Source organism: Schistocerca cancellata, chromosome 4 (assembly GCF_023864275.1).
Source record: "Schistocerca cancellata isolate TAMUIC-IGC-003103 chromosome 4, iqSchCanc2.1, whole genome shotgun sequence".
Lineage (NCBI taxonomy): Eukaryota > Metazoa > Arthropoda > Insecta > Orthoptera > Acrididae > Schistocerca > Schistocerca cancellata.
In genome coordinates, this window is record NC_064629.1 from 279,093,790 (window position 1) to 279,165,878 (window position 72,089).

Consider the following 72,089-nt stretch of genomic DNA (forward strand, 5'->3'; position numbering starts at 1 on the left):
ATCATCTAACACAGCCACACATCGATCAAGACGCATCCATTACATGGCTAAGAAAAGGCAATACATACAGTGAGATGGAAGGATTCATGATTGCAATACAGGATCAAACAATAAACACCAGATATTACAGCAAGCATATTATTAAAGATCCCAATACCACAACAGATAAATGCAGACTTTGCAAACAACAAATAGAAACAGTAGATCACATCACCAGCGGATGTACAATACTAGCAAATACAGAATACCCCAGAAGACATGACAATGTAGCAAAAATAATACATCAACAACTTGCCATAAAACATAAACTAATAAAACAACACGTTCCCACATACAAGTATCCACCACAAAATGTTCTGGAGAATGATGAATACAAATTACACTGGAACAGAACCATTATAACAGATAAAACAACACCACATAACAAAACCTGACATCATACTCACCAATAAAAAGAAGAAATTAACACAACTAATCAAAATATCCATACCCAATACAACAAATATACAGAAGAAAACAGGAGAAAAAATTGAAAAATACATCCAACTGGCTGAGGAAGTCAAGGATATGTGGCATCAGGATAAAGTTGACATTATACCGATTATACTATCAACTACAGGAGTCATAGCGCGCAATATCCACCAGTACATCAACGCAATACAGCTACTTCCAAACATCTATATACAACTACAGAAATCCGTAATTATTGATACATGTTCAATAACCCGAAAGTTCCTAAATGCAATGTAACATATACCGTACAGTTAAAAGGAAGTCACGCTTGATCAAGGTCCGTGTCACTTTTATTTTTGACCAGAGATAACGTCTGAGAAAAGAAAGAATAATAATAATAATAGTAATGACTATGTATATGAAAGTAAACATATTTTTCTTTTATGAATGTCAGTCCTATTGCTAGTTGGGAATTTTCTTGTTATATTCTTGCAGCTTGTGAGTTATTCTCATCAAGCAGAGACATAAGACGATAGAATGGGGTGAAAGAAGAGGTAGATAGGTTAGAGGAAGAGAAATAGAATGGTAAAATTTGAAGCTATGATGGAGAGGAGAAAGAAAAAGATGAGAGGGGCACAACAATGGTGGCTATACCGTCCCTAATATGTAAGTCTTGAGTTCCCTCTTGAATGTTGAGTGGTTCTGGATAAGACGCAGATCACAGGGGAGCGCGTTCCATAGTCGTATGGCTGAGATGGAGAATGACACGGAGAAAGATTTTGTGTTATGTAAAGGTACAGCCAAGATGCTAGATGTATCCGATCTGGTATTGCCGTTGTGAAATGATGATAGGTGTTTAATGTGAGAAGATAAGTATTGGGGGCACCAGTGGCTAAGAAATCGATGAGGTAAGCACATCGTGTGGAGATCGCGTGCCTTATGTGGGTGTATCCAACCTAGCTGGGAGTATGAAGGACTGATATGATCATACAACCGTGTATTGCATACGTATCTAACGCAAGCATTCGTCACTAGCTCGAGGCATCTCGAATTTTCACTATTTGTGCTGTGTTGAACTACATCGCAGTAGTAAAGATTAGGCAAGACTAAAATTAGCAGGCATGACAACACTATGCACTACAGTGTTATAAAACATTTTGGAAGCACTGATGTCTGTAAAGGACCATATTTATGCATCCCCTGTTTGCATCACAACAGAAGTAGAGTAGAAAATATGCAATGAAAAATGTGAACAGTGGCTGATACTTCACCAGAAGATATAAGAAGCAAACACAAGCACAGACCATGTGTCTGTTCAGAAGAAAACAGGTAGTTAGTTAAGAAACATAAGAAGGTATTCCACAATACAAAACTCATTGCAATAGAGAAGACAGTGGTGATAAATTATATGTATCAGTAAGATACTCCATGCAAAATTTGTATATCCACTATAAAGATGAATACTATCCTGACATTAAATAAGAGCCTATATCTTTTGATAATTTACACTGCATTTTTACTGAAGGTTTCAATATAATTGCCTAAAGTATGACTCAAATGAAGTTGAACTAATTGCAGTGAAAACTGATCTGGAAAAAATAAGAGAAATAAATATATGGAAGGAACTACATCTCACAAAAGCCCAGGCATTGCAAAATAATATAAAATTGCTAACAGAGCAGGCAGTTTTTGATAATGATTTCCATGTAATAACTTTTAATCTACAATAGGCATCACTCACACCTTAACTCTCTACAGGGCCATTGTTGCTGACATTGTTGTGGACATATATCTTCAGCATTCATCCTTGTAACTCATCACAAGGTCATTTTTTTGTTTGGGATGATACAGTATTGTCAAGGGGGTCAGAGGAAACAAGAAATAAGTAGTTTCTGAAGTATTTTAAAGATTACAATATATGAGGGAGTAAGTTGATCATAGTTACAGACACCTGCTCTGGGCAAAACAAAAACTGGAACATTGTGTATGTTTAGATGCTGCTTCTTGGAAAAAGAAGGTTTTATACTGTTGAGCACTATTTCCCACTTTCTGGACAGTCCATGATGCCAAGTGATAAGTGCTGTGGAGAAGTACCGTCTGTGCAAACTACTGACACTTATCGCACTAACTAATGGGACTGATTGTAAATGGGAAATGCCTTTACACCCACTCCCATTAGCCATCACACTGTGTGTCAACTTAGGCTGCACCTACATTGCATCTGGATGTTGTCCAAAATGGACCTGTCCAGTGGAGGGTGATAAACGTGCCCCAGCATCATCTGACATGAATGCCTACACTGGGTCTGAGCCAATCCAGCAATGTCGCACAGCTGACACACATACGATGCTGGATGCCAGCCACCCTCACATAAACAATGGAAAAAATTACACTGAACATCAACCCAGTGTACTGTCATCATTCATGATTTTCCACACTGGACTCAATTACACACTATAGGTCAGCAGTTTCAGTTGTTGAGAAGCTATTATGAGTGATTCGGATAATGATTTTATTGTGTTGGCTGCTGCTAGACAAAAACGTTCACCTTAAAAGATGTAGGAAAAGGAGTGGGTGCATCATTTTAATGAAGACTGATTTGCAGGGGTATTTTTTTACAACCTGCCAGTCACTGTGAAATTTTCCAGACACGTTCAAAGACTACTACTGCATGTGTATAGAAAAGTTTGACTTTATACTTGAAGGCATAAGAGATGACATAACGGTCATTCCAACTTCAGGGAATGCATCACTCCAGAAGAAAAATTTAATATCACAATCAGGTAAGTCAATGTTAAAAACAGCTGGTAGCCGTTTTGTTATTGTGAGTGGCATAACTGGTCTAATAATATTAGAATATTATAAACAAATTCTGGCATCAGTTACAATAAAATATATTTATTAACATAGACATATATTTGTTAACATTCCTTCACAGTAATATTAGGCACTATTAGCAAATAAGCAACTGTTAACAAGTATCTATGTATGATCTGAAAATCACAATGAAACATTTGTTTGGTTCAAGACTGACAAATGTCAGCATTGAATGTGATGAGGATAACTGTGGAAAATAAACATCTACTTTATACATAAATACACATTAACAGTACATTAGGGACAGCCCATTAATATGAGTTGCCATCAAGTTGTTCAGCAGGACGACACATTTGAACCATGCTCACAAAGGAAGACAAATCATTGGCATAATTAGATGTACCTGGTGATGGGTAAGGTGACCGTTGTAATGCTGGTAAAGGACATCCAGGTGTGTCTGGATAAAACTTGATGATCTATCATCATTTTTTAAGTTGTGAACAAAATTAGTAGTAATTTGTAGTAACAAGTAGTGATTTAAAAGCAAACATTAAAACTATTAAAACATAATTTCAATATTTACCTTTGACTGATAGTTGCTCCCCAATAAATTCCCACAGTTCTTACTTAATATCCTGGTTATGGTAGCCTTTAATCCACTGGTCCCACAAGCAAGGCTCATTCCTCACGAGATGAATTAGAAATTCCTTGTCTATCATCCCACTCTTGGTGTACTGCCAGACTGCACTGCCGAGCTGGAAACAAACATGTTTGGTTGGCCAATCCAGCTGGACAAAGTCATACTGTGCTTCTCCCTCAAATGAAGGCACATGCATTAGCCCCCTGGTGTTTGTTTGTTACTCCAGCATTAGTTGGTGCTGGACCAGATCAAAACGTACGACTTCGTGATGCAATGTAGGTGCATCCTTAGTCTGTGCAGACAGTTTTTTGTATGCTTGCTGACATGTGCAGTTATTATACACTGCCCAAGAATAGGCGGATATCTTGAAGAAGTGAGGCCAAAAGACCCTATTTTTTGTCAGTGCCATGTCATCAGAAGATTTTGTATGCTCCAATGATGAGTTATGTGTCTAGTCAGAAGAATGTAAGCTTCAGCCCAGTGAAAAATATATATAGGACATGAGATCTACTTAGTGTTTATTTTAGCTGGCATTAATTAGAGGCTCCACCAATAATGTAGATTCCTTAATCCACAACTCCTGTGCATATAGTTAGTTTGTAGTCATTTATTGTGTAGGTGGCATGTCAGTGGCATCATATCTATTTCTGAGATTATCTTTTAGATTTATAAATAATAATAAACACCTTGAGTATTCTTGGTTTATAAATGTTCTGTTCATAAATGCCATGACATAGATGAACTGAAGTATATTGCTACTCCTGTAAGTCAGCATTGCCACCTTCACCATAGGCTACAACAGTAGTATGCATATCAGTCGTCTACCAAGACTCACCACAATAACCCATGCAACTGCTACTGCCAAATAGACCCACCTTCAGCTGAGGCTGCTGCTTTTATTATAATGGCCAATGATGTCATTCCCATGGAGTCAAACAAGCACTATGTCAGAATTACATTGTGTCTGATGACTGAAATTAAGTATTATGTAACCTTATCTCATGTTGATGGCTAATAATGCAGATAGTTTAGCGTATCCAAAAACAATGAGAATCTCTCATAAAGTCCCAGTTCAGTTTGTGTGCAAATTTGAGTTGTATAATGTTTTGACCAAACTGTGTTGAAAGGGGTGGAATGGGCTAGAATCATAGATAACAAAAATCACTACAGAAACGTCAAAATGAAATATGATAGAATGTTATCATGATATACATCAAATGATTCTATTTGATCAGAACATTACAACACTACTGTATTTCATCTAGGCAGAGTATTATGACAGTTGTTTGCATTTTCATCTAAGTTTTAATTAATTAAAATTAATTTTAAGTGAAAGTGGTTGTCAGAATAATGTTTTTGAATATTTCTCAGGATTCTGAACTTTGGTCACTTCTTTTTGTAATACATTTTAATAAGCTACCACTACAGTGCCAGAAAGCTTGAATACTGTTTTATTTGCCAAATAAATCAATTTGATAGCACAGACTCAGGGTAGGAAATGAATCATGAAACAAATAATGTCTTATAGAGAAGCAGCTTCTGGTCCATAGGTAACAAATTGCAGAGGGGGCGAAGAGGATTGGTGCCTGTGGAGAGAGCCTCCTATCTGAGTAAGGCAGAACATTCACAATGAAATGCCTCAAAGTCACATATACTGATGGCTGTGCCAACATGGCTCTCTCAGCACATAGGAAGCAAAGCTTTAACCCAGAGGCTCACAACCCCTTGGTTTTTTCCATCTTTGGTCAAGCTATGGATTGAAAATCATGTATGGATAAATGAAGGTGAGCAGTTTGTGCAGTTCTTGGTACTCTCCAGACTGACAATCTTTTGCTACAATGAAGTCACATTTTTCCTATAAAAAGACTGAGGACAGATTTGGAGATGTTGTTGTAATAGAGAAAATGAGAAATGGATTGCTGTTGATCAAAGCTTTGAGTGTTAACCAATCACAGGCGCTTCAGGTCTGTTACAAGCTCAGGAATATACCAGTTAACATGTCTCCTTACACCACATTCAACAGGAACCAAGGTGTCATCTTTGACTGGGATCTAATGATACAAAGAGATGAAGAACGGCAGCATGGACTCCATTTTATTGGTTGCATTCAGAGAGGGCCTAAGGATAATAGGATGGACTCTGGAGCTTTCATCCTAGTCTTCAATGGAAATGTTTTATCTGAGAAACTTATGTCCACAGTTTATAAGTGTGACATCAAGCCCTATTTCACTCCTCCTATGAGGTGTTTTAGGTGCCATAGGTTTTGACACTCATCCTCCCACTGTAGGAATGAGACTACTTGTTTAGTATGTGGAAAGACAACCCATAAGGGCAGCCCTTGCAAACAGCTCCCTACATGTGTCAACTGTCCACTCCCCTCATTCGCCAACACGTTCACTTTTCAAGTGGGATAAAAATTTGCAGGAATATGAAATGCTTGATTGACTGTCTAACTGAGATATTAAGAAAAAGTATGAATGACTCCACCCAATTAATATGATGTCAAACTCTACAGAGATTGTAGGCATAACACGACACTGTAGCAAACTACACTCCTGGAAATGGAAAAAAGAACACATTGACACCGGTGTGTCAGACCCACCATACTTGCTCCGGACACTGCGAGAGAGTTGTACAAGCAATGATCACACGCACGGCACAGCGGACACACCAGGACCCGCGGTGTTGGCCGTCGAATGGCGCTAGCTGCACAGCATTTGTGCACCGCCGCCGTCAGTGTCAGCCAGTTTGCCGTGGCATACGGAGCTCCATCGCAGTCTTTAACACTGGTAGCATGCCGCGACAGCGTGGACATGAACCGTATGTGCAGTTGACGGACTTTGAGCGAGGGCGTATAGTGGGCATGCGGGAGGCCGGGTGGACGTACCACCAAATTGCTCAACACGTGGGGCGTGAGGTCTCCACAGTACATCGATGTTGTCACCAGTGGTCGGCGGAAGGTGCACGTGCCCGTCGACCTGGGACCAGACCGCAGCGACGCACGGATGCACGCCAAGACCGTAGGATGCTACGCAGTGTCGTAGGGGACCGCACCGCCACTTCCCAGCAAATTAGGGACACTGTTGCTCCTGGGGTATCAGCGAGGACCATTCGCAACCGTCTCCATGAAGCTGGGCTACGGTCCCGCACACCGTTAGGCCGTCTTCCGCTCACGCCCCAACATCGTGCAGCCCGCCTCCAGTGGTGTCGCGACAGGCACGAATGGAGGGACGAATGGAGACGTGTCGTCTTCAGCGATGAGAGTCGCTTCTGCCTTGGTGCCAATGATGGTCGTATGCGTGTTTGGCGCCGTGCAGGTGAGCGCCACAATCAGGACTGCATACGACCGAGGCACACAGGGCCAACACCCGGCATCATGGTGTGGGGAGCGATCTCCTACACTGGCCGTACACCACTGGTGATCGTCGAGGGGACACTGAATAGTGCACGGTACATCCAAACCGTCATCGAACCCATCGTTCTACCATTCCTAGACCGGCAATGGAACTTGCTGTTCCAACAGGACAATGCACGTCCGCATGTATCCCGTGCCACCCAACGTGCTCTAGAAGGTGTAAGTCAACTACCCTGGCCAGCAAGATCTCCGGATCTGTCCCCCATTGAGCATGTTTGGGACTGGATGAAGCGTCGTCTCACGCGGTCTGCACGTCCAGCACGAACGCTGGTCCAACTGAGGCGCCAGGTGGAAATGGCATGGCAAGCCGTTCCTCAGGACTACATCCAGCATCTCTACAATCATCTCCATGGGAGAATAGCAGCCTGCTTTGCTGCGAAAGGTGGATATACACTGTACTAGTGCCAACATTGTGCATGCTCTGTTGCCTGTGTCTATGTGCCTTTGGTTCTGTCAGTGTGATCATGTGATGTATCTGGCCCCAGGAATGTGTCAATAAAGTTTCCCCTTCCTGGGACAATGAATTCACGGTGTTCTTATTTCAATTTCCAGGAGTGTAATTCATGATCCCATTTCCCCTCCACTTCCCCAGATCCCAATCTGACATTCATTCAATGGCCAAACTCCGTCAGTTAATTCATAATTACTCTGTAATTACTGTAGTACTTCAGGAGACAAGTTTCTCAGAAACCTAACTCCCTACAATTAAAAACTACAGATCATACCGTAAAAATTGTGTTAATGTCGAGAGGACATCTGGAAGATTCTGCACACTCATATGCTCTGTCCTTTAGTGAGCGGGTGCTACAAACCCCTGTATTATACGTTTTGGCTGTTTGTGTCAACCTGTCAGTTAGGATGACAGTATATAACATCTGTCTATCCCAAATACCCCAAATAGATCAATACAACACTGAGTTGGTGGAAATAGTAGCTAGTCGAACAGCTGCTTCCACCCCTCCCCCTCCTACTATAAGACTTCAGTGCCCACAATTCTCTGTGGGGCAATGAAACCACATCTAGCACATGGGCCATGTAATGGGTCAATTAATTTCAAAACTGAAAGTCTGCCTCCTTAACACTGGAGCTGCAACTTATCAGTATGATTCATGGAACATACTCAATCACAGGTGATACAGTTTGCACCACAAGCATTTCATCCTTGCACCATTCATGTCGACCTCTGTAACAATAACCACTTTCTTATTACTCTCTCTTTCTGAAACAATCGACCAATGGAACATGTACCATGAATGTGACTTTAATAACCCAACTGGCAAGCTTTCACCTTCAAAGAAACTTCTGAAACCAGTAAAGAGAATGATATCAAAGCAGTAGTACAAGATACTATTCATCATATTCTCAAGGCTATTCCCACTGGAAACCTGTGCCATAGTTGTCTGAAGAAAAAGTCACAGCTGTTAAAAGAAAGTCAAAATGCACTCTAAAAGCACAAATGCTATCCTTCTGTGGAACATTTAATAGCATTCAAGGGACTTTGAGTGAAGTCATGGTTTTTAATGCCGAAAAGAAAGCAAGAGTGTTGGGAAAATTGCATCTCATCTATGAGAGCCTATGCCTCCTAGTCTTAAATACTTTCATCTACATACAAACATACTCCTTCAATCACCAAAAGGTGTATGGTAGAGGGTATCATGTACCTCTAACAGTCAGAATGTGTTGCGAAATGTGTGCCTTCAAGGCAGCTAAGTTTCCAATCGGAACACTGAACACAACATCTTTCAGATAGTCCCACAGCCAGAAGCCACACGGATTAAGATCAGGTGATTGCAATAGCCTGCCTATAGGGAAATGGCGGCTGATAACTGCTATTAGCCTAGTTTTCTCTCCCCTTTCCTGTTGAGGTGGAGGCTATGTCTAGTATAGTCACACCTGCTGACAGAGTCAAAAGGAATCACACTGATATGAGACCCCATACCCGATTCAAGCAGCTGTTCCACCTCTAAATTAACTCTCCTAACAGAAGAGTTTAAATGAGGCTGGTCTTGGCACCTCAGAATTGATACAAGCCCAACACCTGTATGTCTTGTTGCTTGACTGTGTCAAGCGACACACCATTAATACTGTATTTGAACATTACAGGATTATTTTTCCTACTCCTCTATACTAACTTACATTTTTTTTACATTTAAAGCAAGCTAAAATTCATCATACCAAACAGAAGTTCTGCTTAAGTCATCCTGTGTTGTTCTACAGTCAGTCAATGATGACACTTTCCACTATACTACAGCTTCATCAGCAAACAGTCACAGATTGCTGTTCACCCGTCAGACCATGTATGTATTCAGAGAACAAAATTGGTCCTATCGCACTTCCCTAGCACACTCCACATGATGAATGTTCATACTGGGTTCAATTACTTAAGAAGTCTTCATGTCACTAACATATCTAGGAACCTATTTCGTATGGTCGGACTTTTATGAACAGTATGCAGTGCAGCACTATGTCAAATACTTTCTGGAAATAGAGGAATATGGAATGTGCCTGTTCCCCTTATGTGTGGTTCACAGGATACAGTGCAAGAAAAGGGTGAGCTGAGTTTCACATGAGTGATGCCCTCTAAATCCATGGTGATTTGTGCACAGAGCTTTTCTGTCACAAGGAAACTTATTGTATTCATACTTACAATATGTTCAAGAATTCTAAATCATATCGATGTTAAGGATATGACTCTATAATAATGTGGGTTCATTCTTATACCCTTCTTACATACAGAACTAACCTCCCTCTCATTTCTAGTCATCCACGGTTCACAAAGGCTACTTGCACATCTCCCTCAATGGCAACATGTGCATTGATCCCACAGTCATTGCTGAATGTTTGAAGTACACTTGACCAAAGAATCCACATGCAGTACCTACCATCATTAATTTCCTGACCTGAAAATGCCTGGTGGAGTGAAACTACTTATCCTTCGATGCACAAGACCTTGAGTCATACAATGTTCCCCTTTCGTGCATGGGAGTTCCGCAGTGTCGCAACACAGCACCTGACCCATATAAAACTGATAATCAAATGCTCAAAAACCTTGGCAACAACATCATAAAACAAATCTTTGGGTTTTTCAACCACATTTGGTGGGAAGGGGAGTCTTCCCCCCCCCCACCCCCATACCTCCTCAAGGAGGGAGGGTATAATTATTTCTATGGTGAAACCAGGAAAAGACCCCCAAATTATGATTAATTACTGACCGATTTCTCTAACAAATAGACTGTGTGAATTATTCAAAAGAATGATAAACTGACAACTGTCTTTATGTCTGGATGCCCGAATGCCAGAGAAGATTTACCACAAATTTCAAAGTGGCTTTTGGGCATTCTGGTCCACAACAGACCAACTAATTCATCTGGAGTCTGCAATACGTATTGCTTTTGTGCATTGTCAACACCTCACCACTATGTACTTTTACCTGCAGAAGGTGTACGATACCACCTGGTGAGATCACATCCTGTCTGCTCTGCATGAATGAGGCTTCCAAGACTGCTTATCCATTTTTATTCAGTATTTTCTATTCCACTGACAGTTCCAGTCCTCTGCAACCATTACGTATAGGAAACTGCAGTCCCTCTGGGATCGGTTCTGAGAGTAATCCTCTTCACCATCTCAATAAATGGTATTGTGAATGCAGTGGGACTCACGGTATCAATGACAGTGTTTGTGGAAAATGTTTCTCAGTGTTACAGCTCTACATTATAGTGCACCACAGAAAGCCAACTTCAGGGGGGTATAAGGGCAGTACATAACAAGGCTCTGAATAATGGATATCAGTTGTCTCCCATGAAAACATGCGTCATGCAGTTTTGCACACTCATGATTGTGCATCTCCACTCAGAACAAGATCTTGGTAACCATTTACTTGAAGTCATTGAACCTTTCTAATTTTTAGCTCTTTTATTTGACAAGTTAACATAGTTACAATATGTATGGCAGGTCAAGGCAAACTTCACGAGGAATGGAATATCCTTACATTTCTCAGTAGCAACTCCTGGGGTGCAGACCACAAGGTTCATCTGCGATTCTACAAAGCTTTGATTTTATCTTGCTTGGACTATGGATGTGTTGCTTACGGGTAGGCAGCACCATCAGTACGGAGCTTGTTAGACACTGTCCAGGAAAGTAGTGTGTGGATGGCAACTGGACCTTTCCATATGAGCTCTGTATACAGCCTCATGGTTGAATCTGTCATCCTACCTTTACGGGTCAGATGCTACCAACTCTTAGCAAACTGTGCAGTCACTAGCTGTAAGATGTTTGTCTATACATGCCTCTCAATTCTGTTTCCCAACCCACAGTTTATACTGTTTACGAATAACCCAAAAATTGGTATATCAGCTGGGATACAACTGGAAGCTTTCTGCAGAGACCTCCAACTGCCCCCTATTGTCATGTATACAGTACTCCCTCTCATCACCCCCTATCGTGTGTACCCTGTCCCATGACTAAGATTGGCATTTGTGGACCTAAGGAAAATACTGATACCCCCCAATCTCAGATGCCTATTCCATTCGGTTCTCTGCAACAACCCAAATTTGACAAACATCTACATGAATGGATCAAAAGTCAATCACAGTGTAGGTTATGTTTTTACAATCACAAAGTGGCACAACGGCATGCACTATATCATGGGCCCTGCTGCACATATAACTCACACCACAAAGGACCTTTGGTTAATAGTGACTCCATGAGCTACTTACAAGTCATATCTGGGACCAATGACCACATAGGTTGGTCCCTTTACAAATCAAACCAAACCAAACCAAACCAAACCAAAAAAACCAAGGCATATCTCAGTGTTACTCCAGAAACCTTTTGGGCAATATCAACCAAGACCTATTAGTTGACCTCCACAGCTACGCAATGACAGTAATATTGACATGGACACCAAGCCACATTGGTATTCTAGAAAATGAACTCACTGACAAATTAGGTAAAGAAGCAACCACAAGAGACAAACTTGAACTTGGAGTACCAGGTACAAACCTACGATGGCAAATGCAACATCGGATTGTGAAAACCTGGGTTGCAGAATCGCAAGCTACTATGCCCTAAGCAAGATGAAACCAATTAAGGGGACCACCAAGGGATGGAGTACTTCTCTCCAAGGCTCTTTGAAAGATGTCATCGTACTGTGGCAACTATGTATTGACTGCTCCAGGCTTATCTACGAGTTAGGCAACTGTTATTCTATGGGTGAAATTGAAGTGTGGAATTACTTCTGATACTAGCCCAGCTGCAAAAATTTTCCATGATCAGAGATCATCACATGGGGTTATCTGTGCTTCAAAATGATGTCTTCTACAAGAAACTTTGCAATTTCCAGAGCCTCGTCAGCTGGCACAGCCTTAGTGACAACACAGTTGGTGAGGTAGTCAGTTGAAACCATTATCCATCATTCCCATTAGTTGCCTTGGGGAACCTCCCCAAAAGATTGATTCCAGTTCAGTGGAATGACACTGCTTCAAGCAAGATTGGTACCAGATACCCTGGTGATAACTGTGGCACATGCTTCCATCATTGCCACTCCTTACAGTCACTCATACAGTGTCTTTAGTGTCTAACAGATCAGCAGAGACCTGACTAGTGATACCTGTACTGTGTCTGCTTAGTGTCTTTAGGAATCCCAGGTGACCAGATGTTGGAGCATCATGCAAATACTTGGACATAGAATAGCTGGGATAATAAGCAACTATTTCCATCCCATTGGCTCACAGCTCGTCTTATACAATGCTCTATTTCACAACTGAAATTCTTCTTTCATTGGTTCCTCCTTCTTCAATGGTTCTCCAATTTTTGTTAGTACTAGATCTTCCCCATGTTCAGTGGCAATGTCATTTACTGCAATGATCACACAGATATCATTCACCCTGCTGCATTCTGACAAAGGATTCCTTGAAAGGCAGTTGGCATCCTTGTGTTTGCATCCACTTTTGTATAGCACTGTTATGTTGTACTTCAGAATCCTAAGTGCCCATCCAGCTAGTCCTGGTGGATCCTTCAGGCTCTTCAGCCAGCAGAGAGAATGATGGTTCATCACAAAATGAATTGTTCACCAAATAAATACAGCCAAGACTTGTTTTAAACAGCTGCAAGGCACTCAATCTCAGTTTCAGAGTAGTTCATCATGGACTTGGAGAGTACTGAGGAAGAATAAGTTATCACCTTTTCTATACCTTCCTGAATTTTCAGTAGAACTGCCACCTATGCCATAACCGCTAGTCTTTGTGTGAAGTTTGGTCTCATCATACAATGATATGATTGGAGAAGATGTTAGTGTCTCCTTGAGGGTGAGGAAAGATCTTACTTCTACCTCTTTCATTCGAGGGTGAGGACTCGTGGCAAGCGGATGCTGTGCTGCTGGCTGCTGTTCTTCGGGCACACTACACTTGCTGTAGTGGAGCAAAATTTGTCATGTCCACTGTGTATACACAGTGCAGCAGAACTGCTGTGTGCAGAAGCGCATGATTTGCGTGTGCACAGCAAATATATTGTGGTGGTACCTAGGTGTGGTCCCTTTGTGGCGCAGCTCTTACCGGTCTCCTGGCAGCATGGGGGCTGCGGGGGCTGTGCTGCTCTTGTTTTGAGTTGTCTGTCTGCCACCAACGTGTCCCAGTCAGAAACTGCCACAGGGCATCCTTCCCGCTCCTCCAAGAGTAGGGAAATTCCTTCACCAGTGCTCATGGTACTATCGAGAAACCAGCGTGTAGTTTATGCTAGGGCTGGCGATGTTCAGGGAGACCTAACGGTGCACACAAATGTACATCCAGCGTCCCTTGGCAGTGTCAGTCTGACTCCAGAAACCGATACTGACACAGTGGGTAAACGAAAAGTCCCAGTCTGCTCTGGTGTCCAGTCTCTAGGCTCCTGCAGACATTCCTCCACAAACATTACAAAGGCAAATACTCGAAAACAGACAGACGTGGATGTAATGCCAGTGACGAAGCATCCGGCCCCCAGCCGGCTTGCTTCAGAGTGTACCACCACCGAAGATGACATGGAGCTGGGTGAGAAGACTGTAGTCACCAACACCCCCACATCCAATAACTTTGCCCTAATTGCATCCCCAGAAGTGGATGAAATTGTGGTGAAGAAGAACCAACCCTCCACATCAGGGACCAACCCTAAACAGAAGAGGGCAAGATCCCTCCCATCATAGCTACCATCCAAAATGACACTACGAAAGTAATCAAGGAGATTGCACCAATGTTAAAACATGACCTCAACACCTCATGCAGGGGGTCATCAATAAAGTTTCGGGAGTCCACACATCCAGACTACAGAACACTAAAAGATTACTTTCAGGGACATAACATCTGCCATCACACATATCTGATGTCAGAATTTGAGACATTCAAGGCAGTGATAAAAGGTCTCCCCCTGTGACACAGACATAGCAGAAATCAAGGCAGAACTCATCTTCTGCAATTTCAAGGTCATAGAGGTCAAACAAGAAACGCGTGCCTCTGACCCTGCAAGACCAGGAGAAGGTCGCAAGAAGCGTATGTATTTCAAGGTCATTCTCCACCCTGACTAGGAAAACTGCAAACTATTCATGATAAAGCTCGTGCTGCATTGCGGAGTTACAACTGAAAAATATCAGCAGCCTGAAGGTCCTGTACAGTGCCACCAATTGCAGCAGCTCTTTCAGTGCCAAAAACTGTAACCTCAGACCGAAGTGCATAAAATGTGCAGACCCCAATATCAGTAAAACATGTACCAAGAAATGGGATATGCCAGCAAGATGCGCTCTCTGCAGCGACAGCCATCCGGCAAACTACAGCTGCTGCCCTACAAGACTGAAGGTGATGGTGAGCTGTCCCACATGGTCGTCCCCATGAACTGCTACAGCAGCTGCAGCAATGACTGTGACCTCTGCTCCTGCTGCCACAGCCACAGGCATGAGCTTGTCTTCTGTCAAAAGCTGCAAACCAAATGTGCCAGCACCATAACCCTACACATCACATCACCCACCGCATGCCCTAATGGCTGCTGCCGCCTAGCCACAACTTGCCCCACCACCACAGCCCTCCCCACCCCAGGGCACAGAGGCTGCTACGAGACAGCCACTGTCTTCTCTCAGCCCTCAACCAGCCATGTTCCTTGATGAACTGAGAGAGCTGCAGTAACTGTTTTCGGGATTCAGCATTGTGACCCTCTTTAACACCTTTAAGGACACTGCAATGGTATTTTTTGCATTCTAGTCAATACGGTACCCAGTTCTACCACTGTAAAGATGGAAGATCCACGATTCGGAATGTCAGAACTGTGTAGTAAGTAGCGGCAGGAACACCACCACAAAATTACACAGCACTAACACTCCAAACCATCGACTCTCAGAGAGAGATTTTAACCGTGTTCAACCTAATGGTAAAGTATCAAATTATTTTTCTCTGAATCATACAGTTTGTGGGAAAAGTAGTGAGAATAATTACTTTTTGAAACCTTTAGTCATACAAAGCCTGTTATAACAATAAACTGTTTCGCTTAATAAAACGGCCGTCAGCTCAAATCGGGCACAGTGTCTACACAAAAAGATGAAGTCAATTTTCGACACTGAATAAATAACTACTTTCACTTACTATGTAATTTAAACACAACCACTTAATTTCCATTTACTACAGTCACTTGGCAGTAAGTACTATTAATTCCACTTTCTGTTACTTATGGAATTTATCACTATACTTCAGTAATTAATTAAAGAAGACACACATATGTTTCAACAAAGATACAAAAAATATTAAACTTATAGCTACCATTCATATGGCCAAAACTATTATTTAACACGACTAAATTTCATTTCTTTACAACTGTTATTTGTTAATGTTTTACTAACACCAATATTTGTCTGCCTTTCTTTGACATGGAGAAGCAACATGAACAATTACTGTTAAGATTGTTGCAGTTAAGCAATTGTGTTACTTTACTTTCAGAAATGCTATTGAAAACTTTTCCTCATGGTCACACAAAGCGGTGGCCCTTAAACTGATATGTGCAAACTTTAGTATTTAATAATGATTTACAGAATTTACTACCAAAACAGTACTATTTCCAGTAATTTACTATTATTCAAGCTTCAATAAGCATCAGGATACTAAGAATAAATTCATTTAAGTAAGGACCCTACTGAGGTAAATGAAATAGGAAAATTATGGTTAAACACAATGGTACATTTAACACTTATAATCCACTGATTGAAGATGGATGGTTCATACACTTCTAAATAAAGTACTTTGCCTGTTACTGATGTCATAGGTGGCGTGAGGCGGTGCTGCGTAGTAACATTGTGCAGGTACGGCTCTTGATGTAAATATCTCTGTCTTCCTCTAGGTGGCGATGATAAAACTGCAAATTTCTGAGCTAGTAATTTATTGCCATACTGCACCAATCATGTAGAACACGTCCGAGGCCAAAATCCAGTCATGCAGGTAAATTTGGGGCCTCTAGTGCTTGACCAACATTGTGTGTGTTACCACTTGCATGGCAGCTACTGACTGACTGAGCCCCTTGCGCACCAATTCTCACTCACACGCCCCACCACCTTTTCCATTCCACCACAGAACGGAGTTCCGTTCTACCTATGATCTCTACAACCTTTCAATTTACACTTCTGCTTACAAAAACCCTAAGTATGAACCATCTACAATTGCATGACAGCATATACATACAAAATTGACATAATTAATTACAGTTGTACTTGACATATTACATAATTATTTACAAAATATGTTTTAATACATTTATTCCACATACATCAAAGAGGTTATTTTAAACAGATAAACTACACTTAAGCAAATACTAAAATGAGAGAAAGCTTTTGTTAAGTATTCAAAATTATTACAGAACAAAAAAATTTTAATATATACTGATTAATGGCAGTATTATATTTACAATAGCATTACAAGACTTTGGCAAAGCTTTGAGCTGCACCTGATGCCCTGACAAAATTCATGATTATTGCTGAAGGAGCAATAGCATTAATGACATGCTTTGATGAATCTCCCTAGGTACACAAGAATAAAAATCACAACATGGAACACCTGTTGGTGTAAAACCAGCAAAATCCTTTTGTGAGACCGTCTGGACTGGCATGCCATCGATATTATGAGTGTGACGGAAATGCATCTGAAGCCTGACGACCGATTCGCTGTCAGAAACTACGCCATCCACCAGTTTGACTGTGTGGACTGCCCAGGCAGTGGGACAGCGGTATTTGCTAAGGGTAGAAGGTGCTTCCAATCCTTAGAACTTCCACAGACTCAGAGTATCGTGGCTGCTGGTGTAGAAATCAAAATTGGCCAAAACCTTTGGCAAGTTATTTTGGCCTACCATCCCCCCACTTCATGTATCACTGCACAAGACCTTCAGGCACTGCTTAGGGTTGGCAGTCATGTACTGGTTGGAGGGGACCTAAATTTGAAGCATAGGGCCTGGCGCTGTCATGCTGAGAACACAAATGGCAGGACTCTGCGAGGGTTCACCGAGGGGCATGCCACACTGAGTGTCATCGCCCCAGATGAGCCCACGCATATTCCTGGCAACATGAACAGAAATTCTGACATATTAAACATTTTTGTCACAAAAAACTTGGATCTTGATGTGGCAGCCACAGTGCACAACCAGCTGGACTCCGACCGCAATCCTGTCGAGCTGAATCTCACCAGTGTCGACCACAATGTCAGGAGGATGGCAAACACACAAGTAATCACAAAACGGGCAGATATACCTACCTGGTGGGAGATCACATGGTGGAAAATCCCCCACTCTGGACAGTAGGGGGGACAGATGAAGCCATTGAGAAATTTACTGGCATCCTCCACGCCTGTGCTCGAGCAACTAGCATCAGGATAACTACTCATCCTGTCGCCAGGGACCTGCCCCCTGCCAGCTGGGACCTCATAGTCACCATACGCATGAGGCATAGGCTGTGACAATGCTACTGTGACCCAGCTGATTGCTACCTGCTCCAGAGTCTACAGACCCAGGTGAGACAACGACTACAAGAGCACAGAAGCTGCTGCTGGAGGCAAAACTAAGATCCACCAAAACAGACATATCCAGACACAAAATCGAGAAAATAACTCAGCAGTGGAAAGATCCCACCAGAGAAAACAAACCACTCGACAGCGAGAATTGTCTTGCATACAACAAACAAGAAAAGGCATAATAATGGCGAAATCACTGGAGTCACAATTCCGGACTCACGTCATCCATGATGAGGTGAGCGATAGGCAGGAGAGAATAGTTATTAGACGAGTGACTCAGATAAGAAATACATGCCCAATAACAGAATTTGAACCCATTAACAAGCCGACAATAAGTGCAATCAGGCGGCAGGGTAATCCTAAAACTCCGGGTCCTGACCGCGTCTGTACCACACTCCAAAAACACCTTCCCCCTCCCGCATTATCCTACTCAGCAAGCATTTATAATGCCTGCTTGAAACTCACATACTTCCCCTCAGCATAGAAAACTGCAAAGGTCATCTCTTGGAATTATAATTCTTTCACCCCTCCATCAGTTCCTGATTGAAAACATCCTTACGCCCGAACATTTTGGTTTCCACACTGAACACTCCACTATCCAACACTCCCTTTGCTTGGTAGAACACATTTGTTAAAAATGGTTCAAATGGCTCTGAGCACTATGGGACTTAACTTCTGAGGTCATCAGTCCCCTAAAAATTATAACTACTTAAACCTAACTAACCTAAGGACATCACACACATCCATGCCCGAGGCAGGATTCGAACCTGTGACCGTAGCGATCGCGCGGTTCCAGACTGTAGCTTCTAGAACCGCTTGGCCACACCGGTCGGCCATCACATTTGTCTCCCCAGGGCAAGGAGAGAAGCAACAGGAGCAGTAGACATAGAAAAAGCATTAGACTTTGTCTGGCCTGATGGCCTAATCTACAAACTTGACCAGATAGGGTGCCCAGATAATATAACATGGATCACTGACTCCTTCCTTACAGGATGTCAGTTCTTCATAAGGAATGGAGACAAGTCCAGCCAGACAGACAGATTGTGGCAGGAGTCCTCCAAGGCTCCATTTTAGGTCCTGTAGTCTACTCCATATGTACAAATGACATCCCTAGGCAGAGCGGCAGTGAGGTTGCTCTCTATGCAGATGACACCACCACATACAGAAGCAGTTGCAGGCTCCTCCTCATACACTGCCATCTCCAGCAGCATCTCGACAAAATAACCCAGTGGTGCAACCGCTGAAAATTAAGATCAACCCTACAAAGTGCCAAGCAATCTATTTCACCCCTAAAATTGAACGCCCACATCATCAACTCACAACTGACAGCCGAGAGCTAACTTGGAGAAATTAAATCATCTACCTGGAACAGGCACCTCACTACGGCTGCAAACAAGGGCTGCGCCCTTTTTCGTAGGCAGTAGCCACTCCTGAAAGGCGATAGTATAACCAACCTGTGCAAACTCCATCTCTGGCGCCAGCTCATACTTCCAGTCATCCTGTATGGTTTGGTGGTGTGGTGTATAGCGTTAGACAGCACTCTCCTGACTGCAACATCTCCAGAACAAAGTTTTCTGTGTCATCTGTGGTGCTGGCAGACAAGTCCCCAACACACACACATAAGAGACTTTATAGGCCAACCCACCATTTACACACTTATTCAATAAAAATTCACAAAATTTTACGAAATAACACAAACTTTGCCCCACTTTCTCGTACAAAATTTAGGAAACAAACCACCAGAAGCTTCTCACAAACGCATAAAATTAACCTTTAGACACCTCTTTAGACACCAATAACACATACATAAAACACCAAACATGAGCTTACACACAGAAAACATGCACACAAACCCAATCCCTCAGTTTCACGAAAACCTCTAGTGCATTCAAAAGTAAGATGGGCACAGCGCAATGGTACTTTACGTACAACCAGAACACCCATAGCCTCATTGTCCACCTCTTTCCATGAAAATCTGGCATCTCTCTACAACAGTTTGTGGAAGGGACATCCCTTGGTATAGAAGTTCTTTATGAATTACTGCTAGTACGAGCACATTCCAAAAAACTTCTCACTTCACAGATAGATCAGGTGCACCAAAATCTTATTTCCTTGGGTGGTGAAGAGGTACTTTTCTGGCATCAGGTATAGGCCTGCAGTCTAAATGTGTTTCAAAACAGTTCTCAAGCAGCATATATATTCTTCAGATGTCTTAAAAAACGAGTATGTCATCCACATAGGAAAGAAATGTCACCCATTTAAGGGGTTAAAGCAGGTTTTCACTCATTTGTCCAAAGGTTGCTGCAAAATAACACAGTCCAAATGGCATAACATTGAACTCTTAAACAATACGTAACCAGTATATTGAAACTTCGTGGCAGATTAAAACTGTGTGCCCGACCGAGACTCAAACTCGGGACCTTTGCCTTTCGCGGGCAAGTGCTCTACCACTTGCCCGCGAAAGGCAAAGGTCCCGAGTTCGAGTCTCGGTCGGGCACACAGTTTTAATCTGCCAGGAAGTTTCATATCAGCGCACACTCCGCTGCAGAGTGAAAATCTCATGCTGGAAGCAGTATATTTCCTTTGAGCCCCATCAGCCTTGATTCTCCAGTTGCCTGTCTAAATGTCTACAGCTGAGAAATTCTTTGGTCCTTTCAAGCAGTCTAGGGTGTCATCAGTACAGGGAAGTCTTCTTTTTCTGAATTTGTTCAGTCATCAGTAGTCCACACAAAATCATGCACCAACTGTTTTTTCACAAGGACCACAGGAGAGGACAAAGTACTCTCTGAAGGTTCAATAATGTCAACTTGCAGTATCTTCTTTGTCCGCTATCTGATTGTCCGTCATTCAGGCAGTGGCACCCTATACAAGAGATGGCTAATTGTTGCATGATCCTCAGTGTTGATACCATGTTTTACCATGGGTCACTTAGTCTGTCTTTCCTCCACCCAGGATCTGAAAGCATCCAAAAACTGGTGCATTGCAGCTAACACTCCCAGATGTTCTTCCTCACTTGGCTTCCTCTTCTATGTTGTCCTGTAGTGGTAGCAGAGAATGATTTTTCATTGATGGCACTAAGCTGCCCTCCGTGGACTACTTCAGCTATCCCTATATGTATACCTTTGGGGATGAGTAGTGGATGCTCATGACAATAAGTGATCCATGGTTGCCATAAAAGAGGTATCTCTTCTCTCACTGTCCAGCGTATGAGACACACAACTACTGTAGAGACCACATTCAGGAGTTGGTCCTATTTCTTTCTTCTGATTCTTTTCTGCTGCATTTCCTCCATGTGCTGGCATCATTTGATGAGTTCCTTGATTATTGTGACATCCTTTATCAGAAGAGTTTGTGCATTTCTTGGGCAAACCCTTTCATCATGTGTGAGATTTTGTAGGCTTCTGTCTGTGTAGAACTTTGTTGTTTCCCTATGACGTTGGACCATGTTCCTCAATTGCTCTTCTGCTACGAGAACTAGCTGCTGCTTGTCACCAAATGCTTTTTTCAGTTCAGTCTGGAATTTGTCACAGCTATTGTAATGGGACGCGAAATTAAAGCGTCACCCATCCACAATGATCATCTCAGTCTGCAGGTAAATATAAGTTTAATTCAGTGTTTTGTTTATGTATTTATAATATTTTGTTGTTTGTAAAATATTTAAAGTTTTGTATTTTTGTTTTGTATGTTTCATGTTTGGAGAGAGCAGCGTAACTTTTGGAAACAGCATCTTCACTGCCGGAACCAGAAAGAAAATTGCTGGCCACTAGACGTCGCGGGTCAATGGCCAAAGAGCTGCAGAAGATCCTGTGACCGGGTTGTTGTGTTGAACCTCCAACATTCAATTAAAAAAAAATTTGTAATTAACATCACAGAATATTTAGTTCATGTTGTATAATGTTCAGTTCTGTTTTGTCGAGTCTGATGTTCACATCTGGATGTAGCACATACGAAGACAATAAAACAGTGTATGTTCTAAACCTTAAATATGTGTTTGAGAATTATTTATGAAGAGTTATACTGAGGGAGAATTATTACTGAATTTTTTCAAGATATTAATTTTCAGAAGAGTTTGATTTCGATTTTTGAATCTTAAAGGTTGTACAGTCTGATTTTAATATGGGAAAAATAAGATAACTTGCAATAATATAGTTTCCAAGAAGAAAAAATTGACACCTAAATTTCAAAAGTTTGCGCAAACCAGTTGGGCTGAGTGATGTAATTTTGCACAAACGGCTCAACTGAAGGTGTTTTAATTGCAGTTTCATTCAAGAATCTTTTGTAGAGAACTTTAAAAGAACTTAAATAATTTTTTTTAAGTGTTTTGTAAACGACGTAGGTGACTAAGTCTGCACATGGTCATATTTCAAACAAAAATCATTGAGTCATTACACCACACTATCAAGTTTCTCTTTGTTGTTCTGAAACCGTTGCTGTTCAAGTAAAGGTACACATTTTCCAGATGCATCATATCACTCAACCTATTGCATTTGGCGACTTTATCAAATCCCTTGAGTTACTGTGTCAGACTTTGATCAGCGTGTCTAGAAAACACTGATGGGTGCTGACGTGTAGTTGACTTGCTGCTGTTATGAAATCCATTGCTATTGTGAGTAGTTACGCACACTTTGGGAATGATGTACTCCCTCTATTCCAATTCCATTCCATTTTGCTGATGGCTTTTATGTTGCCTGATTGGAGCCACATAGATGTGAATGTTTTAAAATACCTGGCACCTACATGAAACAATCGTTGAGTTGTGACATCACCGAACTGCTGACTAAGATTGTGGAGTCATGCCTGCACGTTATGTGGCTTGTACTGCAGAAGTGTTGTCACTGTTTGGTTTATTTAGCATTGAGGCCAGCAGCTTCTTTAATTTCAGTCTTATTCCCTTTCTGTTAAAGTTGTTTTTGAATTTCTGTGACTTATCTGTCCGTCCTAACACAATAATGATCAGACCATGATTAAACTTAAATATTAAAAGCATCATTTAAAATTTAAATTGAAATGTCATAACAATGCTTTTCATGATACTCTCATGGAACGAAAAAACTAGATACCCCTGTAGCCACCTGAGCACATACTGCTCAACCCCAGTGACATTATCAAGTGTTTCCACCATAATTCCTTTCTGAATGGACTAAATATGTGGTACAAAAATGGGGACAATTCTGCAGTGTAAGGGAGTGTTCAAGAGCTTCCTATGTAGCTTTGTGAGTTTTTCAAGAGTTAGAGCTGCTGTACACGCCATGTGTTGTCATGCAGGAGGAGGACATTGAGAATTGGCTGCTGGCATCATTTGTTGTGATAGGTAGCCTTAGCATCAACAAGTAGCTTGCAATATTAGTCCGCATTCACTTTCCTTCGACCATGCAGGTAATCAAACATACATACACCTTTTGAGTCCCAAAACAAAACTACCAAAACTTGCCTAGCAGAAATCAATTCTTGACATTGATCAATACATGTCTCCAAGTTTTTTTTTCCACTCCATACTCATCCCCTTGTTATCTGAGGTATAGCAGTTACCCATATCTAATTGCAAGTCATGATACAGCCCAGAAAAGCTTCTCTTTCTTCTTCTTCATAGTGATTAAGAAGTCATTGACAGGTACTTTTCTGTACAGCCTTTTGTGCCTCAGTGGGAAGCCGTGAAACCCACCTTGCCAATATTTTTCCGTATTCAAATGTATCCAATAAAATGGTATGGTAACTTCCAAAACATATCACCACTTGTGATAAAATCCTGGTAACGGCCTTCTTGGGTTCATGAACTATGCTTAGAGACCCTCCAAAATGTCACTTGATTTCACACCTTTGTTGGGGAGAAAACAAATAGTAATGCGTTTCTCAACAGACAGTTGGAGCTTCTGATCACTCAAGTCATGTGCATGGCTGTCCCTCCCTCCTTTCTCTTGTAAGCAGTTCTGTAGTGCACCAAGCTGTTCATGTCACTATATGTGTCAGATGAACAAAGTGCAGGTTTATTTGAATGAAACTCGTATATTAATTTTAATATAAAGTTCACAATGCAAAACAAAAAAGAAGACAAATTTTATTTTTGTATGTACAGCTTGTAACACTGTTTCTATCATATTGATCCTTTCATTTTATAATTACATCTGTGGCCAAGCAACAATACTTCTCAGAATTAGTCTCAATATGTGCATTTGACATTTTTTTGTTGTAAATCAAAAATCAACAGTTGTAATCAGAATAATAACTTTCTCTATGCTATCTGGGATGCTAGCATGTGCTTATTAACATAACAGACAAATTTTTTCTTCAAATTAGCAATGTTTGATGACAAACGTAAATTTCTATCATGACTGAAAATACGTAACAAAAAGTATCAATAAACAGCAAAGCAGTTCAATGCACAGTGAACGTTAGTCTAGTCTGTTACAAACCACAACCTTCAGATTTACCAAAACATGGAAGCTTACATATTTTACCAGTTACTTCTCACATTTGTTCCTCTTTTATACAGATCTGATAATGGCAATGCTGAAATTCATCATAAGGGAGACAATTAAATAAAATAACAGCAATCTAGACAAAAATCCTACATGGAATACATAAAAAAATTGGTACTGCCCTCTTTAAGGATGTGATTATTATTGTGATTATTATTGTAAGATGACTCACGTAGTTTTGAACCCCATATGTTCCTGCATCTCCTGAACTTTCATATTTTTCGTAAGTTCATTTTGAAAATTTTCTTTTCCAAAGCACAATGTCAGTCGGCTATCAGGTATATTCGTTAGTGATGCCGATGTTCATCAGACTTATCTATTTCATGTTATGCACCACAATTTGTCAGTCACATTGCTTATTCAAACTACTTTCTAAATTCTCCTTGTAAACTCATTTGACGTTTTCAGTTCTACAGACTGCTCTGTACATACCACCTGAATGAGGAGCTGTGGTCTTCTTCTATAGAACTTCTATGCACCTGTATGTTCCTGTCACATGCACAACCTTCACAGTAATTACCAATTAATTGTTTCAAATCTTAATACAAACACTAATATTAATAAAAACTATATACAACAACCAAATCTAGAACAGAGAAAATTATTAAACCGTTCTTTCCCTATTCCTCCTTGATTAGTGACATCTTCACGTACGTAGCTTCAGCTGTAAGTGTGTACTGTTTGTTATTCTCCTTTTAAGTTCACAGTATCCACTGATCTGGTTGTGTCAGTTATGTTTGCAGCTCATGTTCCCTTCATTGTGTTTTTTACTTACCTTTATAGCTCACCTTCTGTGGCTTGCTCCATAGATCATACCTTCTTCACTTCTGTATTTCTGTCAGTGCACCAGCCTATGCTAAAAATTGTATAAACCTTTGGGCCTTGCCACTGACTACAAAGATCTTTGCTGGTTCTTCTCAAGTGGTTTGTACTTCTACTCTTCTGTAGGTTGAAAGTGGTTTTTCTTTCCAGTTCCAAAGTTTAGACCCGAACACTCATATAATTCTCACAAAAATAAAGGTAAAATTACACTACTGTGCTTAATAGTGTTTGTAGCTTTCTATATAATCAAAACATTTATTCCTTATTGGCGTTGAAGGTAATATTAACACTGAAAGTCATATTTATGAATACACAAAGAAGAAAACTACTTTTATCCATTCCTCTATTCTATTCCTTTAAGGTGGTCATTTTTTTTTTTTTTTGCCCACTCTCTTGAACATCTTGATCAACCAGTAGTAAAATACTTGGTGCAATCCGTGTGCATAGACTATGGATTTCTCTATTACTTAACCTAATCTACAGTGATCTTAACTGAAAATTACAAGTACTTTTTCACTTTTTATCTGCTAGTCACAAAAGTATCCTAGCCCAATTTCCTTTCTATAATCCAGTGCCATTTGCCACATAAGTGTACAGATTTTTTGTTTTTCTTAAGGACTGTGTAAAAGATAGAATAGCATCAGTATATTTTTGTTGTTGCGATCTTGTTCTTTAGCCTTGTGCTCCGATCTATAGCCTTACTTTTTTTCTTACTATTTTCTGGTCTTAGTATTACTCGCTCTAGCATTTTCAATAGTCTGAATGGAAAGATGTGTCAGAATAATGTCCTGTTTCAGAAAATGAGAGAGAGAGAGAGAGAGAGAGAGAGAAAGAGAGAGCTGAAGTGCTTTTGAGGTATAACATTGTGAGGGTGCCTACATGCATGATCCGTTACGCTCCAGTACTCATGACGATCAAAGTCCCATAGAACTGTTGTAAACTGCTTTATAGAAATCTTGCAAATGACACACACTACAAGTAACATGGCTATTTTTCCATATTTATTAACACCATAAAATACTATGATAAGCATATTTGATTGCACATCAAAATGTTTCTATGCAAGAAGACAGTCTCACTCTCCATTGAGCAGTACCACAGTGGCAAATACAGTCGCTGTCAATCCTTTTCAGACATAATGTTTTCAGTACACAGTTTGTCAAATAGTGACATGCTTTGGGTAGCAAACACTTGCTGCTGTTTAAATAAGTCAGCAGTTCCAAAACATTCTTTATTAGATACTTCATGCAAGATAGTTGTACAGTCACAATCCCCAATTTGAGTATTGTACTGCTTTCAATTGGTGAGTAAATAGAAGTAGACACCAACTTCCTCACATGCGTTTTCCTGACCACATCTCTAACTTTTTACTACAGATATATGTAATACATATTGTGTACTCAACACCAATAAGAGCAGTTGTTGGGCTTTTTGAGTGGATGTGTGCAGCTTTCATAGACTTTTTCTATAGTGAAACATAATACTTTTAGCAACAAACATAAGCCATCACCAATGCTTTATTAGGATCTGATGGAATTGTTAGGTTTATATCTCAATATACTGAAGGCATATGATGACTGATGAGCACCATTCACTACTGCATATTGATGATTCTTTGTTGTAAAATGTTTTCATTGGATACACGACATCAGAGGAACATTATTCCCCATGTTTACCACTACATCCATATCAACTATTGCTGGGCACCACCTTTGATTTTTAAGTATAGGAAGATTATTCCTATGTATCTGAATGCAGTAGAGAGGTGCATGTTTATTTAGTACAAACAGAACAGTTGACCAACAGCCTGAATGCTTCTTTATCAAACAACAAAAATTTTCACACTCTTTACAAGACTCATCAATTTATTGTACCAAGAAGTTTACATACAACAGTCACATCACAATCCATAATATTAACAAAAAGACTGATGAATCATAGACTCTGCCCACAAGTATCAAAATTTTTGTCATTTAAATTTTTCATAAATGCAATTATTACTTTATTACTACACGAGACACTACCTTGCTTTTACTAATCACATTATTAAAACATGAAACATGGTAGTTTGAGCATTAATGATATTTCTAATAAGTCTAATCACCTAATGTTTGATGCAGGGAGTAATTCAAACACAAAATAATCTCCAATTATCTTTTTTTTTTTAAAAAAAAGGTATTAATATTTCATAGTATTAATTAACTCAAGTGTTCATACTGGAATGACTTGGTAAGTGTGTTATCAAACAGCACCTAAGCATTGGTTTATACAACACATAGTAGGTGTACTGTACACTTTGAATTAATACAAATTTTGATAGAAGCTGTTTTTCTGGGAGAATGTCATGAATTTCTTCTCAGTTGGCTTCTGTTGGCGTGAGAGGGACAAATCTTTACATGGCTTCACCCACAGGTTATTGGGAATATGTCCCCTTTAAAAAACTGACAACAGGGAGACATTTGGCAATCTCTCTTACACCTGATTTATAATTTATTACAAATTCTTGAGGACATCTTCAGGTTGCTGACTACAGTAGGTTGACAACTGCAGCAGGTCAGTAAGAGCAACAAGTTGTTGACTGCGTGGGGATGGCAATAGGTACATGGCTCTCCATACTCTTCAGGATCTTGTGATGGTGACCATGTTGTACATGCAACAGACTGTACAACACATATTAGTTTCACACCACAGTAAACACCAAGAGGGTCCCAAAATCATTCACAGACCCATACATTCACACTGCACTGGCTTGAAAAATATAAGGAAGAAAGTAACTTTTGCTTTGTGTCCCAATGCCAAGTAAGATATCTCGATGAAATTATATGTAGAAATTACTACACGACTACAGTACCGAAGGTAACTGAAAGAAATACAATATGACATAAACATAAATGAGTCCCATTCCTCCACTAGTGCAACTGAGAACAGCTGGATGGTCACTAGTGCATGTACCCATACTGCAATGCGTCCCCCTCCCAACATGCTCAATTGGATTTAAGATGGGAAAGGGCAGGCCACTCCATTTGAAGAATTCCTCCCATTCAAAGAGCTCCACCTCCGCTGTTCAATGTGGTCATGTATGGTTATCCATAAAAATGAAGTCATGGCCAAACCAAGCACTGGGAAGGAGTACAGTGTCAGAATGATGTTGACTAATGAGTGTACTGTGTTCAGCAATCAGAAGCCAGCATGCCCCTGCAACATTGTGCCTCCCTCCAGCATAAAAACTACACCACCAAAACTGTCATGGGCAGTGTTGTTGGGGTGCATTAAGTGCTGCTACCATGAGGCCTCACGTAACGCACCCATGAACATTATCAAACATGATCATTTCAGTGGTCTAGTTCCTATGGTACGCAGAGCCATAACGTTGCAACATCATTGCGACACTCTACTCCTTCAAGATGTTTGTCTTTTCAGAAATGCATTTGGCCCTGAATTAATTTTTCCAGATGACAATGCATAGTTGCAGACATTTGATGAATGGGCTGGCCTGCCCATTTCTACATCTACATCTACATCCATACTCCACAAGTGTGTGGTGGAGGGTACCTTCAGTACCTCTATTGGTTCTCCCTTCCATTCCAGTCTCGTATTGTTCGTGGAAAGAAGGATTGTCGGTATGCCTCTGTGTGGGCTCTAATCTCTCTGATTTTATCCTCATGGTCTCTTCGCGAGATATACGTAGGAGGCAGCAATATACTGCTTGACTCTTCGGTGAAGGTATGTTCTCGAAACTTTGACAAAAGCCCGTACCGAGCTACTGAACGTCTCTCCTGCAGAGTCTTCCACTGGAGTTTGTCTATCATCTCCATAACGCTTTCACGATTACTAAATGATCCTGTAACGAAGCGCGCTGCTCTCCGTTGGATCTTCTCTATGTCTTGTATCAACCCTATCTGGTACGGATCCCACACTGCTGAGCAGTATTCAAGCAGTGGGCGAACAAGCGTACTGTACCCTACTTCCTTTGTTTTCGGATTGCATTTCCTTAGGATTCTTCCAATGAATCTCAGTCTGGCATCTGCTTTACCGATGATCAACATTATATGATCATTCCATTTTAAATCACTCCTAATGCATACTCCCAGATAATTTATGGTATTAACTGCTTCCAGTTGCTGACCTGCTATTTTGTAGCTAATTGATAAAGGATCTATCTTTCTGTGTACTCGCAGCACATTACACTTGTCTACATTGAGATTCAATTGTCATTCCCTGCACCATGCGTCAATTCACTGCAGATCCTCCTGCATTTCAGTACAATTTTCCATTGTTACAACCTCTCGATACACCACAGCATCATCTGCAAAAAGCCTCAGTGAACTTCCGATGTCATCCACCAGGTCATTTATGTATATTGTGAACAGCAACGGTCCTATGACACTCCCCTGCGGCACACCTGAAATCACTCTTACTTCGGAAGACTTCTCTCCATTGAGAATAACATGCTGCGTCCTGTTATCTAGGAACTCCTCAATCCAATCACACAATTGGTCTGATAGTCCATATGCTCTTACTTTGTTCATTAAACGACTGTGGGGAACTGTATCGAACGCCTTGCGGAAGTCAAGAAACACGGCATCCACCTGTGAACCCGTGTCCATGGCCCTCTGAGTCTCGTGGACGAATAGCGCGAGCTGGGTTTCACATGACCGTCCCTTTCGAAACCCATGCTGATTCCTACAGAGTAGATTTCTAGTCTCCAGAAAAGTCATTATACTCGAACATAATACGTGTTCCAAAATTCTACAACTGATCGACGTTAGAGATATAGGTCTATAGTTCTGCACATCTGTTCGACGTCCCTTCTTGAAAACGGGGATGACCTGTTCCCTTTTCCAATCCTTTGGAACGCTACGCTCTTCTAGAGACCTACGGTACACCGCTGCAAGAAGGGGGGGCAAGTTCCTTCGCGTACTCTGTGTAAAATTGAACTGGTATCCCATCAGGTCCAGAGGCCTTTCCTCTTTTGAGCGATTTTAATTGTTTCTCTATCCCTCTGTCGTCTATTTCGATATCTACCATTTTGTCATCTGTGCGACAATCTAGAGAAGGAACTGCAATCTTCCTCTGTGAAACAACTTTGGAAAAAGACATTTAGTATTTCGGCCTTTAGTCTGTCATCCTCTGTTTCAGTACCATTTTGGTCCTAGAGGGTCTGGACATTTTGTTTTGATCCACCTACCGATTTGACATAAAACCAAAATTTCTTAGGGTTTTCTTTACTTTCGAATTCATTGAACACCTCTCGCATAGCCCTCCTCACACTACATTTGCTTTGCGTAATTTTTGTTTGTCTGCAAGGCTTTGGCTATGTTTATGTTTGCTGTGAAGTTCCCTTTGCTTCCGCAGCAGTTTTATAAATAAATAAATAAATAAATAAAACTCGGTTGTTGTACCATGGTGGCTCTTTTCCATCTCTTACGATCTTGCTTGGCACATACTCATCTAACGCATAATGTACAACGGTTTTGAACTTTGTCCACTGATCCTCAACACTATCTGTACTTGAGACAAAACTTTTGTGTTGAGCCAACAGGTACTCTGAAATCTGCTTTTTGTCACTTTTTCTAAACAGAAAAATTTTCCTACCCTTTATAATATTCCTATTTACGGCTGAAATCATCGATGCCGTAACCGCTTTATGATCGCTGATTCCCTGTTCTGCGTTAACTTTTCCAAATAGTTCGGGTCTGTTTGTCACCAGAAGGTGCAATATGTTATCGCCACGAGTCGGTTCTCTGTTTAACTGCTCAAGGTAGTTTTCAGATAAAGCACTTAAAAAAATTTCACTGGATTCTTTGTCCCTGCCACCCGTCATGAACGTTTGAGTCTCCCAGTCTATTTCCGGCAAATTAAAATCTCCACCCAGAACTATAACATGGTGGGGAAATCTACTCGAAATATTTTCCAAATTATCCTTCAGGTGCTCAGCCACAACAGCTGCTGAGCCAGGGGGCCTATAGAGACATCCAATTACCATGTCTGAGCCTGCTTTAACCGTGACCTTCACCCAAATCATTTCACATTTCGGATCTCCGTCAATTTCCTTCGATACTATTGCACTTCTTATCGCTATAAACACGCCTCCCCCTTCACTGTTCAGCTTGTCTCTGCGGTATACATTCCAATCTGAGTTTAGGATTTCATTACTGTTTACGTCTGGTTTCAGCCAACTTTCTGTCCCTAGTACTACATGGGCGTTGTGACCGTTTATTAATTAGAGCAGTTCTGGGACCTTTCTATAGACGCTCCTGCAGTTTACTATTAGCACATTAATATTGTTATTCCCTGTTGCATTTTGCCTACTCTTACCTTGCCGCGTCTCAGGAGGCGTCTTGTCGGGCCTACGGAGGGGATTCTCTAACCTAAAAAACCCCCATGTGCACTCCACACGTACTCCGCTACCCTTGTAGCCGCTTCCGGCGTGTAGTGCACGCCTGACCTATTCAGGGGGACCCTACATTTCTCCACCCGATAGCGGAGGTCGAGAAATTTGCACCCCAGATCTCCGCAGAATCGTCTGAGCCTCTGGTTTAAGCCTTCCACTGGGCTCCAAACCAGAGGACCGCGATCGGTTCTGGGAACCGATCAGTTAGCTCTGATTCCACACCGCGAGCGAGGCTTTCCGCCTTCACCAATTCCGCCAACCGCCTGTACGAACTGAGAATGACCTCTGAACCCAGACGGCAGGAGTCATTGGTGCCGACATGAGCAATAATTTGCAGTCGGGTGCACCCAGTGCTCTCTATCGCCGCCGGTAGGGCCTCCTCCACATCTCGGATGAGACCCCCCGGCAAGCAGACAGAGTGAACACTGGCCTTCTTCCCCGACCTTCCCGCTATTTCCCTAAGGGGCTCCATCACCCGCCTAACGTTGGAGCTCCCAATAAATAATAAACCCCTCCCCTCCGTGTGCCTGCTCGGACCTTGCTGAAGGAGCAGCCACATGTCCACTCACAGGCAGAGCGGGCGATGCCACACGGCCAGCCTCCCCATTGACCCTCCGCCTCGTGCACCGCGAACGCCGCTGAACCCGCCACTCCCCTTGGGGAGAGGGTGGCCCAACCGCGCCCGGTACCCGCGAAGATGTCTCGACAGCAGGGACAGTGGGTGAAGCATGTAACACCTGGGGTGTACCTTGCGACGCACCAGACTCCCCACTGCCACTACACTCCGAGGCAGCAGCCTGAAGACGGCTGACCACGGCCATCAACACGCTCAGCTGTTCGCGAACAGTGGCCAGCTCCTCCTGCGTCTGTACGCAGCAGTCACACATCCTATCCATCCTAAGGAATCAATTTACTGAATAGTGTTAATCAACCTTTAACTAGACTGCTAATTCACTAAAGGCGGCTGTTTAGTCACTAAAATGTGGTTGCTAGCCACTTCTTGCAGAAAACAATGAAAATAGCACTACCTGTCTCTGGACTGTATTGAAAACAAACACTAGCACTACTGGCACTATGGTTGACTAAAGGGACTCTCTCTGACCGTATTCAAAACAAACACGAAATCTATGGAACACTATTAAGAGCACCCGACAATTAAAGCTTCCTAAAAGCAAATACACACGGAAGAAGAAGTGACAAGTAAGAAAAATACAGTTAATACTTAAATTAAGGTAGCTAGCTGCACAGCAGACGTGAAGCAGACGGCAGTTACGACGACACTGTCGTAATTTCCATCTAACAAAGGTGGATGTGTTGAAGAAACATACTGCAGCACATATACATGCACTAACAACCACCCTGCAATTTTCAAGTGTGGCAGTGAATGGAAAGCCCTAACACAACTGCATACAAAACAAGAGGCCAGCATGGGAGCACTTTGCAATGCATTGCCATCAATGGCAATCACAACACACGTCCTTCCTTTTGAAGTGTCCATGGTTCTGCCATCAACTCTAAAAATATAAATATCAATTATGATAAACTAATGGTCAAAAACAATTTTGTACAATTTTGTTTCTGAAGAAAAAACATTTAATTCTCAGCAAAAATCAACGTAATTGCATCTCATAGGCGTGCAAAGACGTTGCACCATAATGGGAAAACAAGTTTGATTCCTCAACCTAACAACTATTCCGGAATAAAGAGTTCAGGGAGAGGGGCGGGGGGAGGGATGGGCTGTCAGTATCGTGCCGATTCACCTTACCCACCAAAGATTGTAAGCAGTGAAATAAAGTACGTGAAAATAACAAATAGTTAATTACCAGTTCTTACACACACTGTTCTTGCCTTTCTTTTATTCTATAAAATATGGCTAGAGTGTGATACCACCACAATGCAATGGAATACTGGCTGAGCGGACAGATTTATCTGTGAGGTGATAGACTTATCTGTAGGGAGCTTTGTGATCTAAGCTGGGTTGAAATATGACAATCTGCCCTTGCAACGCTGTACCTTCCTCCTGCGTAACAACTAGATCACCAAAACCATCGTTTTAGGCACTGTTGGTGGGATGCATTAAGTGCTCCTACCATGAGGCCCTTGCAATATAGCACCTCCCTCCAGCCTCTCTCCCTGGTGGGCTCTCAGTTAATAACAAAAATTTCGAAATTTCGCATATTTGTGTACAGATTTAAAAATGATAGTGACTTACAACAGTCTGGTTACATAGCGTAATGGCGAAGGTACTGAACTCTCATACAGTTCAAATCTCGTCATGTACATTCTTAAAAAAAAAAAAAAAAAAAAAAAAAAAAAAAAAAAAAAAAAAAAAAAAAAAAAAAAAAAACTATAATTACGCTTCCTTACCTGCCAAGGCAAACTCCTGTTTTATCACCGCTTCTTGTCCGGGTAAGTTTTCCAAATGGGATCCTAGCTCCTACCATTTCGAGCATGTACATACTTCTCACTCTGTGTTCACGACACTTAAAAAAAGAAATAGGATATGTGGTAAGCATTTTCATACAGCAAAGAAACTAATACATTATTAACAAAGTAACGAGATACATTTTAAGCATGTTCTTAAGGAAACTAACACATTATTGTCTTAGATACATCTACAACACACCATATTATATTGAAAACGTTCCTTACATGTCCTTTTGTATATCTGCGTGTTTTCATGTGTTTTGAGCTGTCACGAATCTGATTTTTTTCCCCCCTTCCTTGCTGTCGCCTTGGCAAACGCACATGCATAGTAAGTTATGACTGTGGACACAAATCTACCCACAAATCTACACGTCTGATCCGTATCTGAACCATGTCAACCAAGATAATCTTCAAAATACGCCACTCATATCACAATTTTTATTGGCTGATTGTAAGCTCTGTCGTCATTTAGTTAACTGCGACTTGCAGCAAATATCTTTATAATGGAATGTATTACGGGATGGGAAAATAAGCATTCGTGTTCATGAAACTGCTTCTTCGTTCTTACTTGCGACTGTCACATCTACCGTTATAAATCGCGAAAATAGAATTGGTAGAGTTCATGAACTGTAATTGTAAACTGCGTCTAAGAATTGCAGTTACCGAAAGAAGCATTCGCACAAATCACTGATACTGAAAAGTCACAGTTTAGCCCATCCCTACCCATAGCGCAGTTCTATTTCCCGCGCATTCAGTTTACATGTGGGACGCACTCCTATCTTGCTAAGAGCTAACGTGCGAGCTGCCATCTACCGACGACGCTAAACAACTATGGCGTGCCGTCTGAGGCAGTGATCATAACGAGTTGATTCCAAATAGCAAATAGAAGTTTTGCAAGGAAGAAATGACAGTAACAAACCTCTACAGCTACAACCTTTCCAATTTTGCTAAACAAAATAGCTATAAGCTCCCGTAGAACTTAACTGTTTCAGACATGCGTAATACGCACCCAATAACATTTGTAGTAACATAGAATATTTTTGGCCAACAAAATTGTTGTAAGCTACTGGGATGAGATTAGAGATAAATTAATTTTTGGAGGACGTGACCGCAGACACGTGGTCCGTCCCATAACATTGAATGTAGCATAATGTCACAGTAAGTGGAGAATCGACTTTTCAAAATTATCCATAAGGGATGCAGGTGAACGTACTGTCTTTTATCCTCGTGTACACTGATTTGGAAGTAAATATTTCGCATATTGGTGCATAGATTTGAACTGTCTCAACCAAGATAATCTTCAAAATACGCCACTCGTTTCAGAGATTTTATTGGCTGATTGTAAGCTCTGTCGTCATTAGCTGACTGCGAATTGTAGCAAGTATCTTCAGATTGGAAGGTTTTATAGGTCGGGGAAATAAGCATTCCTGTATATGAAACTGCTTCTTAGTTCTTACTTGCGACTTTTTTTTTGTTTTTTTTTTTTCTTTATTGTTATTTTAAAACCCGTACAAACAGGCAGGCTGTCAGCAGCATGGTAAGCAGCTCTTCAGCCGTAGAGGAGATAAGAAAGAACAGAAAGAATACACAAATGTGACATAACGGTGGGTAATAAAAAGGAGACACATAAAGACAAACACGGAGCCGTTCACACTCGACGATAATTCACTACAAACTGTTGTCACGATGCACGAACACTGAAGATGGCGATGGCACAGGTGAACGATGGAGTACGACGGGAACACAGAACACTAAGCATGACGGCACTCATGAGACACTGATGGCGATGATCTCCGGCGCGCGAATGTTCACTCAGCGTGTATGAGTCCGGGGACCTGCCAAGAGAGGAGAGGGAGGAGGAGGAAGGGGAAATGGGAGAGGGGAGAGCAGAGATGCCATGGGCAAATGAGAGAGGGGGAGGGAGGAAGGGGGAGGGGAAGCCCGGAGGAGAGGGTAGGAGGGAGGGGGGAAAGGAAAGAGAAGGGAAGGGAAAGGGGGGGAGGGAGGATGCCTAAAGGAAAGGACACAGGAGATGGGGGGGGGGGGGGATCAAAGTTGATAGGAGGGGTAGATGCAGGGGAGGAGGACATCATCAGGGAGGGGCAGCTGGCGGAAGCCACCTTGGGAGAGGGTAAGGAGGGTGGAGAGATGGAGACCGGGTGGGACGTGGGAATACGGGCGCAGCAGCGGGCGGGGGTGGGAGAGGATCGGGGACACGAGCGGGTGAGGAGGATCAAGTTTACGGGAGGTGTACAGGATCCGTATCCTTTTCAGGAAAAGGAGGAGGTGGGGAAAGGGGATGAGATCGTACAGGATCCGCATGGGGGAGGGGAGACGGATGCGATAGGCAAGGTGGAGAGCATGGCGTTCAAGGATTTGGAGGGATTTATAAAAGGTAGGGGGGGGCGGAGATCCAGGCTGGATGGGCGTAACAAAGGATAGGGCGGATGAGGGATTTATAGGTGTGGAGGATTGTGGAGGGGTCCAGACCCCACGTGCGGCCGGAAAGGAGCTTAAGGAGACGGAGTCGGGAACGTGCCTTGGCTTGGATCGTCTGGAGATGGGGAGTCCAGGAGAGGCGACGGTCGAGGGTGACGCCAAGGTACTTAAGGGTGGGAGTGAGGGCGATAGGACGGCCATAGACGGTGAGATAGAAATCAAGGAGGCGGAAGGAAGGGATGGTTTGGAGGGATTGACCTTGAGCAACCACTGGTTGCACCAAGCGGTGAACCGGTCAAGATGGGATTAGAGAAGGCGTTGGGAGCGTTGCAGGGTGGGGGCAAGGGCGAGGAAGGCGGTGTCATCGGCAAACTGGAGGAGATGGCCGGGGGGCGACGGCGGCGGCATGTCCGCCGTGTACAAAAGGTACAGAAGGGGGGAGAGGACGGAGCCTTGGGGCACACCGGCGGAGGGGAAAAAGGTGTAGGAATCTGCGTTATGGATGGTGACATAGGAAGGACGGCGGGAGAGAAAGGAACCGATCAGACGGACTTAGTTAATGGGAAGGGCAAAGGTTTGGAGCTTGAAGAGGAGACCGGAATGCCAGACGCGGTCATAAGCGCGTTCGAGGTCAAGGGAGAGGAAGATTGCGGAGCGACGGGAATTAAGCTGTTCGGAAAGGAGATGAGTGAGGTGAAGGAGAAGATCGTCGGAAGAGAAGGACGGCCGAAAGCCACACTGGGTGACGGGAAGAAGGCGGTGCTGGCGGAGATGCTGGTGGATGCGGCGGGTGAGGATAGATTCCAGGACCTTGCTGAAGACCGAGGTAAGGCTGATGGGACGGTAGGAGGAGACGGCGGACGGCGGTTTGCCAGGTTTAAGGAACATGAGGATATGGGAGGTTTTCCACAGGTCGGGGTAGTAACCGGTGGACAGGACTACATTGTAGAGCCTGGCCAGGGTGGAGAGGAAAGAGACAGGAGCTTCACGAAGGTGACGGTAGGTGGCACGATCGTGACCAGGAGCGGTGTTGCCTTTTGTGCGGAGTGTAGCAATGAGATCCTGTGTAGTGATAGGGGTATTGAGTTCCGTGTGTGTAATGTTGTCCAAGTACTGGAAACCAGGAGCGAGGGGAGGGACAGAGGTGTCAGATCGATCGCGGATATCCTTGAAGAGGGAGTAATCGAACTGGGGATCATCAGGTATGGAAAAAACATCGGAGAGGTAGGAGGCAAAGTGGTTGGCCTTATTATGGGCGTCAGGGAAGGGGTGATCATCGTGGAGAAGAGGATAATAGGGGGAGGGTTTAGTTCCAGTAAGGTGACGGAAGGCCGACCAGAACTTGGACGAGTTGATTGGTAGGGTAGCATTTAAACGGGTGCATGTCTGTCGCCAGTCCAGGCGTTTCTTAGCCGCGAGCAAATTACGAACGTGTCGCTGGAGTTGCCGGTGGCGTCGTAGTGTGTCCGGGTCACGCGTGCGGAGAAAGGCACGGTAGAGACGACGGGATTCACGGAGGAGGAGAACGGCCTTACTTGCGACTTTCACATCTACGGTTATAAATCGCGAAAATAGCGTTGGTAGAGTGCGTGAACTGTAATTTTAAACTGCGTTTACGAATTGCAGTTACCGGAAGAAGCACTCGCAGAAATCACTGATACTAAAAAGTCACAGTTTAGCCCATCCCTACACATAGCGAAGTTGTATTTCCCGCGCATTCAGTTTCCGTGTGGAACGCTCCCCTGTCTCGCTAAGAGGTAACATGCGAGCTGCCATCTACCGACAACACTAAATAAATATCACGTGCCGCCTGAGGCATTGCTCATAGCACGTTGATTTCATACAGCAAATAGAAGTTTTGCAAGGAAGAAATGACAGCAATAAGCCTCTACAGCTACAACGTTTTTTTTTTGTTAACAAAATAGCTACAAGTTCCCGTGACACGTAACTGTTTCTGACATGCATACTTCGCACCCAATAACATTTGTAGTAACATACACTACATTTGGCCACCAAAGCGTTTAGATCGTCCATTCGAGGGTTGGATTCCATGTCTTCTTCATCGAAGAGTTTCACTGCCTGGGCTACTCTCAGGGTGCAACTTCGACGTGGAAGTTCCCCACCGTTTCCTTGCCGTGTCGTCTGCTCGCCGTCACTACTGCTCGCCGTCACTACTGCTCGCCGCCGCCAGGTCGCCGCCTGCCGGTGCTCGCCGCCGCCGCCGTTTGCTCGCCGCCTGCTGGTGCCTGCCGCCGCCGCGTGGTCGCCGCCTGCCGCCTGCTGGTTCTCGTCGCCGCCGCCGCCGTCTGGTCGCCGCCGCCGCCCTTCTCGCGCGCCGCCACCATGTCCCAACCCACCACCACCACCACTATCATTTTCACCTCTCCCTCCGCTGCTCCGACCACCATCACATGGAGCTCATCCTCCACCCCACTTCCCGTCCTTCCTTCTCTCCCTGTCCACCACACCCTTGCGCCACTTTCGGCTGTGACCACCCCCAACTTCTCCTCCCCTATCACTGTCGCCCCATCGACAGCTACTGACTTTCCGCCGCTCCCCGCACCGCCTCCGACAGGCTCCAAGCCAGCACGGATCTCTGCTCGACGTTCCACAGTCTCAGTGACACCCACGCCCCCACCGTCTGCGTCATCCGCTGCTCAGGGTGGTCCTGCCTCCCGCCATCTCCCCCTGCAACCCGTCCCCCTGCCCCCTCCCCACCCAGTGGTGACCACGAAACCTTCAAAGCGCCCGAATGCTGACCCTTCCCCTGAAGTCTCCTCCAAAAAAACCCCCAATCCCCGTGACCCACCCATTCCCATGGACGCAGTCCCGACCCCCACCCCCGCCACGCCTGCCACCCACACCTTTGTCCTCTCCAATCCCGACCCTCAATTCCTTGATGCCTGCTCCCTCACCCTCGCCATCCGGAAATACTTCCCCAATGCTCCCATCTCCCAACTGATTCCTCACAAGGACTCGGTCCTCATAAAATCCCCCAATGCTTCCTTCCACACCGACCTCCTCTCCCGCATCCCCCATATCCAATTTGGCCAACGTGCAACCCTCACCCCCTACCACACCCCGTCCTCTCCCCGTCAGCCTCAACCTCCCCAACGTCCGCCAACCTTCACCGCTGTGATCACGAAGCTTAGCCCCGTGATCACGGAGGCTGAGGTGTTGGCGGAACTCAACTCCCGGCCCAACATTGAAATCCGCTCGGCCCGTCGCATCTTCAATGATGCCGGGCCGACTTTTCTCATGCGGATATTCACTGAATCCTCCTCCTGCACTGACCGCCTCCTCACCGAGGGAGCCCTCATCTACAATCAGCGCCATAAGGTGGACCCCTCCCGTTCCCCAGTCCAATCCTACCGCTGCCAACGCTGTCTCACCTACAACAACCACGTTACCTCTGCCTGCAAGAACCCCCCTACTTGTACCCACTGCAAAGCTTCACACTTCCTCAAGCATTGCCCCAACCTCACCTCTCCCCCTTCCTACAACACTTGCAATGAACCACATCCTACCTACTCCTCGAAGTGTAAAGCGAAACCTCCACCAGTAACCCCCGAGCTCACCGTCCCTGTCCATCCTGTTGATGACCCCATCCACCCCAACAACTCGCTCCGCCCTCCCCCTACTGCTGAGGACATCATCCGTTTCACCACCATTGTGCTCCAAAACATCCACCCCTTCCAGCGCTCACACACTCTTTCCCAAATCGCCCTCGCTGCACGTTCCATCTTCCATCTTACCACCTATGCCACATACTCCCACAACCAAGCTCACTTCACCTTCACCCCCCTCACCACCCTTGTCTAACTCTCCACTCCCATGGTACAACAACCGTACCGTATCCTGTACCACAACATTCGATCCCTGCCCACCCACAAACTCCTCTTCCTCCACACCCTACGTCAGCACCGCGTGGATGCCTTCGTCCTAAATGAAACCTTCCTTCAACCCCGTATCTCCGTCTCCACGGCTCCTTACACTCTACACCGCACCGATAACCCGTACCCTCTTGTGCGTGGCGGAGTTGCTATAGGCCACCTCAAGCACCTCCCTGTCCGGCCCCAACCTCTCCTTAACAATTCTGCCGAGCATCTCACCCTCAGCCTCTTCTTCCCCACCCTTACCATCACCTGTGCCACCATTTATGTCCGCCCTCGCACCCCCATCCCGTACGATTTCCTGGCCCACATTGACCGCACCTTCTCCACCTACGTGATTGCCGCCGACCTCAATATCCACAGCCGTGATCCTGCCGACCTCCGGCAGTGGCATCAGTTTCTCACCACTCTCCAGGGAGACCTGGTTCCCCTGCCTCAGCACACCCGGCCCGAATCCAACACCACTCCTGATGCGGTCCTTGCCTCTCCCAACCTCCTTGGGCACATCACCGCGGATGTCCTTGACCTCATTGGCAGTGACCATGCTCCTGTCCTCCTCACTATCTCTAACGGTCGCCATCCCCGCCACGCTCCTCGCCCTGCCGTCCCTCCTAAACTTGTCCCTGATTACTCCCGTGCCAACTGGGATGCCTACCGGGATTCCATTCACACCCAGGTTGACGGCCACGACCTTACCCTCCAGTCTCCTGATGACATCTCTCGCACTGCTGCCTTCCTGCACCAGACCTTGTCTGACGCCGTCGCCACCCATATCCCCACCAAAGCCGTCCACCCTCACCGTCCCGCCCTGCCTCCAAGGGCTGTCCTTCTCCTTCGAGAGTCCCGCCGCCTCTACCACTCTTTTCTCCACACTCGTGACCGGGATACACTTACCTGCCACCGGCAATTACAGCGACACATCCGCAACCTGCTTGTTGCGAAGAAACGCCGAGCCTGGCGCCAGACATGTACACAACTCAACACCACGCTCCCCATCAACTCTTCCAAGTATTGGTCTGCTTTCCACCGCCTTACTGGGAACCGCCCCACCCCCCAGTACCCTATCCTCCTTAATGACCGTCCCTTTCCTGACAACCTCAGTAAGGCCAACCACTTTGCCTCCCACCTCTCTGATGTTTTTTCCATCCCAGATGATCCCCACTTTGATTATTCCCTCTTCCCTGATGTCATGGACCGTACGAATACCTCTGTTCCTCCCCTTGCTCCTAGCTTCCAGTACTTGGGCCACACCCCACCATCTGCACTTAACACTCCCATCACTACACAGGACATCAGCCTGACGCTCCGCACTAAACGCAACACTGCTCCCGGCCACGACTGCGTTACCTACCGCCACCTCAAACACTGCCCTCCCTCCTTGCCACCCTCTACAATGTCATCCTTGCCACTGGCTTCTATCCCGACCTGTGGAAAACCTCCCGTATCCTGATGTTCTCCAAACCCAATAAGTCTCCATCTGATGCCTCTTCCTATCATCCTATCTGTCTCACATCGGTGTTCAGCAAGCTCTTGGAATCCATCCTTTCCCGGCGCATCCATCTCCACCTCCACCAAAACCACCTCCTCCCAAACACCCAATGTGGCTTTCGACCTTCCTTCTCTGCTGATGACCAACTCCTCCGCCTCACTCATCTCCTCTCCCTCCAGCTTAACTCCCGTCGCTCCGCCATTTTTGTCTCACTTGACCTCGAAAAGGCCTACGACCGTGTCTGGCATCCCGGTCTCCTGTTTAAACTCCAAACCTACGCCCTTCCTATCAACTACATCCGTCTGGTGGCCTCCTTCCTCTCCCGCCGCCCCTCCTATGTTACCATCCATCATGCCAATTCCCACACCTTCTACCCCTCTGCCGGTGTGCCCCAGGGCTCTGTCCTCTCCCCTCTCCTCTACCTCCTGTACACGGCAGATATGCCCCAACCCCCCCCCCTCCAGTACACCTCTTGCAATATGCTGATGACACCGCATTCCTCGCCCTCGCTCCTACCCTCCAACGGTCCCAATGCCTTTCTCCAGAATCACCTTGACGTTTTTGCTGCATGGTGTAATCAATGGCTCCTGAAACTCAATCCTTCCAAGACCCAGGCCATCATCGTAGGTCGTACCACTCGCTCCTTCCGGCTCCTGGATTTCTCCCTTACTGTCTGCGCATGTCCTGTCCGTCTCACCCCCACCCTCACCTACCTTGGCCTCACCATTGACCGTCACCTCACCTGGATACCTCATCTCCGCTCCATCCAATCCAAAGCCCACAACCGCCTCCGACTCCTCAAACTCCTCTCTGGCCGGACATGGGGGTTGCACCCCTCTACCATCCTCCACACCTACAAATCCTTAATCCCTCCCATCCTCTGTTATGCCAGTCCTGCCTGGATATCTGCCCCCCCCCCAAATTCTATCAGTCCCTCCAGATCCTTGAGCGTCATGCACTCCGCCTCGCCTTCCATATCCGCCTCCCGTCCCCCACGCCGATCCTCTATGATCTCATTCCTTTCCCCCATCTGCTCCTATTCCTCGAACATATCCGCATCCTCTACACCTCCCGCCATCTTGAACCCCCTCACCCCCTGGTTGCTCCTCTCCGCTCCTGTCCCCGCCCCCTGCCACGTCTTCACCGTTGTGTCCCCCCTACCCTCCATCTCTACACCCTCCATCTCCTTTCCCAAGGTGGCTTCCGTCAACTCCCCCTCCCGGATGATGCCCTCTCTCCCTCCATTTATCCTTCCTATCAACTCTGATCCTCCCTCCTCCTCCTTTCCTCTGTCCTTTCCCCGGGCTCCCTCTTCCCCCCCCCCCCTTCCGTCCTGTTTCCACCCCACTAAACCTCTCCCTACCTCCCTTCTCCCCCCCAGTCCTTTTGTATTCCCCTCCTCTGCCTCCCCCCTCCCTGTCGCGTCTGCCCCCCACCCCTCTTATAGATCCTCATCCTCCATCAGCTCCTTTCCCGGTTCCCCCCCCTTCGCTTTTACTCTCCTTTCCCCCATTTTTTGTTTTCCCATCTTCTGTCCAGTTTCCCCCCACCTGCTCTCGACTGTGGTGTCACATTTGCCAACTTTTTCGTGCAGTGTTCCAGTGACTATTCAGTGTTGTTTGTCTTTCTCGTGTTGCGAACACAAACCATGTTGTCGCTGGGTGTGAATTTTATGTCTTTCGCGAACAGAATCCAGACTGTCGCCGTGTTTTTTAATTGTCTATTGTTTTCCCTGTCTGCTCCGTATGTATTTTTATTAGCATCATCATCCCTCTGTTGTTTGTTTTAAGTTCCACGATTTCTTTTCGCCTTGTTACTCTCTAAGTCCCCGATTTTATCGCCTGTTTTTTTTTTATTATTATTTGTTCTCCTGATCTTTGTCATAAAATCTGTAGGCTGAAGAGCGCATACTAAGCTGCTGCCAGCCCGCCCCCTTCGGGGGGAATTGAAATTCAATAAAGAAAAAAAAAAATTTAGATCGTCATCAGAGGGTTGGATTCCCTCAGTCGACGACGTCAGGTTGCAACGCCTGGGCTACTCTCAGGTTGTAATCTCCGTCTTCGACGGTTGTGTCCATCTGTCTGTCTGTCTGTCTGTCTGTCTGTCTGCCTGCCTGCCGCTTCCTGCTGTAGCTGTTCGTCCGTCCGTCCGTCCCCGTCCGTCTGTCCGCCTGCCTGCCTGCTCGCTGTCCACCGCCGCCGCTACCGCTGCTGCCTGCTGTCCATCCGTCCGTCTGTTCGCTGCCGCCACCGCCGCCGCCTGCTGTCCGTCCGTCTGTTTGCCGCCGTCCGTCTGTTCGTCGCCGCCGCCAGCCGGTGGCCGTCCGTCTGTTCGCCGCCGCCAGCTGGTGCCCGCCGCCACCGGCGCCGCCACCATTGCCGCTTGGTGGCCACCGTCGCCGCCATCCTGACCCTGGTCTACGGCCGTCTTCGTCTTCATCCGTCTTCGTCTTCATCGGTCTTCGTCTTTGTCTGTCCCCAGTTTCTGTCCTTTCCTATTCGTTCTGTTCGTTCTTGTTTCTCCCTACCGTCATGTCCGACCCCACCACCACTGCCACCGCTACCACCACCGCCATAGTTTATACTTCCCCTTCCGCCGCCTCCACCACTATCACATGGTGTGCCCAGTCCCACCCCCCTCCTTCCATCCCTCCTCTTCTCACTCTCCCTTCGCCCTCACTCTTCGTCGCCCCCTCTCCAGCTTCTTCCTCTCGATCTGATCCTTTCCCCCCACTCCCCCAGCCTGTCACTGCAGCTCCGGCTCGGGTGGTGGCCCGTCGGGCCACTGTCCATGCCCCGCTCTCCCCGTCGCCTCCGCTGCCGCCACCGCCACTGCCGTCATCACCGTCGCCTTCACCTTCACCGTCATCTTCACCGTCACCGTCACCGTCACCATCTCCGGCGCCGACTCCGGCCCCGGAACCTGCCCCTCCCCGCCACATTCCAGTTGTTCCCATCCCTCACACCTCCTCCACCGCCGTCAAGCACCCCAGTGGCACCCCTGCCTCCTCTGCTTCCAAAAAGGCTCCGCCTTGTCCTCCTTCCCCCACCCATGATGCCATTGATGTCTCCCAGCCCGTCCCTGCCCCCTCATCCTCCTCCTCTACCCCCTCCTCCTACCGCTACCTCCTCTCCCGTCCTGATCCCTCTCTCCTTGAAGCCCGGAACCTCACCCTCTTCCTTTGCCAGCATTGTCCTGGTGCCCCCATCTCCCTCGTCACTCCTCACCATGATTCGGTCCTCATCTCCTCCCCCAGCCCTACCCTCCACACATACCTCCTTTCCCGCATCCCTGTCACCCGCTTTGGCCCTCATGCCTCTCTCACCCCTGCTCCTTCACCACCTCCCTCCCGCCAACCCCAACCTCCGTGTCGCCCGCCGACTCTCACCGCCGTGATCACTCGGCTTAGTCCAGTGATCACGGAGGAGGAGGTGTTGGCGGAGCTTCAGGCCCATCCCCATTTGGAGGTGCGTGCGGTTCGCCGCATCCATAATGCTGCCGGCCCCACCTGCCTTATGCGGGTTTTTTCTGAGCACGCTCCCTCCATAGACCGTCTCCTGAAGGAGGGTGCCCTCCTTTTTAAACAGCGTTATAAGGTTGACCCCTCCCGTTCCCCTCCTCAATCCCTGCGCTGCCAGATGTGTCTGCGCTATAACGCACACCCCACAGCTGAGTACCGCGAGGCCCCCACCTGCCCGCATTGTCGGCAAGCGCACTTCCTCCGGCAGTGCCCTAACCTCCAATCCCCTCCTTCCTGCAATACCTGCAATCTCCCCCATCCCACCTACTCCCAAAAGTGTAATCCCTGACATCCTCCAACCACTCCTGAACTCACCGTCCCTGTCCATCCCCTGGACGCCTCCACCCCTCCTGGCAATTCCCTTCGTCCCCCCCCCCCCCCCCACCGCTGAGGACATCATCAGGTTCCTTACCATCGTCCTCCAGAATGTTCATCCCTTTCAGTGCCCCCACACCCTCCAGCAGATCTCCCTTGCTGCCCGTTCCATATTCCAACTTAAGATGTACGCCACCTACTCCAACAACCAGACCCATTTCACCTTCTCCCGCCTTGACACCCTCGTCTAAATCCCTATCATGGAGTGACAGCAACGTATCCTTTTCAACAACATCCGCTCCCTACCCGCCAACAGGAACCTCTTCCTGCACACCCTTGCCACCCACCGCGTGGATGCCTTCCTCCTTAATGAAACCTTCCTCCAACCCCACCACACCATCCACACTTCACCCTATCTCCTCCACCGCTCCGATAATCCCCTCCCAATTGCACGTGGCGGAGTTGCCATTGGTCACCACCGCCAGATCCCCGTTCGGCTCCAACCTCTCCTTCCCGACCCCACCGAACACCTGATCCTTAGTCTCTTCTTCCCCGGCCTTACCGTTACCTGCGCCACCATCTATGTCCGCCCCAACGCTCCTATTCCCTTCAACTTCCTCTGCCACGTCGATCGTACCTTCTCCTCCTACGTGATCGCCGCCGACCTCAACATCCATAGTCATTCCGCAACCCAGCTACGGCGGTGGCATCGGTTCCTCTCCACCCTTCAAGGCGACCTCGTCCCCATCCCCCAGCATACCCATCCCGAATCCAACTCCACTCCTGATGTTATCCTCTCCTCCCCCAACCTCCTTGGCCGCATCAAGGTGGATGTCCTGGAGCCTATTGGTAGCGACCATCTCCCTGTCCTCCTCACCCTTTCAGATGGTCGTCGCCCCCGACCCGACCCTCGTAATGACCCTCCCCCTAAGTATGTCCACGACTATTCCTGTGCCGACTGGAATGCCTACCGGGATACCCTTTCCACCCAGGTCGATAGCCACCCCTTCACCTACCACCACCTCCCTGTCCTCCTCACCCTTTCAGATGGTCGTCGCCCCCGACCCGACCCTCGTAATGACCCTCCCCCTAAGTATGTCCACGACTATTCCTGTGCCGACTGGAATGCCTACCGGGATACCCTTTCCACCCAGGTCGATAGCCACCCCTTCACCTACCACCACCCTGACGATGTCACCCATGCCGCCTCCTTTCTCCAGCAGACCTTGTCTGAGGCCGTGGAGGCCCACGTCCCTACTGTCGCCATCCACCCCCACCGTCCTACCTTAATCCCACAGGCCGTCCTCCTCCTCCGTGAATCCCATCGTCTCTACCGTGCTTTCCTCCGCACGCGTGACCCGGACACACTACGACGCCACCGGCAACTCCAGCGACACATTCGTAATTTGCTCGCGGCTAAGAAACGCCGGGACTGGCGACAGACATGCATCCGTTTAAATGCTACCCTACCAATCAACTCGTCCAAGTTCTGGTCGGCCTTCCGTCGCCTTACCGGAACTAAACCCTCCCCCTATTATCCTCTTCTCCATGATGATCACCCTTTCCCTGACTCCCTTAGTAAGGCCAATCACTTTGCCTCCTACCTCTCCAATGTATTTTCCATCCCCGATGATCCCCAGTTTGATTACCCCCTCTTCCCGGATATCCGTGATCGAACTGACACCTCTGTCCCTCCCCTCGCTCCTGGTTTCCAGTACTTGGACAACATTGCACACACGGAACTCAATACCCCTATCACTACCGCTCCTGGTCACGATCGTGTCACCTACCGTCACCTTCGTGAAGCTCCTGTCTCTTTTCTCTCCACCCTGGCCAGGCTCTACAATGTAGTCCTGTCCACCGGTTACTACCCCGACCTGTGGAAAACCTCCCATATCCTCATGTTCCTTAAACCTGGCAAACCGCCGTCCGCCGTCTCCTCCTACCATCCCATCAGCCTTACCTCGGTCTTCAGCAAGGTCCTGGAATCTATCCTCACCCGACGCATCCACCAGCATCTCCGTCAGCACCGTCTCCTTCCCGTTACCCAGTGTGGCTTTCGGCCGTCCTTCTCTTCTGACGACCTTCTCCTTCACCTCACTCATCTCCTTTCCGAACAGCTTAATTCCCGTCGCTCCGCAATCTTCCTCTCCCTGGACCTTGAACGTGCCTATGACCGCGTATGGCATTCCGGTCTCCTCTTCAAGCTCCAAACCTTCGCCCTTCCCATAGACTACGTCCATCTGATCGGCTCCTTTCTCTCCCGCCGTCCTTCCTATGTCACCGTCCATAACACAGATTCCTACACCTTTTCCCCCTCCGCCGGTGTGCCCCAAGGCTCCGTCCTCTCCCCCCTTCTGTACCTTTTGTACACGGCGGACATGCCGCCACCGTCACCTCCCGTCCACCTTCTCCAGTTTGCCGATGACACCGCCTTCCTTGCCCTTGCCCCCACCCTGCAGCGCTCCCAACACCTTCTCCAATCCCATCTTGACCGGTTCACCGCTTGGTGCAATCAGTGGTTGCTCAAAGTCAATCCCTCCAAAACCCAGGCGATCATTGTAGGCAAAACCACCCCTTCCTTCCGCCTCCTTGATTTCTACATCACCATCTATGGCCGTCCTATCGCCCTCACTTCCACCCTTAAGTACCTTGGTGTCACCCTCGACTGTCGCTTCTCCTGGACTCCCCACCTCTGGACAATCCAAGCCAAGGCACGCTCCCGACTCAGTCTCCTCAAGCTCCTCTCCTGCCGTACGTGGGGTCTGGACCCCTCCACCGCCCTCCACACCTATAAATCCCTCATCCGCCCTATCCTTTGTTATGCCCATCCGGCTTGGATCTCCGCCCCCCCCCCTACCTTTTATAAATCCCTCCAAATCCTTGAACGCCATGCTCTCTGCCTCGCCTATCGCATTCGTCTCCCCTCCCCTACGCGGATCCTGTACGATCTCATCCCCTTTCCCCACCTCCTCCTTTTCCTGGAAAGGATACGGATCCTGTACACCTCCCGTAAGCTTGATCCTCCTCACCCGCTCGTGTCCCCGATCCTCTCTCACCCCCGCCCGCTGCCGCGCCTGTATTCCCACGTCCCACCCGGTCTCCATCTCTCCACCCTCCTTACCCTCTCCCAAGGTGGCTTCCGCCAGCTCCCCCTCCCTGATGATGTCCTCGTTCCCTCCATGTACCCCTCCTATCAACTTTGATCCTGCCCCACCCCCCACTTCCGGTGTCCTTTCCTTTAGGCACCCTCCCTCCCTTCTCTTCCCTTCCCTTCCCTTCTCTTTCCTTTTCCCCCATGCCCTCCCTCCACCCCTCTTCCCCCAGGCTTCCCCTACCCCTTCCTCCCTCCCCCCTCTCTCCCCTGCCCATGGCATCCCTGCTCTCCTCTCTCACTCTCCCACTCCCCTTCCTCCTCCTCCTCTCTTGGCAGGTCCCCGGACTCACACACGCATAGTGAACTTTCGCGCGCCGGAGATCATCGCCTTCTGTGTCTCGTGTGTGTGACGACATTTAGTGTTTTTGGTGTCCGCCGTCCCGCTACTCCGTTCACCTGTGTCGTCAGATTCATCAGTGTTCTGTGCGCCATGTCAACATGTTTTCAGTGTTGTTATCATCACGTGTGAACGACTCCGTGTTTTTTGTGTCTCTGTGACCTCTCTCTTTTGTCCGTCACTATGTTCATTATCTTTCTTCGTTCTTATGCTTTTGTGAACACTATGGCTGAAGAGCGGCATAGTGTGCCGCTGCCAGCCTGCCTGCTTTGTACAGGTATCCAAATAAACAATAAAGAAAAAGAAAAGAAAAGAAAATTTTGATCATCACGCGTTGCTACCCAGGTTAAAATGCAATGTTAGGAGGATGGGACTGCATATACGCGGTCCGTCCCGCAACATTGAATGAAGCATAAAGGTATCCAGAGTGGGGAATTCACTTTTCGAAACAATGGATAAGGGTTGTAGGTGAACGTATACCCTTTCATCCTGATGGGCAATAATTTGAGAGTTTAATTTCGAAGTTTAGCGTATTGGTGTATAGATTTAAAACTGGTAAGACTTAGTCTGTTTACATAGCGTAATGGCGAGGGTACTGACGTCACATGCAGTTCAAATCTCGTCATGTGCACTTATTTATTATTAGATCTCTATCGAAATGATTTTGATCATTTTTATTCAATTAATTAGTTTCATTGTATTTTTTATTCATTTGCCAGTCATATTCATCGTCGTATAAAATTCATAATTTGCACTCATTTTTCTACCTACCGCCTTTTTCATTTGGAGTCCTGGTTCATGTGATTCTGATCATTGGTATGTATTAATTTCGATATAATTACTTTCATTTTCTCATCTGACTTTTCATCAATGTTATTGCATTCATCATTTCTGTTTCTAATTTTGCCTGAATTGCGTTTCAATCATCATCTATGTTAATTTGTAAATAGCGCAATAAGAATGTATATTTTGAATGTTTCTATGACGATAGCCACCCAAATAGATGTAAATCTTTTAACGAAATACACATTCTTGAAACCATTGCACAGTCATATAAAAAGATTATTTCATCATTCGTTTTTTTAACCCACAGACTGGCATCTTCAAATGTTTAAATATGATGATATATAAATAAAATTAACTTTATTAACATGCACTAAGATTCCAAGTGCAAAAAACGAAAGGAAGAAAAAATAAGAGCAAATGAAATTAAAACGTTGGTTAAGATGATGTGACCAATGTACAGAAAAATTATATTACACCAATTAACTGAATAAAAATAATGAGAAAAGTCATTTTGATGAAGGTTTAAAATAGTAAAATAATATGTACATCTGCCGGGATTGGAACCAACAACATGCTGCATGTGGGGTCGATACCGTCACCATAACACAATGCAACCACTATGCCACGTGCTTTAATTTTTAAAGGTATAAATGATGCCGCGAAATTCTGAAACTTTTTTCGTCGATTACTCGCAAATAAGGTCCCACCAGGGTGAATGGTTGCAGGGTGTGATTTCCTTGGACCTTAACCTACATCACCGCAGAGATTGTTTCAAAAAGTCGGTCCCACTGGTGGGAACCTCTCCTTATAGCCAAGATGGGGCAGTGAGAATGGACATGTCAATTTTTCGGAGGATGTGAGCGCGCATGAGTGGCCCGTTCCACAATACCGAATCCAAGCGAGGCTGGAATAGGATGAACTGTCCACAAAAGTAGGTTTAACATGGATCTATGTGAAGCATTCATTGCAAGCAATATTCCTCTTCACAAACTTACAAACCCTATCCTCGAAGGCTTCCTGGACAAGTATTTCTTAAATAAAAATATACCAGATGAATCAACATTGTGCAAAAATTACATGCTGACAATTTACGTAAAATTTTCTGCAAGAAATCCGCAAAGAGCTCAAGGACAGCGTTATCTGGATTTCAGTTGACGAAACTACAGACACCTGTGGCCGTTACACTGCAAATTAGAGGTGGCAAAAAATAACGTAACTGATAGAAATAACCGGTTACTGAGAAGTAATGGTTACTGCGATAACCGTTCCTCTGATTCTGGCAGTTATTTCGATAACTGTTTAGTGTCAACAGTGCCTCGCGCCATCTGTTGACCGAAGATCATACTGCGCATTTGGAAGGCGTTCTATAGACCATGGGAATAACTGTGAGACTGCTCGCCATCTGTTGATAAGAACTGTGTACTATTTCGTGGGCCTTCGTTACCTTTAGCATAAACAATTAAATAAAGTTAATGTCCGAGCCGTGGCTGATAGGAGCTGCAGTACAGGCATTAACAAGTACAGTCGATCACTTGAGCCACCGCCTTACGTGTTAATTTAGCTTGGACGGGTAGTACAAGGAGAGTTACTAAGGAATTCGAGCGACTATGGAAATAACTGTCAGAGATCGGTATTCTCCTCTGGCAGTTATCGTTATTGGCTCGCAGTTCTAGTTCTCTGGCAGTTTTCGGGATACCACCACAGATAACCTGGAAGTTGGTAACGGAATAACTGTGTGTCTAGACGTTCCTGACTCGGTGACTTCAGTTAAAGATCATAGATCCCGGTGATATTTCCAGAGAGGGTAGTAACTGGAGCGAACAAATATTTTCGTACTGCTACGGGCCATCGGGGAGAGGGGATGATTTTAACGGGAATCTATTCTCATTTCTCTGCAATTCTTGGTGCTCCGCAACAGGTGTCACTCTCTTTCCGGCCTTTGGTTGCGTAAGAGGGTATTGACTTTCGTTCCGCGTTCTTGTTTTTCTTTGTGTTGTTGCTATTACTACCAATAGTTGCCAACATGAAGAGGTCGAGGACAAGCAAAATGTGGTCATATTTCGAAATTCTCGATCGAGAGTTTGCGAAATGTACTTTGTGTGGTAAGAAATTATCGTACAAATCGACGACGACGAATTTAAAGAAACATCTCCAGAAATCACATTTAATTGTGAATTTCTCTTCACAAAGACCTTCGGAGCTAGATTTTGGTGAGTAATGAAAAAAATATATTTATTGCAATTACGGTTATTTCATGCATGCATAATCATTTATTTTTTTATTTTAGTAATTTTTTTAAGATAAGAGCATGCTATACAGTGTGGTGCTTTGTGCATTTTTACACGCAAGTTTTCATTTGTCGTGACTACTTAAGCTGTCGATACCACCGCACCTGTTTGCCTTGACATTTTCAAACATTAAATTATGTTGCATATGGTGCCGGAATACTTAATTATTTAATTCAAAGTTATTGTTACAGGTGTAATAATGATAGTGCTAATAAAATGCCACTGTGAGATATATGAACTGTCGTCTCGCAATTATTAGTAACTAATCGGATAGCGGATTGTATCAGTGCTCATTCCTGTGTATCATTTGTTTGTAATCCTGATGATGCCAGGGGGGAGGGGGTTGGGGGGGGGGGGGGGAGGGAATTAGATATTGTTTCATATTTTAAAATTTTGAAAAGGATAATTGTTTTTAATGGAGTCTTCAACTGAATTCCATAAATGTTTTAAATTTTGTGGTGAAACTTAACCCAAAAATTTGACACGTTAATAGTACATGTGACTTTCCACAGTGACAGTCATATTGAATATTTTGAAGTTCAGGGCCCTACTTATACATCAGTATTTGTTTAAAATATATGTCAACAACAATTAAGATATTTTTTTAGGGTGGAAATACAGTACCCTCCCTTCCCCCCCAATACACATTATTGAAAATGAAAATGTGTTGGTGTTGCTAGGATTAAAGAAGAAACTTGAAGCTATAGTCATTACTAAAACTGAGTCAATTGTCAACTTGTATGAAGTAAATATTCAAGCTGCAAGTACCATGTAGAATACTGTATGCAAACAATGGAATATATATCACCAAAAATATGGCATCATTTCTATTGTGCTTATGTCGATACGAAACCTATTTTTCTGTAGGTGAAACCCTTCCTGTTGAGGTGATCCTTGGCATCAGTAGTGTGGAAGAGGAGCGAGCTGCTCCAGCCCCCTCAATGCAGCAAGGTGTTCAAAGTTCTATGACATCGTACCTCTCCAAAAGGATCGGAGTGAATCAGAAAAAGAAGATAGATGGGCAACTTCTTCAGCTGTTCACTAAAGACTTCCAACCATTTTCAGTCGTTGAAAATTCAGGGTTTTGTGCGGGCCCTTAATCCTGGTTATGAGTTACCAAGCAGGAAGCATATTTCACATGTAATGCTGCAAGCAGCATACACAGCAGCAAAGGAGAAAGTGGTAGACAAACTGTCAGCTGCGAAGACAGTTTGTTTGACCACAGATTGCTGGACATCAGCAGCAAATGAAGGTTACATGGCGGTGACAGGGCATTTTGTGTCTGAAGATTTCACCTTGCAATCGGTGTTGTTAGGATGTTCCCAATTGTCTGGTGCACATACTGCTCCAAATCTGTCGGCATCTCTAATAGGCACGACAGATGACTTCAGGCTGACAGATAAAGTTTTGCTGGTTGTGATGGATAATGCACCAAATATTAAAAATGCAGTATCCATTTTACAGTGGAAACACTTTGGGTGCTATGTACATACACTAAATCTTATTGTGCAGAATGCACTAAAACATTTTGTGTCAATTCAGCAGAAAGTCAAAACTATTGTAGCATTCTTCAAGAGAAGCTGCAAGGCAACAGAAAGACTGCTGACATACCAACAAAATAATGGGGCAGGTCATGTTAAAAAACTGGTGCAGGAGGTGTCAACAAGGTGGAACTCTACTCTGTGTATGTTGGAGTGAATAGTTGAAATTAAAGATGCAGTGAAGACTTCACTTGTACTATTCACAGTTGATTTTGAACAACTGACAGACGAGGAATGGAACATCTGCTCAGAACTCTGCTCTGTGTTGAAGCCATTTGCACAGGTTTCAACACAGCTTAGTGCTGAGTCATATCCTACTGGCAGCCAAGTAAGTTAAGCAGCCTTTTTCTTGCTAAAATGTTAGCTGTGGTATTATGGCATAAACATTTTCGAGATATTGTACTGTTTGTGTTATATTGAACTTATTCCAATTTTCAGGTTATTGTTCTGACAAGGGGATTATTATCAGTGTGTGCAGAACTTTTGAAAAGGCCATTTAACAGTGTGACAAGGACTATCATTGAAGAATTAACAAAAGGCCTGAAGGACCGTTTCCACAATGTAGAGAGGAGCAAATCTATAGGAGTAGCCACTCTACTAGATCCACACTTTAAATCTCTTGTGTTTGAAAGTCGAGTTGCAGCAGATAATGCAAAGAAACAGCTTATTGAACTAGTAGCACAAAAGATGGGTGACAGAAGACTGACAAAAACAGGCCTGAGCCATGAAACTGTGTCAACTTCAACCACCACTGATCCCTTGTCAGTATGGGGTGTCTATGATGCAATTGTAAAATCAACACAGCCCCAGGGCACTCCTCAGTCAGCTGCTATTGTGGATGTACAAAGGTACATGGGCAGCCCAGTTATTACTAGAAGTGAGGATCCACTGGCATGGTGGCATGAAAATCAATATATTTTCCCAAATATTGCTAAAGTGGTGAGGGAAAAATTCAATATAGTGGCCACTTCTGTGCTGTGCGAAAGAATATTTTCTAAAACTGGTATCATTATAAATGAAAGGCGAACACGGCTGAAGGCGTCCAAAGTTGAAAAACTTATATTTCTAAATGTGAACAGTACTAACTCCTGAATTTACTGTTACAGGGTACGTGTTATTTATTGTATTTAATGAGAGATTACTGGTCCCAAAATATGCTTTTCTTATCTTAGATGTTTGTTTCAGTAGTGGATTCGAGAGGCACACCAACACCAGCAGATGAATCTCCGTTTAATACTTGGGATATTATAACAGTAAGGTAATTCTAGTTTGGGTACATTTTTGGCACATTTGATCTCTCCCTTAAAATGGAGATATAACTGTAGGGCATAGCATATATTTGTTATGCTACATTGAAAGAGTACTAGTGGTTTTGTGTTGAAGTGTTTAATGTATATTGTCAGTCAGTAAGTCAGAGTACTTTGTTCCAGTTATAGCTCCAGAAGTCAGTCACCAGCAGCAAATGTCACACAGTTATAAAATGGGAAACTTGAAGAATAAGGTACTAGTGGTTTGGATACATGTGTGGGAAATTCAACTTCCACTTAAAATGCAGATACATTTGAAGTGTGTAATGTAGTTTGGTAGTCAGTAACACACAGAACTTTGTTCCAGTTATAGCTCCAGAAAACTGCCACCAGCAGCAGATGTCACAGTTATAAAATGGGAAACTTTAAGAATAAGGTACTAGTGGTTTGGATACACATTTGGCAAATTTCACCTTTCACTTAAAATGAAGGTACAGTTACAGTCCTTAAGAGTAAACTGGCAAATGGTAACTCAAAGCTCTTTGCATTTGTACTGATGTGCAGGTGGTTATAACACTAGTATCAAACTGCATGGTACCCACTTACTAATGTGACCTACCCTTGCATGATCTGCTGCAGACAGCAAGATATTCGCTACTGCTCTTACTACCTGTCCAACAGTTGTGGAGGATTTTTTACCCTTGGTGCTTGCCATGACATGTTTTGCCCTCTGCCCTTAAAATCTCAATTCTTGTTACATTTTTCATCCATTTTCTATCTCCTGATGGACCTGTATTGATTAAAAAACTAATCAATGCAGAGGTGATTGTAGAACTTTTGCTAGTGGCAGTGTGGAGGGGCTCCACTCTTTAAAAAATGAAATTACATTGTGGTACATGGAATTATTATTAGAGGCTTTCATGGACATTTTGTTTACTGCAGAGAACAGCTATTCAGAGAACAGCTATTCAGATGTTAACATCCCAGAATTTGTGTAAAAGATATCCCTTACATTGTTAGTTTCATTGTGGTCACACTCTACAGTGTAGTTTTATCAGCATACATATAGAAGTTTGAAGATCATATTAAATTAATTGCTAGACATGCCTTAAGTGAATATGTTTACTACTAATGTGAGTCAGCTAAGTAGTTGCTGCAAGTTTTTATGTTGTTTCTAAAGTGTCTTTAGACAAGGATATTTCTGCTGTTTGTTTCCTGCCCTTCTGTTTCAAATAACTTCTCATATATGCAGCAACTGCTGAAGCAGCCTCTGGCAGTTTATTGAAGTTCCATGAACAAAGTGTTGTGTGGTCTGTTTGTGTAAAGTGGTAAAAAAAATGTTAAAGTGTAATTGCATATATATTTAATCATTATTTTTGCTAGTGGTAAGATCTATTTTCATTTAATCAGAACATTGTACAATTGGTAACAACCGAATGAGGCAGTGTAGCTATTAACAGCACTGACCTCATATTCGGGAGGATGGGGTTCGCTCTGTCTGGCCATCCTGATTCGGGTTTTCCGTGGTTTTCCTGGATCGCTAAGGCAAATGCCGGGATGGTTCCTTCATCAAGGCCACAGCTGACCACCTGTCCCAACCTTAGAGATCATTTAAACATTGTGTGTATACCCAAATTTTGAATTATTGATGTTTGTTGTATTATGTTGAGATATTCTTGGATGAAATAAAAAAGTTTATACATTTGTATTTGTGGTCACATGTTAAATTACTGAGAAAATCGCAGTGTGGTTATGGCACCGAATTTGCATTCAGGTGCATTGGGATCCTTCGCCTGTTTGAACATCCAGATTTACATTTTATGTGGGTTCCCTAAATTCCTTTAGGCAAATACTTTTGTTGGTTCCACTGAATAGGCCATGGCAGATTACCTGCCATTTCCAATCTGAGTTTCTGCTCAGTCTCTAACATGTTAAATATTTATTCATTCTCTTTATTATGCTGCAATGTTTTAAGTGTTCCATATCATTGTGGAAAAGTCAGAATAAAATTGATCTCACATGTACATACATTTGTGTTGGTTACCATTTTTTGTTTTAACTTATCTTCCTTCCTTTTGTTCCCTGTACTCTAAGTAATTTGTTGAAAACCCATGAGCTCAAAGATGAGCACTTACTACCATTTTAGGATATATTTTATGTACAAATATGGTAATCTCTCATGTGGCATGGTAATGTGTCTTTGTTGAGGTGATATTACTGTCTCATGAACATAGGTGTCTTACATAGAACATACAGAAATTAAACAGCTGTGCAGTAATCTTGTAAGAATATATTTTAATTTTGGGGCAGGATAGGAAACTTATCTCAAGTGATACATGTATCACCTTCTCAAGAAATGTCAATTTGTGGCACTACTGTGAGCACAAATACTTGCTGTCTCATACATAGTATGGAAAGCTATGAAGTGAAGTGAAGTGAAGTGTAGTAGTGTGTATGCAACATGTTAATACTTTCTAGGGATTTTAAACTTACTGAAATGCCTTGAGTATTGGCGGTGATCTAAAAATGGAACATAGTTGAGTATCTTCTCCAAGTATACCCCATCACTAATGCTTGGTAGCATCATGATGAAAAAGTGCCAGTGCTGTATCAGGTCAACTTGAATACAAAGAAACTTAAGTAATTTGGTGAGACTTAGCTTTGTGGCATTAGTGAGAGAAAAATGAGTTTCCTCAATTCGTACACATTGTAATGGTCGCCTAGTCGTAGATATAGCTAATTGCTATAATCGCACTATTTCACTCCCATTTACGGAGCTAGTAAGCACTTGATGTTAGGTTGGCGCCATTAAAATGCATTGTGTTGTGGTAATCGCTGCTACTTGCTGGATCGCTGCTGTGTCTTGATGCTGATGCTGGCTCTAAATCTGGTTGTCTAGGGTTAAAAACATGACGTCCCGTGTTTTCTGTATGCTTTTGATGATAAAGAACGAGCGAAACCAACAAATATGTAAACTTCAAATATTTATTACTCTGGTGGCCATCTTAATTCCACTGTCCACCAAAGACCATGACTCAACACAAAGTAGTACTTCCGTTACATGTTCTTTGCATTGTTTATCCACCTCAAACAATAACACACAAACACACTTTACCAAAGTGACATTCCGACTGCCTCCCGACTGTTCTTGCTGCTTGTATTTATAACATTGTCAAAGAACTACTAAAAAGAGATATAGTTTACAAGTCACATGTACATCTGTTATAATTTGCGCAGAAAAGTTATTAATTTGCATTGAGTGACATAATTTAACATGTTATTAAAATGACAGACAGATTTGTTGACTTGACAGAATAATTCTTTGTTACAAAAAGGCCGTTTTTTAGAAGTTTGTCAATTGACTTCTCTAATTTGCATAAATAAGTAAATAACATGAATTATTAAGAATTACATTGGTTTTCATCTAAAATAGGATTGATTACATGAATACTGAGTGAAAACGCTTTTAGTGAACAAATAGGTTTCACTGGGTGATTTTTATTTAAGGAGATCCAAAATACCTAAGTTGGCCACTATTTTTCATACTTCATATTAATTATTTAAGATGAATTTAGTGTTTTTACATGATGACATTTGCTGTATCAGTGATCAAGTGATATAAACTTTTGTGTGGGTCAGTTATTCAGTATAATTTAATGGGTTGACTGTTTATGGAGACATGTTATGCAATCATTGTTAACATACACAATAACTTTTCTATAATCATACATACTCGTTAAACTGGTTGAATTTGGAGGGTATCGCATACTTCGGTACAGTAAAGCCTTTAATATGTTCTGTTACAATACCCCCCCCTCGGGTAATATCATTTACAGAATGTTAATGATATTAGCCGACTAGGACAAATGTGTCAAATGGTTAAAATTTGGAAAAGTGCTACTGTAGTAATTTTTTTGTTTTACTATGCATAATGTGTATGTATGCAATGACCGTTACACCGTTTCAAAATGACTTTTTCCTGCAAATATTTTAGTTGTGTTGTTTCAAATGCACTTTGTGTTATGGCTCTCAGTATGCCAGCATAATAAAAATATTTAGTTATATATGAAAGTAAAAAAATTGTTAATCTTTGCTCCCATGAAAAATGATCAAAAACAGACACAAATATATCACATGCGATTTTAAGATATATAAAAAATATATGTAAATTATTTCAAAGTCAGTTCTCATTGAGTCACAGATTAATCAAGATAATAGAAGGAACATAAATATATTACATAGATGGACAGGTCATATGTCCATAGGAAAATATTGCAACTGTCTGCTCTTTTTGAGCCACATAAAAGAAATGAAAACAAAGAACAGAATTATAAGTATGGACATGACATATAAACACAAACACTAGAGAAGTCACATGTATGAGTATAATATGCATTTGCAAAAAAAAAGGAGTTTTTTAAATGTTGTCTCCCATTGAGACACAGTCAAGATAGTACAAGAACATATGAATACCAAAATTGGACACTTAAATTGGTCACAACATAACACAAACATCAAACTTGGTGAACATCTGATTAGCTGTAGAAAATTGTACACAAATCTTATGCCTAAGAACACAATAGTAACAAAATGATGGGTCTTGCACAACAATTTTTACATTGTCTTTTATTTGGTGCAAGTATGTCCCACATTCAACAATACAAAAGGAAAGTAATAAATGTTTGTCACCTTCTTGCCCGTTGCAAGTAAAGATGATGTCTCAAAATTTAATATTCAATAGTGACAATAAAAATATAAAAACATTCTCTCAGAGATCTGGAACTTTTCCAGGGTCTGTAGGATGAGTGGTAGTTGCTATTTGACACACCCAGTAAAAATCTTTGCTAATAACATGCTTTATGGAAAATGGGTAAGTAACTGTATTCAAACAGGGAAATGTGCTTAATCATGTTTATATGGTTTCAATTCAGTGATGTTTCTTAATCCAAATAACCTTCTTGATCTGGGAAAGATAAGTATACGCATTAGGATGTGGGCTTTCTTTTATTTCAAATGGACAAATGTCAATGTTTACTTTAACATATGGACAACCTAGCTCAACATATTTGTCTATTTCAGTATTTTCAAACAATAGATCATTTTCAATTTCTTTAGTTCCTAAGTCTAATGTCTCTTTCCTACACTTAGACACACCCCTCTCTGTTTGCAAAGCATTGACATTTAAACATAAACCTTTGTTTTCATCTGTTCCTTTTAACACTGTGTTGTCACTTAACAACCTACTGTTTTCACCCCCTTTTTTAGAAAGTCCACTATGGATTCATGTCCACCATGTAGGATACAAGGTTGCACTTACCTTTGCTAATTCTTACCAAAAGGCATCTTTGTTTATACAGTGTCCATAGTTGTTCCACAAAACTTCTAAAAACTTTTCCCCTTTTTCTTGAAAACACACATTTACATTCCATCCCTTTATATTTTCTTTAATATTATTATTACCACTCTCATAGATTAGTGTTTCATAGTTCCCAATCGGCAATAGCTTGTCCTCAGATACACATCCCCTAGTCTGCATTTCACTTAAATTAACCTCATTATTACCCATGTTTGTCACATCACTTACCTTTCCCACATAATCACTTTTCAATTCTACAAATACTTTTATTTCTTCCTCCACACTCTCATCAACAACATCACTTGACTTAGGATCATTATTTAAATGTCCCTCTATTACTACTTCCTCCTCCTCCACAACACCACCATCTTCAGTTTCCCCCCTATGTATCTGAATCTCAGCAATTGAGTCTTTGGCTCCATTAAACACTTCGTCATCCCCCTTCTTATCAAATAAACCCCCCAAAATAGATTCTATTTGTGGTGTGTCTGACTTGTTATTAACACCAGCATCTTTTTCAGCCCAACTATGGAACTCTGCAATACCTTCAACTTCTGCACTTTCACTAACTACCTGTGCTTGAACACTGTTTTTATTAACTGTATCACTTTTACTCATAGTATCCCAAAACCTTTTATTAAATTCTAATTTATTCATTCTAACAACATCAGTATTTTCATGGTACTTACTCTTTACATTGTTTTTTTTTTTTTTTTTTTTTTTTTTGTGGTTTTAGGGCGCACAACTTCAATGGCCATTAGCGCCCTGACTACTCTAAAAATGCACCGCGAGGCACAAGTTGACAACAACAACTAAAAGGGAAAACACAATAAAAGACAGACGGACAGGCAGAGGATTAAAAAACATCATCAAATGTCCTTAGCGAGGTTTGTCAAATTGATAAAACAAAGAACACGAGCAGCTGCTCGTGGGTCATCCGCTAAAATGGCATCGAAAGTATTAGGCAGGTTAAGATCGAGGCGCAGTGTGGTAAGATCTGGACAGGACATTAAAATGTGCCTAATCGTCAGCAAGTGCCCACATGGGCAGAACGGCGCCGGCGCAGCCGTCAGCAGATGGCGATGGCTGAATCGGCAGTGTCCAATTCTTAACCTTGCTAAAACGACCTCCTCCCGCCGAGAAGGGCGTGAGGACGACGTCCAAGCCACGGGAAGAGGTTTTAAGGCCCGAAGCTTGTTGTCGGTAAGTGCAGCCCAATCGGCATGCCACAGCGGCACGACGCGCCGACAAATGACCCTGCTAAAATCGGACGAAGGGACACAACAAGAAGCTGTCCGAGGCTGGAGGACCGCAGCCTTGGCCGCGGCATCTGCAGCTTCGTTCCCAGGGATACCGACATGGCCAGGAACCCACATAAAGCTAACCGGCACACCGACGTCCACCAGCTGCTGGAGAGAGCGTTGGATCCGGTGTACGAAAGGGTGAACCGGGTACGGATCACTGAGGCTCTGGATGGCGCTCAGGGAATCTGAGCATATGACATAAGCAGAATGTCGGTGGTGGCAGATGTAAAGAACAGCCTGGTAGAGGGCAAAGAGCTCAGCTGTGAAGACCGAACAATGGCCATGGAGCCGGTATTTAAAACTTTGTGCCCCGACAATAAAGGAACACCCGACCCCGTCATTGGTCTTAGAGCCATCTGTATAAATGAAAGTCATGTTGATGAACTTCGAACGAAGTTCCAAAAAACGGGAGTGGTAGACCGAACCGGGGGTGACCTCTTTTGGGAGCGAGCTGAGGTCGAGGTGAACGCGGACCTGAGCCTGGAGCCAAGGTGGCGTGCGGCTCTCGCCCACTCGAAAGGTTGCAGGGAGTGAAACATTAAGGTGTTGAAGGAGGCGACGAAAGCGAACTCCAGGGGGTAGCAAGGCAGAGACATACAACCCGTATTGAAGGTCAAGAGAGTCGTCAAAAAAGGAACGATAAGACGGATGGTCGGGCATTGACAGTAGCCGACAGGCATACCGACAAAGCAGTATATCGCGCCGGTAGGTGAGTGGCAATTCGCCAGTGTCAGCATGAAGACACTCTACGGGACTGGTATAAAATGCTCCGATCGCAAGTCGTAAACCCCGATGTTGTATGGAGTTGAGGCGGCGTAAGATGGATGGCCGTGCAGAGGAGTATACGAAGCTCCCATAATCCAGCTTGGAGCGAACGATCGACCGATATAGACGAAGTAGGACGGTTCGATCCGCTCCCCACGACATACCACTGAGAACACGGAGGACATTTAAAGAACGGGTACAACGGGCGGCCAAATATGACATGTGGAGACCAGCTAAGTTTCCTGTCAAAGGTAAGGCCTAAAAATTTGGTTGTCTCCACGATTGGGAGAGCAACGGGACCGAGTCGTAAGGACGGTGGGAGAAACTCTTTGTAGCACCAGAAGTTAATACAGACCGTCTTCTCGGCAGAAAAACGGAAGCCATTGGCGACACTCCAGGAGTAAAGACGGTCAAGAGAACGCTGAAGACAGCGCTCCAGGACACGTGTACACTGCGCGCTGCAATAGATGGTAAAATCGTCCACGAAAAGGGAGCCTGATACATCAGCTGGGAGGCAATCCATTATTGGATTGATCGCGATGGCGAAGAGAGCGACGCTCAAAACTGAGCCCTGTGGCACCCCATTCTCCTGGCGAAAGGTGTCTGACAGGACAGAACCCACACGTACCCTGAACTGTCGATCCATTAAAAAGGAACGAATAAAAAGAGGGAGGCGACCGCGAAGGCCCCATGTATGCATGGTGCGGAGAATGCCCGCCCTCCAACAGGTGTCGTAAGCCTTCTCCAAATCAAAGAACACAGCCGCGGTCGGGCGCTTCCGCAAGAAGTTATTCATAATGAAGGTCGACAAGGTAACCAGATGGTCAACAGCAGAGCGGCGCCTTCGAAATCCACATTGTACATTGGTAAGTAGGCGTCGAGACTCGAGCAGCCAAACCAATCGAGAGTTAACCATTCGCTCCATCACTTTACAGACACAGCTGGTAAGCGAGATAGGTCGATAACTGGAAGGCAAGTGCTTGTCCTTCCCCGGCTTAGGAATCGGGACAACAATAGACTCGCGCCAGCATGCGGGAACATGTCCCTCAATCCAGATGCGATTGTATGTACGAAGAAGAAAACCTTTACCCGCAGGAGAAAGGTTCTTCAACATCTGAATATGAATAGAATCAGGCCCTGGAGCGGAGGACCGTGATCGGCCAAGTGCGTTTTCGAGTTCCCGCATGGTGAATGGGGCATTATAACTTTCACAATTCGAGGAGCGGAAGTCAGGTGGCCTAGCCTCCTCTGCCTGTTTGCGGGGGAGGAAGGCAGGGTGGTAATGAGCGGAGCTCGAAACCTCGGCGAAAAAGCGGCCGAAGGCATTGGAGACAGCCTCAGGGGCCACAAGGACTTCATTCGCGACCTTCAAGCCAGAAACTGGGGAGTGGACCTTAGTGCCAGATAGCCGGCGCAGGCTACCCCAGACAACAGAAGAAGGAGTAAAACTGTTGAAGGTGCTTGTGAAAGCAGCCCAGCTGGCTTTCTTGCTTTCTTTAATAATACGACGACACTGAGCACGTAATCGTTTATAATTAATACAATTCGCCACTGTAGGGTGGCGTTTAAAGGTGCGTAAAGCACGTCGTCGAGCACGTAAAGCGTCTCTACATGCTGCGGTCCACCAGGGGACCGGTACGCGACGTGGAGAAGAAGTAGGGTGAGGGATGGAATATTCAGCAGCAGCGAGAATTACTTCCGTGAGGTGTGCGACCTGACGATCGCAGCTTGTGAAGGTTTGATCCTGAAAGGTCGCCCTGGAAGAGAAGAGCCCCCAGTCTGCCTTGGAGATGGTCCAACTAGAGGAGCACGGAGAGGGAGTATGCTGCAGGAGATGGATAACACACGGGAAGTGGTCGCTGGAATATGTATCAGCAAGTGCATACCACTCAAACCGGCGTGCAAGTTGGGGAGTACAGATAGAGAGGTCTAAATGGGAATAGGTATGAGATGTGTCCGAAAGAGAAGTAGGGGCGCCAGTATTGAGGCAGACAAGATTGAGCTGGTTGAAAAGGTCTGCTAACAAGGAGCCCCTCGGGCAGGATGCTGGAGAGCCCCAAAGGGGATGGTGGGCATTGAAGTCTCCAGTTAACAAAAATGGTGCAGGTAGCTGAGCAATAAGTTGCATCATGTCTGCCCTGGTAACGGCAGAGGACGATTGAGTGTAAACGGTACAAAAGGAAAACGTAAAGGTGGGGAGAGTAATGCGGATGGCAACTGCCTGCAGGCCGGTGTGCAACGTGATGGGATCGTAGTAAATATCATCCCGGACCAGCAACATAACCCCTCCATGAGCTGGGATACCTACCACAGGGGGTAGGTCAAAACGCACTGAGGTGTAGTGTGCCAAGGCAATTTGATCGCATGGGCGTAGCTTCGTTTCCTGGAGGGCTACGACGAGCGGACGATGCAAGCGGAGCAGCAACTTCAAGTCCTCTCGGTTGGAGCGAATGCTGCGAATATTCCAGTTAATAAGTGCCATCGTAAGAAAAGGAAGATGAGAGAAGGGGTCACCTCGAAGGCCGCTTAGGGCCTGGCTTCGAGCGAGCACTGCCGCCGCTATCAGTAGGCGGACAGTCATCGTCCATGGGGTCTATAGGGTCATCGGCCATCTCGGGAGGATGGCCGGGAGGGGGAGCTTCCTCCGCCGGTGAACGGCCAGATGTTCGGCTACCAGCGGTGCAGCCAGGCGAAACGCATGACGGCCTGGGGCGGCAACCGCTGGGTGGCGCAGGAGAAGAAAGGCGCCGTGGCTGAGAAGGAGAACTGTGCTTCCTATGCGCCTTTTTGGAAGGACGTTTGGTGGAAGTACCGGTCGAAGGCTGGGAGGTCGAGGGACAGAGGAAGTCTGCACGGGATGGTTCCTTCTTGAAGGCCCGTGCATCTGACTTCGGGGTCTTCGACTTAGCAGAAGCTGAGGAAGTGGCTGGTGTCTGCGTGGTGATGGGAGGAAGAGGAGACGTCGACCGCGCGATCTTAGCACTGGCCGAACGGACGACCGTGGTGCTGAAGGTCAGATCGCATGTCTGGGATGCTACCTCCCGGGTAGTCCGAGGAGAGGCGAGGACAGTGCTGTATTTCCCCGCTGGGAGCAGCGTGGGCTTCCTACTAGCTAATAGCTTGCGAGCAGCCAAGGTGGACACTTTCTCTTTGACCCGAATTTCTTGGATACAGCGTTCTTCCTTATAGACAGGACAGTCGCGGGAGGATGCGGCATGGTCACCCTGACAGTTCACACAACGAGGAGACGGAGGTGGACAGTCACCCTCATGGGCATCCCTGCCACAAGTGACACATTTAGCCGCATTGGAGCAAGACTGTCGAGTGTGATTGAAACGCTGACACTGGTAGCAGCGCGTAGGTGTCGGGACATAGGGGCGAACAGAAATAACCTCGTAGCCCGCCTTGATGCGCGATGGCAGCTTAACACTATCGAAGGTTAAGAAAAGTGTCCGGGTCGGTACAAGGTCATTGTTGACCTTTTTCATGACCCTATGGACAGCCGTCACGCCCTGCTCAGAGAGGAAAGATTGAAGCTCCTCGTCAGTCAATCCGTCGAGGGAGCTACTATAGACTACACCACGAGACGAATTCAAAGTTCGGTGGGCCTCCACCCGGACAGGGAACGTGTACAAGAGTGTGGCCCGAAGCAGTTTTTGTGCCTGAAAGGCATTCTCAGTTTCTAGTAATAAGGTACCGTTACGCAACCTGGTACAAGATTTGACAGATCCGGCTATGGCATCTACGCCCTTCTGAATAACGAAAGGGTTGACAGAGGAAAAATCCTTTCCGTCCTCAGATCGAGAAACTACGAGGAACTGTGGGGCAGGCGGTAGTACTTTTGTCACTGTTGGCTGGTCACGTTTCCGTTTTTGGGTCGAAGTCGAAAGCGATGGAGTAGAATCCATTGCGGAGGAATCCCCCATGATTGCCAGCGTCTCCGATGGCGCGCTCCTTCCTTGTGGGGACCCTCTCAGAGGGCACTCCCGCCTTAGGTGAATGTTTACACCTCAGGTCACACCTCCCGAGAAACAGACGGAGGGACCAATCGGCATGGTCAGAAGGTATCAGCTCAGGCAATCACCCCTCCCCGGGCCTGGCCTTTACCAGGGGGTACGCGCGTGCCTTACATGTCTACCCAGGGCGGGGACTTACGCGTTACCCCGTCACCGGCTACGCGTGCGAACGCGTGGGTCGGCCTTCAGACACGCACAGGGAGGAAGGAAGAAGAGGAAAAAGAAGAGAGAGAGAGAGAGAGAGAGAGAGAGAGAGAGAGAGAGAGAGGGAGAGAGGGAGAAAGAGGACAGACTGTCTCAAACGCCGAGGCGGAGACCAGAGAAGGCAAGGAGAAGAAGGCAATGAGGAAGCAAGGAGAAGAAGGCAATGGGAAGGCAAGGAGAAAAAGGCAATGGGAAGGCAAGGAGAAAAAGGCAATGACAAGGCAAGGAGAAAAAGGCAATGAGAAGGCAAGGAGAAAAAGGCAATTAGAAGGCAAGGAGAAGTCAAGGGAAAGAGTAAGGAAGACATTGAGGTGGAGAAGAGCAAAGAAAGGAACCAACAAAAGGAAGGAAGAAACGAGAAGTGAAAAACCAAAAAGACCACGATTATAGGTCGTGAAACCGTCCGTCTCCGGACGCAGGCGCTAACTACCCCCGTGAGGGGGATGGACTCCTTTTAGTCGCCTCTTACGACAGGCAGGAATACCTCGGGCCTATTCTAATCCCCGGACCCGCAGGGGGACTCTTTACATTGTATCTTCTCCTTTTCCAGTTTCGGTTATGTGTTGTCCTGTCATAATATTGTCTAGCCCCAAAACTACAGACATCTAGTGGGACTGTCCACCGTTTTCCTGCTGGTTCCCCCTGTCTGTCCGTTTGTAGTTGTTTTGTTCACTAGTTTCAACAAACCCCCTTCTATCTTGTTCTCTTCCCCAATACCTATTTCTACCATTCCTGTTATCTCTCCTCCATCCTCCCTCCTGTGTATTGTTTCTGAAATCATTTTCATATCTTCTATCTCCCCTATTTGGAGCATTATTTCCAGAATTTTCAAAGTCTCTCCTCCCATAATAATCTCTATTTACATTCCTGTTCCACCCCCATACTGGTTGTTGCCAGAGCCAAAACTTTGGTTATTTTCTCTTTCCAAGGCCCTATCTAATCTATCTACAAATTTCAGGAACTCTTCCATTGAATCGTCTGGTCCATGGACCAATTCCCACTGCAGTCTCTCTGGTAACCTTCTTTTTAAAACATCAATTTGTGTCATAATATCAAAAGAGTTATTCAAGTGAGCAAGTTTTTTCAATTGATCTCTGCAAAATTTTTGCATTCCCCCTACTTTCCCTCTATACACTGGTCCATTTAGAAATTCTGACTTTAATCTGGCTTGTATGGATTGTGACCAAAATTTGCAAATAAATTTAGCTTCGAACTCTTCAAAAGTATTCCAAGAATCATTATTCTCATTTGCCCAGGATAGGGCCTCCCCTTCTAGAAACCGTTTTACTAACTTAATTTTTATGTTATCTGACATTCCTACAACAAACATATCCTTACATTGGTGAATAAAGTCAATAGGGTGCAGATTTTCACCAGGAAAGCATTTCACTTGGATGTGCCCATACATTGTATTTTGATTGTAAAACGTTTGTTTGGACATCAATGTGTCCTCCAATTGTGTATATTTAGTGTGTATATTTTCTACTTTTGTATCTACATTAGTGGTATACTGGTTGTATTCTTGTTTAAGGTTTTCTGATGTTTCGTCTATTCTCTGATCTAATCTTTCAACTTCAGTATCTACTCTGTTGTAGATGACAGCAATGCTGTCTGTGTTAGCTTGTATGTTTTCATTTAAACTTTCAACCTTAACTTGAAATTCATTTCTGAAGTGTATCAACTGTTCTCTAGTGTTCTTACTGAGGGTAGTTTTAATTTCCTCACACTTCTCACTGAGATGAGTACTTAATAGATCAAAATCAAAACTTAACTTATCCAGTCTATCTGTGTTTTCTTTAAGTTTCAAACTTACTTGTTCACTCGATTGTTTAAAATCCAAACTTACTTGTTCACTGGATTGTTTAAGTTGCGAGGTTATTTGAGTTGCAAACCCTGCTAGCCACTTTGTTAAGTTTAATTGTTCACCATCCCCTGGTTCAATTTTTACATTTCCTATGATCTCATCCCTCTCAGGTAGAGACATGTTAACAATTAATTATTTTAAATGACAACAACAACAAAATACCTTGCTTTAGGTAGCTATGCTATGATGTCGTGGTCGGTGTTCCTGTTGGCTCTCTTCACTCCTATTCAGTTTTATCGAAGCTGAAGTCTTGATTGATGAATTCCATCGACATAATCCAGACGTTAATCTTCTGAGCGCTGTGATGATTGTTTTTTGTAGTCGCACATACACACGTTTTTTTGGTTTGACATATTTTCACTGCTGCCACACTGCACAAAAACTTTTTTGGAACGCTAAGCACTTACGAAATTTATCGCTGCACTATTATCATCGATGCACTTAAAGATCCCGGACGAGCCCCCACTTTTGTAATGGTCGCCTAGTCGTAGATATAGCTAATTGCTATAATCGCCCTATTTCACTCCCATTTACGGAGCTTGTTAGCACTTGATGTTAGGTTGGCGCCATTAAAATTCATTGTGTTGTGGTAATCACTGCTACTTGCTGGATCGCTGCTGTGTCTCGATGCTGATGCTGGCTCTAAATCTGGTTGTCTAGGGTTAAAAACATGAGGTCCCGTGTTTTCTATATGCTTTTGATGATAAAGAACGAGCGAAACCAACAAATATGTAAACTTCAAATATTTATTACTCTGGTGGCCATCTTATTCCACTGTCCACCAAAGACCATGACTCAACACAAAGTAGTACTTCCGTTACATGTTCTTTGCATTGTTTATCCACCTCAAACAATAACACACAAACACACTTTACCAAAGTGACATTCCGACTGCCTCCCGACCTTCCTTGCTGCTTGTATTTATAACATTGTCAAAGAACTACTAAAAAGAGATATAGTTTACAAGTCACATGTACATCTGTTATCATAATTTGTGCAGAAAAGTTATTAATTTGCATTGAGTGATATAATTTAACATGTTATTAAAATGACAGACAGATTTGTTGACTTGACAGAATAATTCTTTGTTACAAAAAGGCCGTTTTTTAGAAGTTTGTCAATTGACTTGTCTAATTTGCATAAATAAGTAAATAACATGAATTATTAAGAATTACATTGGTTTTCGTCTAAAATAGGATTGATTACGTGAATACTGAGTGAAAACGCTCTTAGTGAACAAATAGGTTTCACTGGGTGATTTTTATTTAAGGAGATCCAAAACACCTAAGTTGGCCACTATTTTTCATACTTCATATTAATTATTTAAGATGAATTTAGTGTTTTTACATGATGACATTTGCTGTATCAGTGATCAAGTGATATAAACTTTTGTGTGGGTCAGTTATTCAGTATAATTTAATGGGTTGACTGTTTAAGGAGACATGTTATGCAATCATTGTTAACATACACAATAACTTTTCTATAATCATAAATACTCATTAAACTGGTTGAATTTGGAGGGTATTGCATACTTCGGTACAGTAAAGCCTTTAATATGTTCCGTTACAACATCCATTGCAAATAGGCTTTTTTTCATTTAATTAGTTTTTGGCCATTGACTTTGAAACATTTTATACGCAGTTTGGAGCATCTCACTTTTATGCAGGAACATTTTCCAGTGTACACTTCAAACATATGTATTGCAATTGAAGCATTTCACAGAGGTATATTTGGCATGAATACAATATGCTTACAATAATCACGTCAGATACTTTGTCAGTGTATTTAAATACAAGTATAGATTTACTTACATTTGGGCCTATTAGCACTTGTGCATACTACATGAACATTTTTGAATAAAACATGCTTTTTTGTTTTCAAAAAGCTGAAGTCAGTTTATTTTCTATTATGTTAAGCAACACTGAAAAACTCTGTTAGGTGCACTCATTGCTACGTTGAGGTTGTTATATGCAAGACTTAGCCCTTCATTTTGAGTGCTCATCTTGTCTTGTTCATGAATTAGTCTTACCTATTCAGACAGTTAACTGTCATGATATTAAACTGCAAAAAGATCAAAGCAGGCAGCTGGCATTGACAGATGAAGTGTTTCGAAAGGATTCGTGTTATTGCCTCGCATGAGACAGAAAAAAAGCAAAACGTGGAATCCACAGGTAAAGCATTCCCCAGGAAAGGAAATTTTGTATTTCCTGTAGATCAATATTTTAACAGGGTCTGGTAGAGTAACTTAAGTAAAAAGTATTATTTCAGTTTTTACAACACTTTACTGCAACAGTCAAGATCAGATTTCTGAAAACTTACTGCAAATTTTTATTACCTACACAATACCATTAATTCATACTCTCACAATCTGGATATCCAAAGAAGAATTGTATGAAAGAGTGAAAATGTATTGTAATGACATCTGATACATTAAGCATTATGAGATGTTAATCATTCAGAACTGGAATTCTGTATACAATAATGCCAAACATGAGAGATACACAACAAACTGAAGGCTTGGACATACGCATTAGTCATTCTCCCACCACAAAATCAAACCCCTCACTGTAGATTAGATTAACTTGTTTTTGTCCCAGGAACCCAAAAATGAGGTGATTCTCATGGATGTGCAACATGTCAAAGTATAACATAAAGCATTTGAATATAATACTTACCACCATCATCATCTGTCACGAGATTGTCAAAATATGTGAATATATTGCAGTAAACTGGAGTTGCTAATATGTACAGTATTAATACACTGCCAGAACAATACATAGTTATGCACATTTAATAAATTTATCACACACAAAATACCTGATCTTGACTGTTGTGACCAAGTGCTGTCAAAACTGAAATATGCTGGTAACAGAATTTTTACTTAAGCTGGTGTAACAGTCCCTGTTAAGATATTCATCTATAGAGTAGGAGTTGCCTATCAAAAAGTCTTTCAAACTCTCAGTAAACCGTGCTTTATCTGAAACCAAGTTTTTAATGGTTGCTGGCAGTTTACTGAAAATGTGTGTTCTTGAATATTGAACCCCTTTCTGGTCCAAGGTAAGTGATTTTAGATCTTTATGTAGATAGCTGTTCTTATTCCTAGTATTGATACTATGTATTGTGC

The 72,089-nt window shown here is 44.2% G+C and overlaps 1 protein-coding gene across 1 annotated transcript; it reads left to right on the forward strand.

The window, feature by feature from the left end:
- Nucleotides 1-15,054: 15,054 nt before the first annotated feature.
- LOC126184106 (E3 SUMO-protein ligase ZBED1-like) lies at nt 15,055-55,301 on the forward strand. Its single transcript, XM_049926469.1, has 3 exons — nt 15,055-15,151; nt 54,371-54,537; nt 54,648-55,301. Exons 1-3 carry the CDS (start codon nt 15,055-15,057, stop codon nt 55,299-55,301), a joined length of 918 nt encoding a protein of 305 aa, XP_049782426.1.
- The last annotated feature ends 16,788 nt before the right edge of the window (nt 55,302-72,089 follow it).

Coding starts and splice junctions, on each gene's coding strand:
- LOC126184106 (XM_049926469.1), top strand. CDS start 15,055: ATGTACCAAGAAATGGGATATGCCAGCAAGATGCGCTCTCTGCAGCGA. Junction 15,152..54,370: donor CTACAAGACTGAAGGTGATG/GTGAGCTGTCCC, acceptor TGGAGTGAATAG/TTGAAATTAAAGATGCAGTG. Junction 54,538..54,647: donor CATATCCTACTGGCAGCCAA/GTAAGTTAAGCA, acceptor TCCAATTTTCAG/GTTATTGTTCTGACAAGGGG.